The sequence below is a fragment of the Salmo salar genome, chromosome 20, assembly GCF_965601325.2.
Source record: "Salmo salar chromosome 20, fSalSal1, whole genome shotgun sequence".
Lineage (NCBI taxonomy): Eukaryota > Metazoa > Chordata > Actinopteri > Salmoniformes > Salmonidae > Salmo > Salmo salar.
Genome location: NC_138310.1, coordinates 28,229,231 through 28,280,243, shown reverse-complemented (window position 1 = coordinate 28,280,243; position 51,013 = coordinate 28,229,231). Strand labels below are relative to the sequence as shown.

Here is a 51,013-nt window from a genome sequence, read left to right as displayed (position 1 = left end):
ATCCTATCCTAGGTATTCCTTAAAGAGGTGGGGTTTCAGGTGTCTCCGGAAGGTGGTGATTGACTCCGCTGTCCTGGCGTCGTGAGGGAGCTTGTTCCACCATTGGGGTGCCAGAGCAGCGAACAGTTTTGACTGGGCTGAGCGGGAACTGTGCTTCCTCAGAGGTAGGGGGGCCAGCAGGCCAGAGGTGGATGAACGCAGTGCCCTTGTTTGGGTGTAGGGCCTGATCAGAGCCTGAAGGTACGGAGGTGCCGTTCCCTTCACAGCTCCGTAGGCAATCACCATGGTCTTGTAGCGGATGCGAGCTTCAACTGGAAGCCAGTGGAGAGAGCGGAGGAGCGGGGTGACGTGAGAGAACTTGGGAAGGTTGAACACCAGACGGGCTGCGGCGTTCTGGATGAGTTGTAGGGGTTTAATGGCACAGGCAGGGAGCCCAGCCAACAGCGAGTTGCAGTAATCCAGACGGAGATGACAAGTGCCTGGATTAGGACCTGCGCCGCTTCCTGTGTGAGGCAGGGTCGTACTCTGCGAATGTTGTAGAGCATGAACCTACAGGATCGGGTCACCGCCTTGATGTTAGTGGAGAACGACAGGGTGTTGTCCAGGATCACGCCAAGGTTCTTAGCACTCTGGGAGGAGGACACAAGGGAGTTGTCAACCGTGATGGCGAGATCATGGAACGGGCAGTCCTTCCCCGGGAGGAAGAGCAGCTCCGTCTTGTCGAGGTTCAGCTTGAGGTGGTGATCCGTCATCCACACTGATATGTCTGACAGACATGCAGAGATGCGATTCGCCACCTGGTTATCAGAAGGGGGAAAGGAGAAGATTAATTGTGTGTCGTCTGCATAGCAATGATAGGAGAGACCATGTGAGGATATGACAGAGCCAAGTGACTTGGTGTATAGCGAGAATAGGAGAGGGCCTAGAACAGAGCCCTGGGGGACACCAGTGGTGAGAGCGTATGGTGCGGAGACAGATTCTCGCCACGCCACCTGCCCCCATCCACAGATGGTCACTGAATGATTTGATGAGCATAAAAACGTTGTAGATCATGTGCTATGGCCATCTCAGTCACCAGATCGCAACCCAGTTTAACACTTATGGGAGATTCTGGAGCATCGCCTGACAGTGTTTTCCACCACCATCAACAAAACAGCAAATTATGTCTTTTCTCGTGGATAAATGGTGTCGCATTCCTCCAATAGAGTTCCAGACACATGTAGAATCTTTGCCAAGGTGCATTGAAGCTGTTCTGGTGGCTCATGGCCCTATTAAGACGCCTTATCTTGGCGGTTCCTTTATTTTGGCAGTTACATTTAGATCACACAGAGAAAAGAAAGTTGGCATCTGTGAAGAGAGAAAGCCAAGCATAATTCTCTCTACTAACTCTACTCAATTAATTGATGAGAATTTTTTGAGTGGACTTAGACATTTTGAAATTACATACATGTCACACTGGGTGATTTATGGATTATTATTTTAGAGAATTTGCAAATGCTATATGGGTAGAGCAGCTTTTTGTAATCTATTTTTTTCAAACAAAACGTGTGATTTGCAGGTTCGAGTGTGTCTGTTACTTGAACTCTGTGAAGCATTTATCAGTGCATACTAAGTTTTTATTAATACTGGTAGTTATTTAATTCTAAAGTCAAGTAAAATCCAAAGATTCTCCTGAATCCCTTTATGGATTGTTTTACAGTGACCCTCAGTTCTGCTGTAGATTGTGGTAGTTTTCTTATTTTATTTTTGTCCAGCTTTAATAAAGAGGTTTTGTTGATATTTGTTTTTATTGAAATTGTAAGTCCAAAAGTCTGGGTATGAGAAAGAGATTTCACAATTTTCACTAAGTAAGCTGTGTTTTATAACATAAATTGCAATGTGGAGTTTGACCATGCCTGAATGGTAGTGCTGCCAATTGGGCCACTGGGTGTGTAAAAACATTTGATACTACTTTGGAGCCCCTCATTTTCATCTATTTCTACCCAAGAATAACTTCCGTAGCCTATGTTTGAAGAAAAGCTGTCTGGTTTGTTAGGTCTGTTCTCAAATGTAAAAAAAAAGCCTAAGGACAATTATAGTGACATGCATACTACTGCATGTACTTTGTCTGCATTGACAGACGTGGCTACAGTTGTATTTTTAGGTTCATATTATATGAGCTATAACAAATATTTCCGTGACAAACTTTGAAATACCCTGCCCACTCACACATTACAGGGGGAAATATGGCTGTTGTGTCACCTGATTGGCCAGGGACAGGAGGCTGGCACCACTATGTAATGTCATGCCCAAAAACAAAGCCAGTGAAAGGCACCAGAGCCTTGAGATGACGAGAGAGCTCCTTTGTCTTGCCCCCTGGCTTCCTTACAACATGCGATCAATATTTCAACAGCTGTCAATCCAACTACATGAAGTACTTTGCTCTGAAACTGGACATGAGTGTATTTGAAAACAAGACACACTGATTTGTCCACATGCCCATATCAAGTCAGGTTACTTGAAGATAAATCACTTACCTGATTTTGTACCAGGGATATGTAAAGATTGCCCTATTTCCTGAAAAGAAAATGTAAGCTTTTGATTAAATGGCATGCAACTGCTGCCCTCCTGCAAACATTGTGAGAGGATGCAGCAGCTGTTTATGTTGCCAGAAACAATTAAAACCAGACCCTAAAAAAACTGTTGATGCCTTAATATGAAAATGCCTATAAATAACGGTGCAGCAATAATTGCGATACAGAAAAAAAGTATTGATTGCCATCTTTACTGTTTATGATTTAATTATAAAATATCCTATTGCTCTTTTTCACAGAAAGGAGGGGAATGTATATCATAAATACCAATTTGTTTTCAAAGTGAAAACAAAGTTTGATCCCATGGCAGAAGGCCAGTTATTCAGTCACGTTAAGAAAGAACAAACATCAAAGATGAAGGCAGAACAGCCCAAAAGCAAGTGAAGCCTTGTCGTGCCTGAAAGGTGAGCCCTGAAGGAGCCTCGCACCAGGATCTGATTCCCTGCTCTTTTGTCAACAAGGTGCTAAATAATTCTGGAATAATACTACCCCTGCACTCTAACTCTTCCCACCTGGATAACAGAAGGCACACAGCCACAGGACAGGACCACCCAGTGTCTCGGGCTGTCAATAACACTGGCTTGGCTTCATTTAGTCGTACTTCACAGAGTGACAGGATGCTAAAGGATGCCATATGACCTGGAGGATAACCGTAGAGAAGACGCTACCAGAGGGAGGTCTGCTCCTGAAAGAGACTATTGCTGTGTTCCTATTTTGAGACTTTAGTGTTGTCTATCTGCCCTTAAAGGAATAGGAGCATTGAATTAATTTGGAAGATGAAGAGGATACAAAACATGTAACAGAGCACCTTAAGGGTATCATTAAACTTTGATGGGCAGCTGCTTGGAATTCTCAAAGACTGTGGTTTCTGGAGAGAGTCAGTCACACAGTGGATCATAGCCGTCTTGGCTGGCCAACTTCTTGGGAAGAGCGGATGAAACAGAGCCTTGGAAGAATGGTACAGAAGTAGTTACAGGTTGTGTATAAAAATGTATGCCAATTACTTTGTGATTTACAATGATGGCTGTTTTTTCAAAAATGTTTATTCAGGTAAGTCATTGAACACTTTGGATTCACTATATCAGCACGGTCTTATCTTTTAAACCCTCCAAGCTTCATATGCAATCAATGGAATAACAGCTCTGAATAGTCTGAGTGACTCCCCTTCCTTATAATTATATCCATCCAAATGGACATCAGCCTCTGAAACTGCCTTCAGTATCAGAAACACACATTGTCTGATACTAAATGCATTGCATGCTGCTGTAGTTATCCTGATTAGTCATTAGTAGCTAGACACAAGCTGCAATCTACTTATCTCCGTGTCTAATGTTGCCTTGTCCTTTCTCCTCCCTCAAGTGAGCCATGCTGTGGTGCCTCTATGGTCTCCTACTGGTTCTCTGTGTCTCTCCACTGGCCTGCCTTGTGACATCCTCCTGTCCAGAAGGCTGCTGCTGTCCTCACCCTGGGCTGCTGGTCCTCTGTGAGTCCCTGGGCCTGAGGTCCTTGCCGGTCTCCGTCCCTCTCAACACATCTGTCCTCTCTGTGGCTCGGAACCAGCTCTGTAATGTGGACAACCTACTCCGGCCCTTCACTAGCTTGCAGGAGCTCAGCCTCAGCCACAACCAACTGGCTCACTTCCCCCGGGGCCTGCCCCCCAGCCTGGAGACCCTGCAGCTGCAGAAGAACCGCATCACCTACATCACCACCGGGGCCCTGCGCCAGTTGGGCAACCTCACCCGCTTAGACCTGGAGGACAACCGCATCCGTACCATCCAGCCAGGGGCTCTGCTGGGCCTGGGGAGGCTGCAGGTTCTGACTCTGAAAGGGAACCGACTAACCAGCCTGCCTCTGAACCTGCCAGCCTCCCTCACCCACTTAGACCTGTCAGCTAACTGCATCTCTGCCCTGGACCTCCCCTCGCTGAATGCACTGGTCAACTTGCAGGTCCTGAAGATCAACAGCAACTGCCTGCGCTCAGTGCCAGAGAGCGCCTTTGACGGGCTGCCAAGTCTCCGTTCTGTGGAGCTGGCCAACAACCTGTGGGTGTGTGAGTGTGACATCCTGTACCTGTACCGGTGGCTACTGAGTGGAAGGCTGAAGATGGCCACTGACCTGGTGTGTGCCGAACCAACACACCTTGCACATCACATGCTCCTAACCCTATCTGTCATGGCTATCTGTCCACGGGTCCTAAAGCCTAATGAGAAAGTCTCTCACCTTAGGTTCACCACCAAGCCAGAGAGACAGCTGGGTACCTTCACAGTGAAAACCCTTGTGCCTGGTTTTCTATACTCATCCATCAAAACCAGGGATTTTGGAAGCATCTCTGGTTCATCAAAGCAAGTGTTGAAGGGAACATTTCACAATGCAGAGAGCCCCACTCAAGCACCTTATCACCGAGATACTGCTCTGTCTGGGCTTCTTTCTGACCACTACACTTTACAGGATCTAAGCTATGAAGACTGCTTGTCTCTGAATTCAACACCATCTGTAGCCCCACCCAAGGAGGCTTCCACCACTTCTTTACCAATTGAGAAGCCCAGATGTTTAGACAATTCTACAGGCCGATACCCTCCTGGTAATTCAAGCGCTGTAGAGGCAACAAGTTCCACAAACAAGGCTAGCTCCTTACCTGCGCCCACTCCCAGAACCCTCACTCAACAGGGCTTATCAGCAGTTATAGGCCTGTTGGCTGTGTTGTGTGTGCTGGTGGGTCTTCTTATGCTAGCAGTGCTGCTGATCCTGAAAAAGATCCTTGCGCATAACCAGAGGGTGGCCCCATTTCAGCAATCATGAGTAAAATGTTTTAAAAATAATCTTATCAAAATGTTAACTGCAGATGGATGAATCACACTTGCTGTGATTTGAGCTCAACAGTAGGGACAATGGGTCCCCCAGAGTGACAAAGAAGATCAGTATTTATATTTTTGTGTAATGGCACTATATCAGTTCAATTACTGAAATGTAACTACCTCCATTGTCTAGTTGTAACTTCCTCCAGGAACCATGATGCTGTCTTTAGAGCCAACTAAACAAAACTTGATTCGATTTTTGGTAATGTATATCAAAAATGTAGTCCTTTAATTAAGTTTAAAATGCCTTTCTTGGGAGTTGTAAATACAAAATAGGATTGTTTTATTCCATTTCAACATTTAGGATTATCATTTGAGAATTGCCATACATAACGGCAAACAAACATCTGCCATAACTTAACAGTAAGCAGTTCTGATACGGTTTTAACTGAAAGCATCAATTACATTGGAGAACTTGGCCATGACTGTTGACCTGTATCATGTTCACATTTAAGGCTTGCACCACACAGGATGTCAGAGCAAGGCAATTGGGAAGAACAGGGACTAATTGATGAGTTTTTTTCTGCCGCCTCGTTTTCCTTCTGTTTGACCCTGTAGTCTGCCACGGCTGCCTTTATAGCATCCTCTGCAAGCACTACATGGAGATGAATAACAAGAGGGAGCAATAAAACATCACCCCAGGTAAAATAAAATCATGCACATATTTACTTCTAATTAAAATCATTTGCCAACATCTAGGATATACAGTGGCTTCAGAAACAAAGTCTTTACACATTGTTACAGCCTGAATTTCAAATGGATTAAATTGAAGTTGTGTTACTGGCCTACGCACAATACCCCATACTGTCAAAGTGAAATTGTTATAAAATATTTATGAATAAAAAACAAAAAGCTGAAATGTCTTGAGTCAATAAGTATTCAAGCCTAAAGTTCAGAAGTAAAAATGTTAAGTTACATGGACTTACTGTGTGCAACATGATTTTTGAATGACTACCTCATCTCTGTACCCCACAAACAGATTAAGATTAAGTAAGGTTCCTCAGTTGAGCAGTGAATTTCAAACACTGATTCAACCACAAAGACCAGGGAGGTTTTTCCAATGCCTTACAAGGGGTACCTATTGGTAGATAGGTCAAAATAAAATAAAAAAGCAGACATTGAATATCCCTTTGAGCATGGTTTAGTTATTAAATTACACTTTGGGTGGTGTATAAAATGCACCCAGTCACTACAAAGATACAGGCATCCTTCCCAACTCTGTTGCCAGAGAGGAAGGAAACCACTCAGGGATTTCACCATGAGACCAATGGAGACTTTAAAGGCTATGATAGGAGAAACACTGAGGATGGATCAACAACACACGCGCGTGAAAAGGAAGCCTGTACAGAATTTAAAAAATATTCCAAAACATGCATCATGTTTGCAAAGAAATTAACTATGTGCGGGGCAAATACAACATCACGGAGTACCACTTCATAATTTCAAGCATGGTGGTGGCTGCATCATGTTATGGGTATGCTTATCAGCAAGGACAAAAAGAACAGAGCTAAGCACAGGCAAAATCCCAGAGGAAAACATGGTTCAGTTTGCTTTCCAATAGACATTGGGAGCCAAATGCATCTTTCAGCAGGACAACCTAAAACACAAGGCCAGATATACACTGGATTTGCTTACCAAGATGACATTGAATATTCCTGAGTGGCATAGTTAGATTTTACTTGAAAATGGCTCTCAAGCAATGATCAACAACCAACTTGAAAGTTCTTTAAAAATGTGCCAATATTGTACAATCTAAGTGTGCAAAGCTCTTAAACTTACCTAAAAAGACTCACAGCTGCCGAAGTTGATTCTAACATGCATTGACTCAGGGGTGTGAATACTTTTACAGTATGTACGTGAGATATCTAATTAATTTAATTACATTTGCAAAAATGTCTAAAAACATGTTAAAACTTTGTCATCATGGGGTATTGTGTGTAGATTAAATAGTTTCTCTCACTTTGAATTCAGGCTGTAACAAAATGTGGAATAAGTCAAGGGGTATGAATACTTTCTGAAGCAAGGCACTGTAGGTATTAGACCATGTCCCTATTGTAGTATCGGTTTGTTTGACTGACTAGAGCTTGACTGGTGAAAGGCAGAGTTCTTTGGCAATATCAGTGTTCTTGATTTTAAGAGCTTCGTCAATCTGCAAGTGGAAACGCATAGGAGAATAAACCTAAACCCTAATCCTACCAACACACATACAGCATGATGCAGAGAAGAGTACTGTGTCAAATTTGGGCTGATCAACTTACGGATTTGCCCTTTGCCCACTCTGTTACTAGAGAACTGGAAGCAATGGCTGAGCCACAGACAAAAGTCTTGAATCTAGCATCCACCATCTCCCCCTTTATGTCCACTTGGATCTGCAGACAAGCAAATATTTAACAGTTGCACATGACTGAAAAGACCAATACTTACTTATGAACTTATCAAACCCCAGACAAGGAAAAACAAATAATACCAAAAGGATTACAAAACAATCCACTGCACATTTGTTTATTTAATTTGGCAAGTCAGTTAAGAACAAATTCTTACTTACAACGAGGGCCTACCAAAAGGCCTCCTGCAGGGACAGGGATTAAAAATAAAACAAATTAAAATATTGGACAAAACACCACAACACATATGAGACCCACGACACAACATAGCAAGGCAGCAACACAACACATGGTACAAATATTACCGGGCACAGATAACAGCACAAAGGGAAAGACACAAAAGGCATAAGCAAGATTTTTGAACAGACATACCTGGAGTTTCATAACGTCCCCACATGCAGGCTCACCCACCAAGCCAGTCCCCACGTTCTTGGCGTTCTTGTCTAAGGAACCCACATTTCTTGGGTTCTCATAGTGGTCCACTTCCTGCGACTGGCACAGAAAATACCCAATAAAAGGAAAGGGACATTCAAGACATGGAAACAAAGCATACATATGGGGACAAAAGCTATTCGTAGCAGTACGACATAAGGATCAAATATATAGCAACCAGTGAAGATTAAGCAACTTCTTGTTAGCTAACGCACTTTTGTACATCGCGCTGTAACGTACAAGTGACCTTATTTTAGCGCCCAAAACACGTAATACTTCCAGGTCAACTGTAATATGAATACCATTCTAAAGGACCATTTGTCCCCTTTCCAGCAAAATCATTGACGAGACCTTCATGCTGCCCGTCTCCGCATGATTGAAGGCGCAGTGATGACGCAAAAAAAGAGAACGCATTCAGTTGTACAATTGACTAGGTATCCCCCTTACCCTGTCCCTTTCTTGTTTTTAATCTGCGAGAGAAGCGCTGCACCTGGTGGAGAGAGGCTGCATTATGCGTGCCGTCGTCTCGGGGGTCCGTTCAACTTTTCTCCAATACTATCCGGCCATTAACATGTAAATAAATCAACGCTTGAATAGAAACGTAGTTAACACCTCAGGATTTTGATGCCAACAGTTCCATTAGTTTTCACTGCAGCCTCGTTTGAATGCTGCGGTTGCGCAAATTTGTACGGAATGGTGTTAGTCAACAGTCGTGTAGTTAGCTAGCACTGGACAACTTTAGCTACAACTGTGCCCTAGCTACTGTTGTTAGCTAGGTTTAGCGTTCATACTGCATTTAGAGTAAATATCGGGTAAATTAGACCTGTGAATTATAGGTAGTAAAGTACATGGCCCTTTTGTGATAAGGGCATAACGTTTTAATCTCCAGTGTCAACGACGTTCTTCTGAGGAAAAGGGACGCACACCTTTTCGTAACCTGCGCCATATTTTAAGCACAGATAGAACAATGAGACAGATATTTCACTGGATGTTAAATGTGACGCATCCGCTTGGCGTTTCCACTCTGAAAGGAAGCCCACTGGTCGGCAGTGGGAGAAGATTTTATTTTTTTATTTCACCTTTATTTAACCAGGTAGGCAAGTTGAGAAAAAGTTCTCATTTACAATTCTGACCTGCCCAAGATAAAGCAAAGCAGTTCGACACAAACAACAACACAGTTACACATGGAGTAAAACAAACATACAGTCAATAATACAGTAGAAAAATAAGTCAATATATAATGTGCTCAAATGAGGTGAAATAAGGGAGGTAAAGGCAAAAAAAGACCATGGTGGCGAAGTAAATACAATATAGCAAGTAAAACACTGATGGAACTAGATGGCCGACATTCTGAACATTTTCTCATCGATGAAACATTTGATCCCAATACAATTTTCCGTTCCCAAAACTAAAATATGTTATGAACAGAGTGGATTACGTTTTGTAGCCTTTAGCCTTTGCGAAAGTTTGTAAAAGATTTTGCTAGCTCGTGCTTGGCTCTGCCCACCTCCTTACTTGTTCTGCCCACTATGACTAATTTGTTCCCATTGGAAACGACATGCTGTGGTCTACCCTGGTTTAGTTAAAATCTTTGTTTTAAGTGTGTCATCAATCGCAGCAGTGTGGGAGGGAGATTCCTTAATGTGAGAAGTGTGCAGGAGGACATGACAAAGGAATGTTTAGTATAGGTGGAAAAAGCTGTGCGTGTAACCTGTAAGGGTACCCATGGTTTTGGAGAGCAGAGGTCTCCGGTGAGAGAAAGGCAGGTTGAGGTTGCCAGGATCAGAGTAGTGCAGAAGGTGTTATATGCTTAGGCAGTGAAGAGAGTAACAAATGAAGATGGGTCCAGGGTGAGTGATCCTAAGAGGACCCCAATTTTGTGGTATCCAATTGGTAGTTACAGTCTTGTCCCATTGCTGCAACTCCTGTACAGACTTGGGAGAGGCGAAGGTCAAGAGCCATGCGTCCTCAGAAACACGACCCAGCCAAGCCTCACTGCTTCTTGACACAATGCCTGCTGAACCCGGATGCCAGCCGCACCAATGTGTCAGAGGAAACACCATACACCTGGCGACCGTGTCAGCATGCATGCGCCCGGCCCGCCACAGGAGTCGGTCGAGCGCGATGGGACAAGGAAATTTTGGCCTGCCATACCCTCTCCTAACCAGGAAGATGCTGAGCCAATTGTGCGACACTTCATGGCTTGAGCCAAAACGTTTGCCCACCCCTGTTCTAAACCCATAGGCGCAACAAAGCGAAACTTCCGGGAACGCTTGCCAAGCAGATCAGGCCGGGGTTTGGGGTTAAAGAAGTCAATGAGAGAAGTGAAACATTCTTCCTTTGTTGTTAATTTTCTCAATCTAAAGTCAGAACCTAGATTCAATGTCTTAAGTAGTTATTACTATGTTATTACTCAATCCTCGTGAAAGTGACAAACTTTATATCGAAGGTGTGTGCCTTTGAGTTGACGGCCTGCACATGCGCAGTTCGGCGCAAGATACCGTTAGACATGATGACTTTACTCTACACATGAGTTTAGCTAGCCAACGTCGCCATGACATTGCCTACAGGAGTGATCTGGGATTTCTATTGGAGAAGATGTATCAAATCAAAATAATTTTATTGGTCACATATATGGGTTTAGCAGATGTTATTGCGGGTGTAGCGAAATGCTTGTGCTTGTAGTTCCGACAGTGCAGCGATATCTAACAAGTAATATCTAACAATTTCACAACAAATACCTAATAAACATGAATCTAAGTAAAGGAATGGAATTAAGAATATATAAATATGGACGAGCAATGTCAGAGCGGCATAGACTAAGATACAGTAGATAGTATGGAATACAATATATACATATGATATGAGTAATGCAAGATATGTAAATATCATTAAGGTGACATTATTAAAAGTGACTAGTGTTAAATTTATTAAAGTGGCCAATGATTTCAAGTCTGTATGTAGGCAGCAGCCTCTCTGTGCTATTTATGGCTATTTAACAGTCGGATGGCCTTGACATAAAAGCTGTTTTTCAGTCTCTCAGTCCCAGCTTCGATGCACCTGTATTGACCTCGCCTTCTGGATGATAGCGGGGTGAACAGGCAGCGGCTCAGGTAGTTGTTGTCCTTGATGATCTTTTGGCCTTCCTGTGACATTGGGTGCTGTAGGTGTCCTAGAGGGCAGGTAGTTTGGCCCCGGTGATGCGTTGTGCAGACAGCACCACCCTCTGGAGAGCCCTGCGATTGTGGGCGGTGCAGTTGCCGTACCAGGCAGTGATGCAGCCCGACAGGATGCTCTCAATTATGCATCTGTAAAAGTTTGCGGGTTTTAGGTGACGAGTCAAATTTCTTCAGCCTCCTGAGGTTGAAGAGGTGCTGTTGCGCCTTCTTCACTACACTGTCTGTGTGGATGGACCATTTCAGTTTGTCAGTGATATGCTGTTTTCTGAAGTCCACAATCATCTCATTTGTTATGTTGACGTTGAGTGAGAGGTTATTTTCTTGACACCAGACTCCCAGAGCCCTCACCTCCTTCCTGTAGGCTGGGATGGTAAACAAATTGAAGTGGGTCTAGGGTGACAGGTAAGATGGAGATAATATGATCCTTGACTAGTCTCTCAAATGCACTTCATGATGACAGAAGTGAGTGTTACGGGGTGATAATCATTTAGTTCAGCTTGCATTCTTGGGTACAGGAACAATTGTGGCCATCTTGATGCATGTTGGGACAACAGACTGGGATAGCGAGAGATTGAATATGTCCGTAAACACACCAGCCAGCTGGTCTGCCCATGCATTGTGAGGGTTAACATGTTTAAATGTCTTACGTCGGCCACGGAGAAGGAGACCCCACAGTCCTTGGTAGCTGGCCGTGTCGGTGGCACTTTGTTATCCTCAAAGCGGGAAGTTTCTGCCTATCTTCGTACTGTAGTCTTTGATCAGATAGGGCCAAAGTACTGGAATAGTGTTTAGGTTTTAATGGGTGCAGGGTTAGTTTGTAGGGATTTTTTTTTACAACGTGTAATTAATTCATACTACATCTACAGAATTGTAGGCTGATATACAGCCAACACTGTAGGTGGCAGCATGCACCTATAATATTTTTTTGTGGACCGTCATAAAAACCAAAGAAGAAAAGTAATGAATACGTCACATAAACACATGACAGTTTCGACTTTTTTTGCGTTCGAGAAGAAAAGGCGGTTGTCTGCGGTTTCAAATATTTTTGGCAGTATGCTGTGCTGTGGCCCCAAACAACAAATTGTTTGTGCATTCAAAATAACACATTTTGATCAATTGCAACATGTCTATTAAGTCTCATCTGCACAATAATGTAACGTAGCATTTTGCAGCATTAGCCTATAAACAGGAATCAATTACTTCTGAGACGTTTAGGAACAAATATATCTACATCTCCCACTTTGTTTTTTATTCACATGATATGTACGACGAAGTGCATAACAGTACAATAGGCTGCTTATGTGCTTCTCAACATTGTACAGCATGCACAGGGACGTCGGCCATTAAAATTGCCCTACAGGAGTCCCAATTTTTAATTGCTGGGATATTCGGTATCCGCTCTTTTCAGGAGGAATCTTAGCAAATGCAATATATGGTGGTTATAGCTGTTATTGTCCAAGTAATATTAATACATAGTTATTTGGTTGTGTTCTTGTCATGTAGGTAACAGATTACGTGACGTTTCGAATTTAGCATAGTAGTATCAGGGGGTGGGTTTGCCAGCCAGGCTCTACCTTGGACAGCTCTCACTGCTGTTACCAGGCAGACAGTTCCAACATGGCAGCAACGGGGAACGCAGAAGAGACGCAGTTGCAAGAGATGGAGGAAGAGGCAGGGATGGAAAGAGAAATGGATTCAGATGAAGAGGAGGGTATGGGAATCGAAAATTCAGACGATGAAGAAGACGATTCGTCAGAAGATGATAAAGAGAATGAAGCCGAAATTCAGCGTTTGGAGGAGCAGGTACGTTAGCTAAGCTAACTGTTTGAGAAATGAATGGAAACCTAGCTAGCTATTTTAATCCACACTGTTGCAGCTAGCCATTTATAACGTTTGATGTCAACTAGCTAACAGCGTTGTTTGTTACATTGATTTTAAAAGCATAAACACATCACAAACAACAAGTTGGCTTGTTTGCAGACTTGCACCGCAAAGAAAGCTAGTTAGCTACTTAGCTAACGTTAGCTCGCATGCTAATAGTTTGCTAGCTATTAGTTGATGCATCATTATGTAACTATCTAGTCAACTAGCATGTTACCCAGCCACAATTATATAATACCAGCCAACGTGCTTGCAGTTGTATTACAAACTAAACACGCGCCCTTTCAGCGGGCTGCAGTTGAGAATGATAGGTAGGTAGTTAGCTAGCCAGTCTGCAACAACATTTAACAGTCAAGCTATCCGTTTGATTTCACAAGCAATACTCATTACAGTATTTAGTTCACTTACATATTATATATTTGTTTGCTAACCAAGAACAAATGTAAATACACACAAAGGGTTGTTGGTCTGACTCGTCTTCTATCCTCTCTCTGTGACTTTCAGCTGTCCATCAATGCTTTTGACTACAACTGTCATGTGGACCTCATAAAACTCCTGAGGCAGGAGGGGGAACTGCCTCCACTGCGTAAGGCAAGGCAGAAGATGAGTGAGCTCTTCCCACTGACTGAAGGTTGGTGTCTGATGGTCTCTGGAGATGCAGCAGACTTTATGCTTGGCCAGTTTTATGATTGAGCTGATGTGCTTTATGTGGTAGACTAGATTAAATATAAGACTTGTTGCAAGGTCTGCTTCTTTTGTGATTCATTGGTGTGAAGAAGTCTTATTTATGATGATGATTCAGTAATTCGGAACAAGGTTTACTGTTTCATCATTACTGTGAAAAATGATGGTTTCATTGTTGTAAACATACTGAATGTTATTGTGAACTGTATACAAATCTGACTTGTCCTCTCTTGCAGAGATATGGCTGGACTGGCTCAAGGATGAGATCCGCCTAACCGAGGAGGAGCCGAACCGGGAGAAAGTCTACGAGCTCTTTGAGATGGCTGTGAAAGATTATATCTGTGAGTTCTGTCCCCACTTATTGGATTGTGTTACGATTCTATATATTGTGATGTTATTGTAAAGTAAACATTGAAATTCTTGTGTGGCCTTCAGGCCCTGAAATCTGGCTGGAGTATGCCCAGTACTCTATCGGGGGCATGGGACTGCCTGGTGGGATGGAGAAGGTGAGGTCCATCTTCGAGAGAGCCCTGACAGCCGTGGGGTTGCACATGACCAAGGGGGCGACTGTGTGGGAGGCCTACAGGGAGTTTGAGAACGTCATACTGGCAACTGTTCAGGTGAGCGCCCCTGAAGAATAATGATCTCTAGTAGCTGCAACATGCTGCTCATTTTTCTATATCTCCCCATGTCTATATTTCTTAGGGTGTTTTGTATAAGACCATCTGCTAAATGAATGATGGTAGATTTTCCTTGTACCTTCAGCATTGGGCAGAAATGTTGAAAAAGCATGATTGAACGCAATCTGATATTACACAAACTCGGCTCTTTGCTGGATTTTGTCTCAGTTTTCTATCTCTTCTTTTTGCTCAGCCTCCCCTTGGCAGTGTCCCCACCTGCGAGCAGCAGGAGCTTCTGAACGCTCAGCTCGAACGCATCCACACTCTGTTCCGCCGCCAGCTGGCCATCCCCTTAATGGGTAAGGCTCTCCCTGCTCCACTCTGGAGGGGATGCTGTACAGAGGGTGGGGGGGGGGGAATTTGGTTGGATGGAATAACATGTCCTTGAGAGGCTATTATGGCACACTTTGGAGGTACCCATCGCAATGACCTTTTCAGGACTGAGTCGTGGAGAGCCAGTGCAATGTCAAATCAAATTTGATTTGTCACATGCTTCATAGACAACAGGTGAAAACTAACAGCGAAATGCTTACTCTCAGCGAACGCTTACTTACAGGTCCTTTTCCAACCATGCAGATTTTAAAGATAAGATCAACAATCTAAAAATGAAAAGTCACACATTGAATAACAATAACATGGCTATATATAGGGAGTAGAAAATAACACTGCTATATACAAGGAGTACCAGTACCGAGTCGATGCGCAGAGGTATGAGGTAATTGAGGTAGCTATGTACTGTACATATCGGTAGGGGTAAAGTTACTAGCAGCAGCATATGTGGTGAGTGTGAAAGGTGTGGGTATATGTAGTGTGTGTGGGTATATGTAAAATGCACGTGTGTGCATTTTATGTGTGTGTGGGTATATGTAGTGTGTGGGCAGAGTCCAGTGTGTGTGCACGAGAGTTTGTGCAAAAAAGGGTCAATGCAGGTGTTCCGGGTAGCTGTTTGATTAGCTGTTTAGAAGTCATATGGCTTGGGTTAGAAGCTGTCCAGGGTCCTGTTTGTTCCAGACTTGGTGCGTTGGTATTGCTTGCTGTGCAATAGCAGAGAGAACAGTCTGTGGCTTGGGTGGCTGGAGTCTTTGACAATTTTTGGGCCTTCCTGTGACACTGCCTGGTATAGAGGTCCTGGATGGCAGGGAGATGGGCCCCAGTGATGTACTGGGCCATACACACTACCCTCTGTAGCACCTTGCGGTCGGATGCCAAGCAGTTGCCATACCAAGTGGTGATGCAGCCGGTCAAAATGCTCTCGATTGTGCAGTTGTAAAACTTTTTGAGGATCTGATGTCCCATGCCAAATCTCTTTAGCCACCAGAGGGGGAAGAGGTGTTGTCGTGCCCTCTTCATGACTGTGCTGGTCTGTTTGGATCACGATAGATCCATAATTATGTGGACACCGAGGAACTTGAAGCTCTCAACCTACTCCACTACAGCCTCGTCGATGTAAATGTGGGTGTGCTCGGCCCTCTGTTTCCTGTAGTCCACAATCAGTCCGTGACCAGCAATCCGGTTTCCGAGCTGGTCACGGTGCACCTCAGCCACGCCCAAGGTACTAAACGATATCATAACCGCCATCGATAAAAGACAGTACTGTGCAGCCGTCTTCATTGACCTGGCCAAGGTTTTCGACTCTGTCAATCACCGTATTCTCATCGGCAAACTCAACAGCCTTGGTTTCTCAAATGCCTGGCCTGGTTCTCCAACTACTTCTCTGACAGAGTTCAGTGTGTCAAATCGGAGGGCCTGTTTTCCAGACCTCTGGCAGTCTCTATGGGGGTGAAGGAAAAAGGAAACCGCACACTGCTCTTGATAGTATCACTGATATTTAATAAGCTTACGTATGGGCCTCACGGCCTTCGTCAGAGCCTTTGTGAATTTTCTGAAAACAGCACCCCTATAGACCTAGCCACACCCACATCCGTTCCATGCATGGAAAGGGGTTGGAGGCAAAGGAAAAATAAATAAGTGCTACCAAACATAACAATATGCATTTCACAAACACTACAAAAGTGTATAAATAAGACGCATTAAACACGTCCATAAAACCACAATGAGGACATAGGAAGTATCATTAATCATTGGGTACATCATACAAAAAACATCAGAGTAATCTTAAATGGGCACATAATTCATGTTCAAATTCACAACATAACATACATGGGCATTTCATCTTTAAGTCCTTTAGGAAATAATGTCTGGAGGGTGAAAATCCAAAAACATTCTCATTTGCTCAGAGTATTATTAATATCACCTCCCCTGTCTGATATCTTGACTTTCTCTATGCCACAAAATCTAAAGGTAGAAATGTCATGTTTTAGGTCATTAAAATGTACTGCGACTGGATGGGGGTAGCACAGGGTCTCTATGGGGGTACCACAGGGTTCAATTCTCGGGCCGACTCTTTTCTCTGTATATATCAACGATGTTGCTCTTGCTGCTGGTGATTCCCTGATCCACCTCTACGCAGACGACACCATTTGGTATATATCTGGCCCTTCTTTGGACACTGTGTTAACTAACCTCCAGACGAGCTTCAATGCCATACAACACTCCTTCCATGGCCTCCAACTGCTCTTTAAATGCAAGTAAAACCAAGAGCATGCTTTTCAACCGTTCGCTGTCCGCACCCGCCCGTCCGACTAGCATCACTACTCTGGACGGTTCTGACTTAGAATATGTGGACAACTACAAATACCTAGGTGTCTGGCTAGACTGTAAACTCTCCTTCCAGACTCATATTAAACATCTCCAATCCAAAATTAAATCTAGAATCGGCTTCCTATTTCGCAACAAAGCCTCCTTCACTCACGCCGCCAAACATACCCCCGTAAAACTGACTATGCTACTGATCCTTGACTTCGGCGATGTCATTTACAAAATAGCTTCCAGTACTCTACTCAGCAAACTGGATGCAGTCTATCACAGTGCCATCCGTTTTGTTACCAAAGCCCCTTATATCACTCACCACTGTGACCTGTATGCTCTAGTCGGCTGGCCCTCGCTACGTATTCGTCGCCAGACCCACTGGCTCCAGGTCATCTATAAGTCGATGCTAGGTAAAGCTCCGCCTTATTTCAGTTCACTGGTCACGATAACAACCCTCACCTGTAGCACGCGCTCCAGCAGGTATATCTCACTGGTCATCCCCAAAGCCAACACCTGCTTTGGCCGGCCTTTCCTTCCAGTTCTCTGCTGCCAATGACTGGAATGAATTGCAAAAATTGCTGAAGCTGGAGACTTATATTTCCCTCACTAACTTTAAACATCATCTATCTGAGCAGCTAACCGATCGCTGCAGCTCTACATAGCCCATCTGTAAATAGCCCACCCAATCTACCTACCTCATTCCCATATTGTTTTTATTTACCTTTCTGCTATTTTGCACAACAGTATTTCTACTTGCACATCATCATCTGCTCATCTATTACTCCAGTGTTAATTTGCTAAATTGTAATTACTTCGCTACTTTGGCCTATTTATTGCCTTACCTCCTCACGCCATTTGCACACACTGTATATAGATTTTTTTCCCCCTTGTTTTTTCTATTGTGTTATTGACTGTACGCTTGTTTATTCCATGTGTAACTGTGTTGTTTGTGTCGCACTGCTTTGCTTTATCTTGGCCAGGTCTCAGTTGTAAATGAGAACTTGTTCTCAACTAGCTTACCTGGTTAAATAAAGGTGAAATAAAATAAAAAGGACAAGAAAATGGTCCAATTCACACACTTATCAAGAGAACTTCCCTGGTCATCCCTACTACCTGATCTGGTGGATTCACTAAACACAAATGCTCCATTTGTAAATTATGTTGGAGTGTGCCACAAGCTATCCATAAATAAATAAAAAAACAAGAAGATGGTGCTGTCTGGCTTGCTTAGTGTAAGGATTTTGATACTTTTGATACTTACAGTGCTTTTGGAATGTATTCAGACCCCTTGAATTTTTCCACATTTTGTTACATTACAGCCTTATTCTGAAATGGATTAAATAAAAACATTGCTGAGGAAATCTACTCACAATACCCCTTATTTACATAATTATTCAGACCCTTTGCTATGAGACATGAAAATGAGCTCAGGTGCATCCTGTTTCCATTGATCATCCTTGAGATGTTTCTACAACTTGATTGGAGTCCATCTGTGGTATATTCAATTGATTGGGTATAATTTGGAAAGGCACACACCTGTCTATATAAGGTCCCACAGTTGACAGTATATGTCAGAGCAAAAACCAAGCCGGGAGGTCGAAATAATTCTCCGTAGAGCTCAGAGACAGGATTGTGTCGAGGCACAGATCTGGGGAAAGGTACCAAAACATTTCATCAGCATTGAAGGTCCCCAAGAACACAGTTGCCTCAATCATTCTTAAATGGAATAAGTTTGGAACCACCAAGACTCTTCCTAGAGAAGGGCCTTGGTCAGGGAGGTGACCAAGAACCCGATGGTCACTCTGACAGAGGAGCTCTAGAGTTCCTCTGTGGAGATAGGAGAAACTTCCAGAAGGACAACAATCTCTGCAGAACTCCACCAATCAGGCCTATATGGTAGAGTGGCCAGACGGAAGCCACTCCTCAGTAAAAGGCACATGACAGCCTGCTTAGAGTTTGCCAAAAGCCACCTAAAGTCTCTCAGACCATGAGAAACAAGATTCTCTGGTCTGATAAAACCAAGGTTGAACTCTTTGGCCTGAATGCCAAGCGTCACATCTGGAGGAAACCTGGCACAATCCCACGGGGAAGCATGGTGGTGGCAGCATCATGCTGTGGGAATGTTTTTCAGCGTCAGGGACTGGGAGACTAGTCAGGATCGAGGCAAAGATGAACGGAGCAAAGTACTGAGAGATCCTTGATGAAAACCTATCCCAGAGCGCTCAGGACCTGACTGGGGCGAAGGTTGACCTTCCAACAGGACAACAACTCTAAGCACACAGCCAAGACAACGCAGCAATGGCTTCGTGGCAAGTCTCTGAATGTTCTTGGGTGGCCCAGCCAGAGCCTGGACTTGAACCTGATCAAACATCTCTGGAGAGACCTGAAAATAGCTGTGCAGCAACATTCCCCATCCAACCTGACAGAGCTTGAGAGGATTTGCAGAGAAGAATGGGAGAAACTCCCCAAATACAGGTGTGCCAAGCTTGTAGCGTCATACCCAAGAAGACTCGAGGCTGCAAAAGGTGCTTCAACAAGGTACTGAGTAAAGGGTCTGAATACTTGTGTAAATTTCATTTTTTTTTTAATTATAAATTGGCAGAAAATTCTAAACCTGTTTTTGCTTTGTCATTATGGGGTATTGTGTGTAGATTGAGTTGAGAAAAATGATTTATATCAATTTTAGAAGAAGGCTGTAACCTAACAAAATGTGGAAAAAGTCAAGGGGTCTGAATACTTTCCAAAGGCACTGTAAGTATATTTTAGCAATTACTTAAGTATCAAAAGTAAATGTATTTAAAACCAATTACTTTTAGACTTTTACTCAAGAAGTATTTTACTGTGTGACTTTTACTTGAGTCATTTTCTATTAAGTTATCTTTACTTTTACTCAAGTATGACAATTGGGTACTTTTCCCACCACTGCTCCAAATGGAAAAGGTTGCCAACCCCTGGTGTAGCCTATTACCGGCAATTTCGGGAGCATAATGGCACAATCTGCGAAGGCCAGCAGCGGTGGGAGGAGGTGGTTCGGCAACAGGTTTTTTTCTTCTGCTTAGGCTATCTTGATCTCTGGCTCCCTCTTGAGTCATTTGTGTGAATTTATTAATCACATTGTACTTAAAGCTTCAGACAAGATGATTTTATTTAAACACATAGGGTGTGTCTATATATGGGAAACCATTTTTAGTCGGGGACAACCCTAGTTCCTTTTGTCCAATTGGGAAAGGGCAGTGTGGCGTGCAATAGAGATTGTGTCATCTGTGGATCTGTTGGAGTGATATGCAAATTGGAGTAGGTCTGGGATGATAGTGTTAATGTTAGCCATGACCAGCTTTTCAAAGCATTTCATGGCTACAGGTGTGAGTGCTACAGGGCGATAGTCATTTAGACAGTTTACCTTGGTGTTTATGGGCACAGGGACTATGGTGGTTTTCTTGAAACATGCAGGTATTATAGACTGGGTCAGGGAGAGGTTGAAAATGTCAGTGAAGACACTTGCCAGCTGGTCAGCGCATGCTCCGAGTACGCGTCATGGTAGTCCGTCTGGCCTTGAATGTTAACCTGTTTTAAAGTTCTTACTCACATTGGCTACGGAGAACTTCGAGGCAGTGTTGCTTGCCTCGAAGCGAGCATGGAAAGCATTTAGCTCATCTGGTAGGCTCGTGTCACTGGGCAGCTCACAGCTGGGTTTCCCTTTGTAATCCGTGATAGTTTGCAAGCCCTGCCACATCCAATGAGTGTCAGAGCTGGTGTAGTAGGATTAGATGTTAGTCCTGTGTTTATGCTTTGCTTGTTTGATGGTTCGTCGGCAGGCGTAGAGGGATTTCTTACAAGCGTCTGGGTTAGTGTCCCGCTCCTTGAAAGCGGCAGCTCTAGCCTTTAGCTCAGAGTTGCCCCCCCTCTCTAGCTGCACAGGCGCGTCATGCTGGTAGAAATTATGTAACATTTATTTGTTTTCCTGCATTCAAATTACCGGCCACTAGGAGAGTTGCTGAGTGTTGCTTGCTGTTACTATGTTGCTTTTCAAAGACTCAATAGAGGTTTACAGAGAAAGCACTCATTCTCACCAGGCCCAGTAATGTGGTCCCTGACCAGCCTTTCATCCAAGCGCAGGACTCGCCAAGAGATAGCCAGATGGTCTGGCATTGTCTGCTGCCTTTTTTCTGGTCCGGCTGAAAGGCCACCGGAGGCATTTCTGGAATGGCTAAACCCAGCTCTCGCTTCTATGACCCGTGCCAACCATGGTGCCAACGCTCAGTGTATAATCCCTCCTTATCTACGGCCTGTCAGTCACTGTTTTATACCTCCACAAGATAATGACACAAAGAAAACAGGCTGAAGTATTTACATGGCTGTGTGTTATTGCTAAAATGAGGACACACTCAAAATGTCAAAAGCCAATATCCTTCTGAATGAGATTTTAAACTTTTGGTGTTCCTCCCTTTTAATTTATTGTAATAAATAAACAGGATGCTCTTTTATATAATCACCTTCATTTTAAGCCACACTTAGAATGTGAAAAAGGTTTCTCCTAATGATAACTGCTCTTTTACAGACATGGAAGGAACATATGCAGAGTATGAGGAGTGGTCTGACCAGGGGGTGTCTGATACAGTCTCCCAGAAGTACAAGCGGGCCCTGCAACAGATGGAGAAGAGCAAGCCTTATGAGGAGACTCTGGTACTTGCCTAGATTGTATTCTACCCTGGACATTTTGTACCATGCTGTTTGTTTTGGAAGGATTTTCAATGGATTTGAAGCATTCAATTCTGATTACACTGCCTAGAAAGTAGCAGTAGATTATTGGGAAAGTTTTGTCATTTTAAGCATTATGTGCTTATTAAGCAAATTGATTGCTTTTTCCTACGTGTACCTCTGAAATCATTGCGAGTCTGTATGCTAGACATGGTCATCTGCTCAATGCCTTTAACATGCCAACGTTTGTGTTTCAGATGGCAGCCGAGCCACCCAAGCTAGCAGAATATCAGACCTACATTGACTATGAGCAAATGGAGGGTGACCCGGCACGGATCCAGATCATCTTTGAGCGGGCACTGGCAGAGAACTGCCTGGTACCAGACATGTGGGCCAAGTACACCAAGTACCTGGTGAGTGTCCCCCACCCCTTTCCACTGCACCGGGCGACGTGCTGCACTGGGCTCATTTTAATTACTCACAGCCAGCCGTCTCTGGCTCTCTCCAGCAGCTCCTGAAATGTATTCATGGCCTAATTGCTTTAATGGGATGGCAATGAGATGCTGAGATTGCAACCTTAAACACGGACAACATCCAGTAATTCATCAGAGCCTGGGCATTTCACCAGTTTGATGAAGAAACAAAAGTTTAATCTTATTGTTCCAAACCTGTGATCCATTAGGCTCTTTTTAAAACCCAAGTTTTGGCCTTCTGCATATACTAAAGGAAGTGATTAAATTGATGGAGGTGCGATTTAACGGCATTATATGCTTCCACACATGAATCAAATTATGACCTTGCCTAATGGTGTTGGGCAGTATAATATTTTTTGTGCAGCGTTATGATGGAAAATGAACGCTGTCCCACAGGTTCACCTTTCTAGCGAAGATGTCAGTTATCACTCAGGTAGAAATGACTGTAGATTCATAGTTTTTGAGTTCCTTGTCAGTGTAGGTTGTTATGGATTGTTTTATTAACAAGTCTTTTGCTGTTGCCTCAGGATCGTCAACTAAAAATCAAAGACCTGGTCCTGTCCTCTCACGACCGTGCGGTCAGGAACTGCCCCTGGACCATGGGCCTGTGGAAGAACTACCTGCTTGCCCTGGAGAGGCATGGGGCCGACCACCAAACTATATCAGGTAAGCACTGGACCACAGGTGGGTTATGGAGGCAGCACTCATATGTGTCATGTATGGTGTGGATGTAAACAAGGAGATTTTAAACATGAATGAAATGTTTCAATGAAAAGGGGTGAACTTGGTTAAAGATGTTGTATTGCCCCTATTATTGGTACTGGGACTGTGGAATCATGAAAGACCATCTATTTTTCCCCCTCCACAGACATTTTTGAAAAGGCCCTGAATGCCGGATTCATACAAGCCACAGATTATGTTAATATCTGGGAAGCATACCTTGATTACCTGAGGAGGCGCGTCGATTTCAGCAAAGGTGAAAGCACCTTAACATTGGGTAATGCAAAGTAACATAAGTAATAAGATCATATTTGTTGTGTGGAGAAAGTCAAATGCATGGATGAATGAAGTCCTCTGTTGATAATGGTGTTTCTTTTCCAGAGTCGAGCAGAGAGCTGGAGGAGCTGCGGGCAGCCTTCACCCGTTCTCTAGACTATATGAAACAGGACGTGGAAGAGAGTAAGTAGACCTGCGGCCTGTGTACAGTACTCTTCATCTTGGTCCTTGTGTGTTTGTGTTGGAGACTCACCACTGTGCATTACTCCTGTCTAGGATTTAGTGAAAGTGGAGACCCTTCCTGTACCATCATGCAGGTCTGGGCAAAGATAGAGGTAAGGGTGAAGATCATGACAAACTTGTCTTGTTCACTTGCTTCTTTCATTGCAGATACAAGTCAGTGCAAAAATGGCATCTATACAATTTTAAAATGTGATTGTATACAATTTTCTCCCTCCTCTCTCTGACCAGGCCCTGCATTGTAAGAACATTCAGAAAGCTAGAGAACTGTGGGACAGCATCATGACAAAAGGGAATGCCAAATTCGCCAACATGTGGCTGGAGTACTATAACCTGGAGAGGTCAGTGAGGCCCCTATAACCTGGAGAGGTCAGTGAGGCCCCTATAACCTGGAGAGGTCAGTGAGGCCCCTATAACCTGGAGAGGTCAGTGAGGCCCCTATAACCTGGAGAGGTCAGTGAGGCCCCTATAACCTGGAGAGGTCAGTGAGGCCCCTATAACCTGGAGAGGTCAGTGAGGCCCCTATAACCTGGAGAGGTCAGTGAGGCCCCTATAACCTGGAGAGGTCAGTGAGGCCCCTATAACCTGGAGAGGTCAGTGAGGCCCCTATAACCTGGAGAGGTCAGTGAGGCCCCTATAACCTGGAGAGGTCAGTGAGGCCCCTATAACCTGGAGAGGTCAGTGAGGCCCCTATAACCTGGAGAGGTCAGGGAGGCGACTATTTAGTGGTCACCTGTGAACTGTTGATTTGATGGTTAGACAGGTTGATTTATCTATGACAAATCTGATGGTGGTTGTGATATGGTTTGACTCTTTGCAGGTCGTACGGAGATGCTCTCCACTGCAGGAAAGCCCTCCACAGGGCCGTCCAGTGTACCGCCGACTACCCTGAGCATGTGTGTGAGGTACTGCTCACCTTTGAGAGGGTTGAGGGTGAGTCTTTTTGTGATGGAAATGCCATGAATAAGTGGACAGGTGTCAGTTGGGATTGATTGGCTGACTTGTAGAAAACAACACTGAATTGGTAAGTCATGGTGTGAGAGTAAGGTGAGTGTTTCAGTGCAGTTTGTGTCGCCACCAGGGTCTCTGGAGGACTGGGATGCAGCGGTGCAGAAGACTGAGATAAGGCTGAACAGAGTAAACGAGCAGAGGGCCAAGGTAAGCTGACCCCGCAACACTCACAACACTGCTGCTAGCTAGGCCTGTGAACATAGAACGTTGATTATACTGGGCAGGGGAGGATGGAAGGGGAATGGGATTTTATTAATTTTTTTACATTGGAGAGCAACAGTTGTAGGTTTTTTATGACAGAATTGAAAGGAAAAAACACACACTTTGCTTGTGCAGCTGTCTGTTTCTGTGCTGTCATGTTCATAACTTATTCCCTGTCCCTCTCTCAGGTGGCAGAGAAAGAGGCCCATCTGGTCCGACAGGAAGAGGAGAAGACTGAACAGCGGCGGAGGGCCAAGGCAGACAAGAAGAACCAAAAGAAGGGACAGAAAGGCAGCAGGCCTGGGGAGAAGAGGAAGGCAGAGGATGAGGATAACGAAGATGAGTGGGGGGAGGAATCGGGTAAGGAGAGGCATCAGGAATCGGGTAAGGAGAGGCATCAGGAATCGGGTAAGGAGAGGCATCAGGAATCGGGTAAGGAGAGGCATCAGGAATCGGGTAAGGAGAGGCATCAGGAATCGGGTAAGGAGAGGCATCAGGAATCGGGTAAGGAGAGGCATCAGGAATCGGGTAAGGAGAGGCATCAGGAATCGGGTAAGGAGAGGCATCAGGAATCGGGTAAGGAGAGGCGACATGACGATCCTACCATTTTTTTTTTCTTTCATTATTTTTACATGGGAATGTTATTGCTTAGTCTCCGCTTATGCGAACAAAGTGGCAAGTATAAAAGTCATCCTGTGTGTTTGCTAAAGCTTTGTGTCACCTCTGGGCAACAGTAAGTAAGTAGCCTTGAGCCAGAACAGCTCATAGGGCAGGAACCCATCTCCTGATTTTGTAGCGTGAGGCAGCATGATGTACAAGTACACCCCCTAGACAGGACGCTAGTCTATCGCAGGGCCTTACCCCCAATTTATCTTCTGTGCAACAGAGCAACCTCCAAAGAGGCACCGAGGGGAGGGCAACCATGGCAGCTTCAGGGGGGGAGGTGCTGAGGAGTTCATGGAGACAGAGAGTGGACTGTTTGGGAGGAGAGCCCCCCCTTGCCGCAGACAGGAACCCCCTGGTGCTAAGAGGGGCCAGCAGATAGCACCAGACACCGTACGGAAGACCCAGGAAGACAACCCCGAACAACGCAAGGATGACTGCAGTGTGTTTATCAGCAACCTGGCCTTCAGCATGGAGGATCCAGAGAAGAGACTGAAGGAGTTGTTTGAGTCCTGTGGTCCTGTACAGTCAGTGCGCCCCGTCTATGCTGCCAAGGGCTTCAGAGGGTACTGCTACGTACAGTTTGAGGGCAAGACGTCCGTGCCCGAGGCCCTGAAGATGGACCGGCGTGAGGTCGACGGCAGGCCAATGTTCGTATCGCCCTGTGTGGATAAAAACAAGAACCCTGATTTTAAGGTGAGTGAGACCCATCTACACTGAACAAAAAATATAAACGCAACATGTAAAGTGTTGATCCCATGTTTCATGAGCTGAAATATTCCATACACATGCTTATTTCTCAAAAATGTTGTGCACAAATTAGTTTACATCCCTGTTAGTAAACATTTTTCCTTTGCCAAGATAATCCATCCATCTGACAGGTGTGGCATATCAAGAAGCTGATTAAACAGTATGATCAATACACAGATGCACCTTGTTCCGGGGACAATAAAAAGCCACTCTAAAATGTTCAGTTTTGTCACACAACACAATACCATAGATATCTCAAGTTTTGAGGGAGCGTGCATTTGGCATGCTGACTGCAGGAATGTCCAAAAGCTGTTGCTACATACTTTTATGTTAATTTTTCTACCATAAGCCACCTCCAACGTTTTAGAGAATTTAGTAGTACGTCCAACCGGCCTCATAACCGCAGACCATGTGTATGGCGTCGTGTGGGCCAGCTGTTTGCTGATGTCAACGTTGTGAACAGAGTGCTTGATGGTGGGGTTATGATATGGGCAGGCATAAGCTATGGACAATGAAAACAATTTCAGTTTATTGATGGCAGTTTGAATGCACAGAGATACTGTGTCAAGATCCTGAGGCCCATTCTCGTGCCATTCATCTGCCATCACCTCATGTTTCAGCATGATGATGCACGGACCCATGTCACAAGGATCTGTACATAATTCCAGGAAGCTGAAAATGTCCCAGGTCTTCCATGGCCTGCATACTCACCAAACGTCACCCATTGAGCATGTTTGGGATGCTCTGGATCGACGTGTATGACGGCATGTTCCAGTTCCCGACAATATCCAGCAACTTCACACAACCATTGAAGAGAAGTGGGACAACATTCCACAGGCCACAATGAACAGCCCGATCAACTCTATGCAAAGGAGATGTTGCCCTGCATGAGGCAAATGGTGGTCACACCAGATACTGACTGGTTTTCTGATCTACGCCCCTACCTTTTTTAAAAGATATGTCACCAACATATGCATATCTGTATTCCCAGTCATGTGAAATCAATAGATTAGAGCATAATTAATTTATTTCAATTGGCTGATTTCCTTATATGAACTGTAACTCAGTAAAACCTTTGAAATTGTTGGCTGTTGCGGTTTTTAATATTTTTGTTCAGTATGTTCGTTTTGATTTAGGGGTGGATGAATGGGAATGGTGGTTTCACCATATAGATAGTGAGTTACTCTTTTCATGTCTCTTCCTCTAGGTGTTTAAGTACAACACAAACCTGGAGAAACACAAGATCTTTATCTCGGGCCTGCCCTTTTCCTGCACCAAGGAGCAGCTGGAGGAGCTGTGCAAGGATCAAGGCACCATCAAAGACATCCGCCTGGTCACCAACCGCTCAGGCAAACCCAAGGTTAGGAGGCATAACTCTGGGAGGTTAGGCTGTACAGGTCTGGGGCTGGGAGGTTAGGCTGTACAGGTCTGGGGCTGGGAGGTTAGGCTGTACAGGGCTGGGAGGTTAGGCTGTACAGGGCTGGGAGGTTAGGCTGTACAGGTCTGGGGCTGGGAGGTTAGGCTGTACAGGGCTGGGAGGTTAGGCTGTACAGGGCTGGGAGGTTAGGCTGTACAGGGCTGGGAGGTTAGGCTGTACAGGGCTGGGAGGTTAGGCTGTACAGGGCTGGGAGGTTAGGCTGTACAGGGCTGGGAGGTTAGGCTGTACAGGGCTGGGAGGTTAGGCTGTACAGGGCTGGGAGGTTAGGCTGTACAGGGCTGGGAGGTTAGGCTGTACAGGGCTGGGAGGTTAGGCTGTACAGGGCTGGGAGGTTAGGCTGTACAGGGCTGGGAGGTCAGGCTGTACAGGGCTGGGAGGTTAGGCTGTACAGGGCTGGGAGGTCAGGCTGTACAGGGCTGGGAGGTCAGGCTGTACAGGGCTGGGAGGTCAGGCTGTACAGGGCTGGGAGGTCAGGCTGTACAGGGCTGGGAGGTCAGGCTGTACAGGGCTGGGAGGTCAGGCTGTACAGGGCTGGGAGGTCAGGCTGTACAGGGCTGGGAGGTCAGGCTGTACAGGGCTGGGAGGTCAGGCTGTACAGGGCTGGGAGGTCAGGCTGTACAGGGCTGGGAGGTTAGGGCCGGGAGGCTAGGCTGTACAGGGCTGGGAGGTCAGGCTGTACAGGGCTGGGAGGCTAGGCTGTACAGGGCTGGGAGGCTAAGTATTTTTCTCCATCCAGATGTTAGATTTAGAGTATTAATTTGCTCTTGAGTTCTCCAGTTGAGTAATAAGTTAGTAACTTTACACATAACAAATATAATCTTTGTAAACATCCAAACAGATCATTTGAATCATACATGTAGAATCTCCATTGACTTATACGTAAAATGGATAGCTCTCATGTGAGTCGCTGCTCTAATGTGCTGCTGTGGCGTGTCTCTACAGGGTCTGGCGTACGTGGAGTTTGAAGATGAGGCTCAGGCCTCCCAGGCCGTGCTGAAGTTGGATGGCACGGTACTACAGGAACACACACTCTCTGTTGCCATTAGCAACCCACCTCGCAGAAATGCAGCCGACAAGCCTGACTTCAGCAGGCCCATGGGAGCCATGATGCCCCGGGCTATGGTCTATGGATCGTAAGTTTCCAACACTCTAGTAAAATACTCTTCTAACAAGGAAAGATGTTAGTTACCCTGACGATAGTACTCATTACAAATATCCAATTAGCTTTGTTTCTCCAACTCATTAAACATAAGCTGCCTTTTAAATCGGTTATTCTCACATGTTCACATGTGAATGAGAGCTTTTGGTTTTCTTTTTCAGGAGGGGAAAAGGGCGAACCCAACTCTCACTAATCCCTCGTTCCCTACATCGGCAGACTGGATCAGAAAGTAAAGCAGAAAATGGGACTGCACCTAAACCCACAGGGGGTGCATCCGGAGACGCTGGGTTTGAAGCACAGGCCAAGCCCATGTCCAATTCAGACTTTGCCAAATTTCTTCTCAGAAAGTGAAAATAATCAAATGACTGCCTTTTGTATGGAAAGCCATCTTGGGTCCTTGAGAAGAAGAAATGGCAGATATTGTGCTGTGTTTGACTCCCCTTTAATCACTCCCATGGCCTCATTCTCCTTGTCACTTTTTGTGAGAAAGCCTTAATCTCCCTGGCTCCTTCGACTGGCCCCAAACTCCATATTACCATCCTTTTGAACAATGATTGATTGATATTCCTTTTGAAAAAGTGTGAGTGACCAATTTCGGCTTGCTTTTTTTTAGATTGGAAAGGGTGTTTTTATAGATTTGTGTGTAAATTATTTTGTTCTGAATTGAGAAAAGGGTTCTGAGTTTAGTATTTTTTTTAACTGCTAAAACAACCCAGCTTGTGAATTATGTTTCTTGTTTTTAAAAAGTATATGCAAGAGCTTGACATTTGAGATGTGTTATAGATTATGTATTACAACAATGAAAATAATTTCCCGTTTGTTTAAGTTTCACACATTTTGAATATCATTTTTGTGTACCTAGAGCGATATTCTATCGAACCCTGGGGTAATTTCATGTTTATCTGAGCTGTTCGCCGTTCAAGCAGGCAGAAATACAGCCGGTATGATGCGTTTTGCATCAGATGCACAAAAGCAATATAACATTCAGAATGGGTGAATCTTTCCTCTAAGGTATCTTCAGATATCAACATGCCACTAAAATCTTTTGCGTCTGTTACAGAGCAGCTAACATGCAACGATATTTGTTCCCAAACAGTGAAAGACTAATGCTTCGCTTTACAGAATATTACCTTAAATGGCAGTTGTACAAATAATTTATTTGCAGATGTACTAATTCCTTACTTGTTCTGTGCTCACATTTACAATGTAGTTTTCAAAAGTCTCTGTTCATAGGAAAGGCATGTATCATCTATAGCTGTTAAAATCCTTTAATGTACTAATCCCTTACTAAAACTTTTATTGCTGGCACTATAATTTAACAGGTAGTCTGTGTGCATGTCATTAACCCAGCGCCCCATTTTGTTTGCCTATCATGTTTAGGCTGTCTTACCTGAAATGATTGAAGGGAAGACATTTTTGTTGTACTATTGTATGTCATTTTCCTGAGATTGTTTCCAATTTACTTCCAGGTAACTTGGTTAAGGTATTTAATAAACTATCTGTGAAAGTCTTGATGGGTAGGGAATGAATAACTGACAGTTTGGAGAAGCCCTAGGCTTTTACTGTCATCTTAGTATTGTAATGAGTACGGTCCACAAGTGAATCAACTGTTGGGAGAAAAATCTATGCAGCTGTTTGATTGCAAGAGCCCTCCATGCCCATGTATCAAATCAGCAAGTGATAACATCAGGGGAATGTAGGTGTATACTTAATTCAGAACTGTCTCCTTTTCCTTTCAAATCAATCGACAAGTGATCCTGTTTGGATGAGTGGGGAATGTCAAATGTGTGTTCAGACTCCCAATGGTTGGCCATAGTTTTGTACGTTTTGAGAATTATTAGCTATATATGTTCTATCACCACAGTGGCCTAATCCAGGGTTTCCTAAACGTCATCCTGCTTCCCCCCGGTGCACATTTGTTTTTTCTCTAGCACTACATAGCAGATTCAATAACCAACTCAAGCTTAGAATCAGCTGTATAGTGCTAGGGAAAAAAACAACGTGCACCCAGGGGGGCCCCCAGGACCGAGTTTGGGAAACCTTGGCCTAATCTAGTTAGACTACAAATGTTTGATCTTTAAAAGTCACTTTCTGTTTCGTCCAATACAAAAATATGGGGTGTGTGGTCATTTTAAAATGTTGTCATGGTGTTTAAATTTGTTCTAATAATAAAATAAACTAGTGTTTTTTTTTTACTAAATTATCAATGCAACTTTCTGAGATTGTATGTGGTCTATTTTTGTTCAGTGATTTTATTTACTAGTTATTTGGATGTTGTAAAATTGCCATCTTGTGGTTTTGTTGCTGTTTTGGCCTAAAGTTTATTAAAGCAATTCAAATAATGTTTGAGGTTTTTAAACTAACAAAGTCACATTCAACAGATAATACGTTTATTTTGTAGTAAATAAACTCAAATACATGAAAGTGCTTCAGTGAAATATCAGACGGTATGACCCAGTTGGATAAGCTACATTACAACACCGTTCTTCGACACCCAACAGGTGATCTACTGCGCACGGCCAATCTTTGTTGGTCTGTCTTATCCATAAGGGAGAAACATCTAATCAGAATCACAACTCGATCTTCTCAGAATGTACCCATTCATAACACCTTCAGTTATAATGAATTCACTCAAAAAACTACTGATAATAGATGGGTGAAATGCAGTTTAGGCCTAAATGTCCTTTAGAAACTACACTAAAAACAATAAGTAGCATTGCCAAGAGTATGAAACAGCCCCATTTGAGTCAACAAATTCATGACCCTTTTTTTCCCCTTTATGAAAAACAATCTGCAGCTGAAAATGTGTTTTCTAAATCACAACTCACCATAATTAGTTCAAACACCTGCACCACAGGAGGTTGGTGGCACCGAAATTGGGGAGGACATGCTCATGGCTGGAGTGGAATGGTATCAAACACATGGTTTGATGCCATTCCATTCGCGCCGATCCAGCCATTATTATGAGCCGTCCTCCCCTCAGCAGCCTCCACTGACCTGCACCTCAAACTACCTGGTATGAGAATATTTGTTTTATGTAAAGATGCAATTTCCCTGTAGAAATGTGCAAGGTCATGCTATCATTTTGACACAGGGCTGCTATTAGTAATACGTACATCAACTGACATATCTTTACACTTAAAGCAGGATTAACCCAAAATTAGATCTAAATAAAAAGACAAAATCCAAACAGTCATGTACCCTCCTGCCCCGCTCACTCCCGTCCCCTCTCACTGTTGTGGACAGGTATGGTTTGTTTGCAGTTTGGACAAGCTTGGTGGTGGCTGGAGCCAGGCAGCCCCACAGGGTGCTCAGTGGTGGCGATCAGCAGGGTATCCAGGGTGATCTCTGTGCATTTGGCTATGAAGCGGATGAAGGGGCGGATGTCACCTTCGTTGGCTGTGTCCAGAACGGCGTAGTACTCTGACCTTTGCTCTTTGCGGATGGTGATGGGTGGGTAGCGTGCCTGCATGAGCACCAAGTTCATTAGCAGCCGTGATGTGCGTCCGTTCCCATCCACAAAGGGGTGCACGTACACCAGCTTATAGTGGGCGAGTGCTGCATACTCCACGGGATGCAGCTGCAGAGCCTCCTCTGAGTTGAGCCACTGCACCAGGTCCTGCATGTGGCGCTCCAGGTCCTGTGGGTGAGGTGGGATGTGGTGGCCTACAAACACCTGGCTGGTACGCAGTCGCCCACCCTCCACAGGGTCTGCATAGCCCAGCACGCGCCGGTGGATCTCCAGGATGTCATTGACGGTGATGGCCCCAGCTCGGGACAGCAGCGTGGTGTTGATGTACTTCATGGCCGCGTCCACACCGATGACCTCGTTCTGCTCCTGCAGGCTCTTGCCGGGCACGGCGTAGCGAGTCTCAATTATATGGCGGATCTCAGACAGAGTGAGTGTGTTGCCTTCTATGGCCACTGTGTGGTAGATGTGGTGGTAGTACGTTTCCTCCATGACACGTCTAAGAGCAGAGTTACCCTTGGGGATGGACATCAGCCTGCGTACTTTGCTGTCGATAACCCCAAAGTGGCGTTGGTCAATCTCCTCCACCAGGGGGAGTGTGCGGTCACGGCTCACCAGGGCCCTCTCGTTGCATGGTGAGATGGCAAGGGCCTTGGTATACAGATGGTCCGCCTGGACAACGTCCTTCTCTTCCAGAATGGTGCCCAGCTCCGTCAGAGCTTCCACAAAGTCTGGGTTCATGTTGAGTGCATGCACCAACAGCTTGTGGGCCTTCTCTCTCTTCCCCTGCTTCTTCATCTCCACAGCCTGTTGCAGTGCTGCCTTGGCCTCCAGCTGGGTCTCTGCAATCAGCACACACGAAATACATTGCATAACTAGGCTGTGCTGTCCAAGACATGTATTAACCCAAGCAGAGGTGATTTCATATTTGTACTTTTAAATATGACTCATGAACCCAAGAGTATGGAGGGTATTATCCTCCCACTCTTAACACACTCTGGAAATGAATTATCCCTATTAACTGACCGCTGTATTTTCATTTTGAACAGTGCTCTACCACTGACGGTTGATTTAGATTCTTACAACCAGAAGTATATATTTCATGAGAACCTTACCTATACTGGGCTTGGCCCTAAGGGGCAGGAGATCGAGGGCTGTAAAGGGGACAGTGAGGCTGGTGGACTGGACAGTGGGGCGCTGAGTTTTACCCCACAGCTGGCAGTGCAACTGGGCAATCCCCTTTAGAGTGATACAGCATTCGTCCTCCACCCCCACCATGGGCATCAACAGCGCCACCAGAGAGCCCAGGAACAGGCAGAGCAGCGGTCCCCATCCGCCAAGGAGATGGCCACTTGTGTAACGCCACCACACCGTTAATGAAGCCATCATCACTGATGATAGTATCCTCCATTCTCAAGTGACACGTCCCCCATCTATTCGAGTTAGGCTAGCCGAGGAACAGCTGTGTAGGAGAAAGGCAGAATCAGAAGCAGTTTTCACACAGAATTTATGGTAGTTTCATTTTGACAGCTGTGTACATGTCAAACGAAAAACTGCGGAGGCAGTCTTTAGCTAACGTAGAGCGTAAGTGTTAAATTGAGTAGCTAAATAACCCATACAAAACTAGTACGCCTAACTAGCTATATGGCTAAATATAATCACCCAATACACAGGATACATAGCTAGCTACTGGCAGTATTTTCGACAAGCCAGGCACGTACTGTAAAAATGGCACTGACAGCTGTTAGCTAGCTAGCAAAGCATCTTCATCAGCGTACTCACCTTATTACACCATTCTTGACTAGAAATCAAACAAACTACGTGTAAATGTTAAATACAAGTATCAGTCTCTAAGTAACCACTATCGTTTGTAGACTAAACATACATTAAGTAGCTAAAGCGCTGCTTAGCTAGCTATGAACGTCTTGTAAATACACATCATCAACTTCCTGGGAAAACAAGCCGGTATATGTGCTGGAATATGATTGGTCACAACAAGATTGTTCGTTGCTGTTCATTGGCTCAGATCTCCCAAGCATGCTTTTATTCAGCAAAACAAACACCGGGTCGTAGCCCTTATTGATTGGATGTTGGATGGAAATGTAGGCCTATTATCTATTAACCGGAGTTAACAGTATATAATGTAATAACTGTCATTATGACAATAGAATTTGGTTAGTAAATCGTTATGCATTGATTAAATAGGTCGACCTGTATTGTATAAGTAGCAACCTAGCCTAGACTGCAGCCTATGTTGACAGTCAGCACTGAATAACTAACTTGGTGACCATGCAACAGTTCTAACACTACTCCTAAATTGCAAATTGGCCTATAGATATTCCTATTTTATTTTACCATGGCAGTACCATGAGAGTCAGTGCTGAGAAGCATCCTCTACCAGTTTAAGCGGGTGGGTAATAGAGTCATTTAACTAAATGAGTCCCTTCAGGGTAGTGTAACTTGGTGAGAAAAAAAAAAACTGTTTTATTTCACCAGATTTTTATATTCTGTCATGAGCACATACTCAACTTAATAAAAAACATGTTTTCTCATCTCAAGATGTTAAATAAAGAAATGACTTAGTACCAAATCAGTCATGAATCCACTTGTGACAGGGGGAATGGAAGCTTGTTACATGGAGGGGCAATTGAATGCAAGCTTCACCCCAGAAATGTTTAGCATTAAAACATTTCTAGTCTGTCTATCTATGCGTTAATTTTTTTGTATTTTTTTTTTAAGGAATAGTTTCACCATATTAAAATTTACCTTAAAATGAAACACTAATCACATTAAATAAATAATACTTTTCAGGTATGACTTTGTCAAAGCAACAAAATAACTACGGCTGTGGAGAAGTGGTGAAAACTTGGAGAAATGTTTGCGTTAAGAGAATTCAAATCTTCCTAGAAGTCACAGAGAGTACACAGAGAGTCATGCCAAAATGCTGAATTTATTTAATTTTCCAAGGGCACTTCATTTAATATAACAGGTTTTTCAAATGTAATATTGCTGCACAATTTCTACTTAAAATATCAAAGGGACTCATTTCGTGGAATGACCCAATATCAACTCTCTCAGAGGAGACAGCTACTAGCAAAGAAATCCTTGCCCCCAGAACACTGGATAATTACTTTCCATGATATCTTGATTAATTATAGATCCAGCAGCTATTACAGAGAATTAAAACACATCAGTACATTCTGTCCCCTGGCTTCCTGCAAGCTTTGAGATCAACTGTGACAAGGCACAATTGTGTCATGAGCTGGACAGATACAGTGCCTTAAGAAAGTGTTGACTTATTATTTTGTTGTGTTACAGCTTGAAATCCTAATTGATTAAATATATTTTATTTCTCACCCATCTACACACAATACAACATGACAGAGTGAAAACATGTTTTTGTAACATTTGTGCAAATGTTTTGAAAATGAGATACAGAAATATCTCACCGCTGAGTCAATACATTTTAGAATCACCTTTGGCAGCGATTACAGCTGTGAGTCTTTCTGGGTAAGTCTCTAAGAGCGTTGCACACCTGGATTGTACAATATTTGCCCATTATTATTTTCAAAATTCTTCAAGTTCTGTCAAATTGGTTGTTGATCATAGCTAGACAACCATTTTCAAGTCTTGCCATATATTTTTAAGCAGATTTAAGTCCAAACTGTAACTCGGCCACTCAGGAACATTCACTGTCTTCTTGATAAGCAACTCCAGTGTAGATTTGGCTTTGTATTTTAGGTTATTGTCCTGCTGAAAGGTGAATTCATCTCCCAGTGTCTGATAGAAAGCAATCTGAACCATTCCTTTTATTTTGTATCCTGAAAAACTTCATTCCTTTTATTTTGTATCCTGAAAAACTCACCAGTCCAAAACGATTACAAGCATACTCATAACATGGTTGCAGCCACCACACTGCTTGAAAATATGGAGAGTGGTACTCAGTAATGTGTTGTATTGGATTTGCCCCAAACATAACACTTTGTATTCAGGACCAAAAGTGAATTACTTCGTCACATTTTTTGCAGTTTTACTTTAGTGCCTTGTTGCAAACATGATTTATATTCTGTACAGACTTTCTTCTTTTCACTGTTAATTAGGTTAGTATTGTGGAGTTACTACAATGTCGTTGATGTATCCTAAGTTTTCTCATATCACAGCCATTAAACTCTGTAACTGTTTTAAAGCCTCATGGTGAAATCCCTGAGTGATTTAGTTCTTCTCCGGCGACTGAGTTAGGAAGGACGCCTGTATCTCTTTAGTGACTGGGTCTATTGATGCACCATCCAAAGTGTAAATAATAACTTCACCAGCCACCCGGACAACTGATGAAACTGAGGAGTATTTCTGTCTGTAATAAAGCCCCTTTGTGGGGGAAAAACTCAAAAACTCATTCTGATTATCTGGGCCTTGCTCTATGCTGTCCCAGGCCGACCCATGGCTGCTCCCCTGCCCAGTCATGTGAAATTGATAGATTAGGGCCTAATTTATTTATTTCAATTGACTGAGTTCCTTAAATAAACTGTAGCTCAATAAATTCTTGTCACGACTTCCCCCGAAGTTGGTCCCTCTCCTTGTTCGGGCGGCGTTCGGCGGTCGATGTCACCGACCTTCTAGCCATCGCCGCTCCATTTTTCATTTTCCATTGGTTTTGTCTTGTCTTCCATCACACCTGGTTCCAATTCCATCAATTCCATGTTGTGTATTTAACCCTCTGTTCCCCCCCCCCCCATGTCCTTGTACGTAATTGTTTGTTGTAGTGCTTTTGCACGGTATGCTGGTATTTTACCGGGTTTTGTTTGACCCATTTATTGTATTCTGTTGACGGCGGTTTATGGTTATTGAACACAACTGTTGTAAATCAGTTTCCGCTCTCCTGCGCCTGACTTCTCTGCCGCCAGTAGCATCGCATTACAATTCTTTGAAATTGTTGCATGTTGCATTTATATTTTTGTTCTGTATAATAACTTCCCCATGCTCAAAGGGATATTCAATGTCTGTTTTTTTTTACATTTTAAACCATCTACCAATAGGTGCCCTTCTTTGCGAAGCATTGTAAAACCTCCCTGGTCGTTATGGCTGAATCTGTGTTTGAAATTCACTGCTTGACTGAGGGATTCACTGCTTGACCTTAGTCAGTATGTGTGGGGTACAGAGATGAGGTGGTCATTCAAAAATCATGTTAAACACAATTATTTCACACAGAATGAGTCCATGCATCTTATTATGTGACTTGTTAAGCACGTTTACTCCTGAACTTATTTAGACTTGCCATAACGAAGGGGTTGAATACTTATTGATTCAAAACATTTCAGCTTTAATTTTGAATTAATTTGTTTACATTTCAAAAACATGATTCCACTTTGACATTATGGAGTACTGTGTGTGGGCCAGTGACACAAAATCTCAATTTAATCCATTTTAAATTCAGGCTGTAACACAACAAAATGTGGAAAAAGTACATGGGTGTGAATATCAGTGTAGGCCTATCAGCTAAACCAATATTTTCTCGACCCACTGATAATCCAGTCATTGTTGCATTGAGTAGGTGTTCATTGCAAATTGAAGGGCTATTTCTTCCTGGAAAATACAGTGGATATTTGCAATTTTTTGGCATTAGCATATAAACATCTATAGGCAATACTGTGTTATAAGATAAACCCCTCAAGTGTCATGCTTAGCTCTCTCTCCCTGTTACAGCTCAATTAGAGTACAGGCAGTGTGGAGGCCCTCAGAGGAACACCAGCCAGCGGTGTAATGCAGGAACAGGCTTTGCTTGTAATTAGACTAGCACAAGCCAAAACCCTGGGGGAGCAGTTGATTCTGCTCATTTTGATAGGTTAATGAGAGCCCTGCTCTGTAGATCCCTGCTACTGGAGGCTATGGAAGGAAATTCATTAAAAGGCATAGAACAAAATATGCATTTGCAGAGAAATATACTTCAAATGTCCTACTACTGATGTCCATTTAAAGCACTGCTTAGCCTGATTGAGGTGACAGCTAGTTAAAGGCCTCAGATCGATCTGCAGCCGACAAAAAGGATTTCCCCATAATTCAGTCTTTGTATTTCCATTTGATCTGAATGCTTACATTCTAATTTATACAATCACCTTTTAGTCAGTCACTGTAAAGCCATATAAAATGTTAAAATTCTGATGTGTAATGTTTTTTTTTCCACGAGCTGTGCATTTCTCTGTAGTTTCACTTATAAACAGGGGAGGGCAGTATTGCCATACTCTTGACATTTTTCAGAGCTGAATTACTGTGAGTTTGATAACAGCAATATCAATGAACAACAAGAGAAACACTACTGCTGCCAGTGTTACTGCGTCATTGCCATCGTGAAATACGTCGCCTCTTGTTTTTCCCCACTCTGATAAGATCGTTGTGATTATTACACCAACAATTTATCATTGAATTAAAAATAAGAATTTGTTCTTAACTGACTTCCCTAGTTAAATAAAGGTAAACATTTTTTATTTTTTTTAAATGGTTTAGTAATGCATCCCTCCCTCATTTAATTCGATTTTAGGTGTACTCTTTTGGACCTCCTGGGGTACTACTCACTGAGGATTCATCATTCCGTGTTCACAGTTAACATTGAATGATGGGTTAGGGTTAAGGGTTATGTTAAAGGGCTAAGGTTAGGGGAAGGGTTAGCTAATATGCTAAGTAGTTGCAATGTAGCTAAAAAGTAGTAAGTAGTTGCTAATTATCTAAAATGCTAAAGTTGTCAGTGATGAGATTCGAACACACAACCTTTGGGTTGCTAGACATTCATGTTATAGTTAAGGTTAGGGTTAGGAGTTATGTTAAATGGTTAGGGAAAGGGTTAGCTAACATGCTAAGTAGTTGCAAAGTAGCTAAACAGTAGTAAGTAGTCGCAAAGTTGCTAAAATGCTAAAGTTGTCCGTGATGAGATTTGAACAAGCAACCTTTGGGTTGCTAGACATTCGCGCTGTATAACCACCATTCTTTCATTTTTGCCTTAAAAGTAACCTTCTGTCTTATGTAACCATACCAAACGGAACATGTCATACTTATTTGGGTATCCCGGATTTACGTTTACTGTGTACACACACACACAAACACAAACACGCACACGCACACGCACACACACACACATGAGTAAACACACCCACATAGATAAACACAGCCTTCCCAACAGGCTGAGACCAGCTAAAACTGCAGTTGTCTGTCTTCTGCTGGGCCAAGGAGAAAGTTCATGAGAGAGCTCTCCTCTCCAACCCCAAGCAGTTCTAGCAGCCAAGTGTATTTACTGTAAAGGCTCCATCCTGCTCACTCAATCGAATAGGGGTGGAGGTGTACGAGAGAGAGAAAAAAATATTGTTAATTTATGTAATACTTCATATACTGTACATTGCTTTGGCAACCACCCATTCATGCCAATAAAGCATTTATTAGAGAGAGAAAGAGAAATATCAATCCTTGGGAGAACTTTAATCAACATGTTACAGATAAAAGCATTATATCTGCTGTAGGGAGATAAAATGCTGTTAAACTGTCAACCCCCCTTGCCCTCACATACTGTACGCTACATATGGCGGGTTTGAAGATAGAACCCTCAGTATATGCAATTCTCTCTTCACCGGCCCACATATATTATTACATGTGTGCATTGGAGGAGAAGGCCTTCCACAATTCATGAAACAAGCCAATGTCTTATATTGCTGGCCCATGGTAAACAGATTTTCTGAGAGAGAAAAAACTACCCCAAAGGCTCATCCTTTCATGTGACAATTCAAAGCTTTTATTCCCTCATCTGAAGAAATGTCAGAGGGAGAAAAGAGGTGTCTCTTCACCCTATTTCCCGTAGACAGTCTACTTAGTATGCCACCTAGGTGCGCAACGCCATCCCACGCATCCAAACTGCGTGTTTGAGGCTATTTTTACCTTGGCTGTGTGTTACGGTACTTCTACAGAGCAGGAATAAATCAGAAGGCCTTCTTCCATCTGTTGTACAGCACATCCTGCTTGATATTGTACAGTGGTGTATCTGCTTATGATCACTTGAGCAGAGATAATTCAGAGTCTGAAACCCGTATAGTAGGAAGCCAGTTATTATCAATCTCTCATTGATTCTGTGCTTATGAGATTACTGTAAGATCCACTCCTGTTGTTTTTAAATTAGCCTGCCATACTGTGCAGTTTATTTGTCTGCAAGGTAGGCTAATCTTGTTTGCACCCCTCATAAAATTGTCTGCTTTTGATTGCCTATCAGATGTACAGTATATCCCATTTTGTCCCTGTGTTATAGTTCAGACAGGGTGTGTGTGTGTTAGCCATACTGTTTGTATTGTCTAATTGTGATCAGGCCAAACCATCCATCAGCCATGGTAGTTCCCATGAACACCTCTGAGAGACTGTGCCAATGTTTAGCACTACAAGAGCTAGGGTCTATTTTCCTGAATTTCCGCCTGACTGATGTGCCCAAAGTAAACTGCCTGTTACTCAGGCCCAGAAGCCAGGATATGCATATAACTGGTAGCATTGGATAGAAAACATTTGGAAGTTTCTAGACATGTTACAATAATGTCTGAGATTATAACACAATTGAAATTCCAAAGAAAAACCAACCAGAATCTTTTTTTTTGAGCTCCCAGGCTCTTATAATAGAAAGCAATGGGTTCTATGTAATTTCAGCTCCCATATTGCAATTCCTATGGCTTCCACTAGATGTCGACAGTCTTTGTTCATTGTTTCAGGCTTGTTTCTTCAAAAACGAGCAAGAATTTTGAGTTTTTGTACAAAGATTCCCAGTTCAAAAATTAGTCTGTTGGCGCGTGATGAAGAGGACGTGCGCTTACTAATTTTACTTTTCCATTGAACATACTTCTTTCTGTATGAGATAATTATTTACAATTTAGGATACCTGAGGATTAAATAGAAATGTAGTTTGACTTCTTTGAACAAAGTTTAGCGGTAGCTTTTTGGACTCCTTTGTCTGCATGTTGAATGAGTGGATTACTGAAATCGATGGTTCCAACTAAACAGACTTTCTGGGATATAAAGAAGGATTTTATCTAACAAAGACCGTTCATGTTGTAGCTGGGACCCTTGGGATTGGAAACAAAGGAAGATTTTCAAAAGTAAGTGATTTATTTAATTGCTATTTGTGATTTTATGAAGCCTGTGCTGGTTGAAAAATATGTTGATGTGGGGTGCCATCCTCAAACAATCGCATGGTATGCTTTCGCTGTAAAGCCTATTGTAAATCGGACAACGCAGATAGATTAACAAGAATTTGACCTTTTATATTATATAAGATACTTGTATGTTCATGAATGTTTAATATTACGATTATTTATTTGTATTGCGCGCCCTCCAATTTCACCGGATGTTGTCGACAGGTGTCCCGCTAGCGGGACGCCTATCCCTAAGAGGTTTTTAAGTCCTACAGGTAAAAGCAACATGTCAAAGTTGTTACTGATGCAAAGTCAAAGTTTTACTTTGACTTAAGTTACAGCCATATAAAACTGATTTGGTCAGCTGTAACATTTAATCTCTGTACAAACATCACATGTTATCTAAAGAACTAGAATGATTGTACTGGTAAGTCAATGATAGGGTAAAGTGGGTAAATTGAGTCATTTTTTACATTCAGCATCACTCAGTCAAGGGAAATACAGTATTCTTTCTAACAAAGATATCTACATATATTTCAGGATGTTGTGTATCCCTGGAAATAATCAGAATTCACGTAAACATGACAGTTTTGAAAACATAGCTTGTCCACAAAAAGTGGTCTCTTGGCACAACTTACCCTGGGTGTGGGGTAAATTGAGCCGCGAGATAGGGTAAGTTAAGCCGCCTACAAATTTCTGTACTGAATGAAATATTTCCATTAGCTTTTTAAAACCATGTCTATCTATATTTCCAGAACACAATTCAACACAATCATTTTTTTGCCCTTTAAGTATATTTTAACACAGGTTTAAAGGCTTACAACCTAACAAACACTTTGTACTTTTTTTACACTTCTAACATAGGCCTGGCCTGTTACCTCATATCCCAGTGATAATGCCTGCATTACACCTGGGAAGAAAATGCTTACATTTGCTCAACTTGTCACTGGCTCAACCATTGGCTCAACTTACCCCATGGCCATTGGCTCAACTTACCCCATGGCCATTGGCTCAACTTACCCCATGGCCATTGGCTCAACTTACCCCATGGCCATTGGCTCAACTTACCCCATGGCCATTGGCTCAACTTACCCCATGGCCATTGGCTCAACTTACCCCAAGGCAAACAGTTTGACTATATTAGCTCACACAGCAACAATCATGCACTTTCATGCTAGGTTTAGGTCCTCATATTGAAGCTTATATCAATCTTAAAATTACACTACTTTGAGTCCTTAGGAAACTATGCAGTATTTTGTTTTTTTATGTATTATTTCTTACATTGTTAACCCAGAAAATCTTAAGTCTTATTACATACAACCGGGAAGAACTATTGGATATAAGAGCGACGTCAACTTACCAACATTACGACCAGGAATACGACTTTCCCGAAGTGGATCCTCTGTTTGGACCACAATCCAGGACAATGGATCTAATCTCAGAAGCTGACCCAAAACAACAGCGCTGCAGAAGGGGCAGACGGAGCGGCCTCCTGGTTAGGCTCAGTAGACGTGCACATCGCCCACCGCTCCCGAGCATACTACTCGCCAATGTCCAGTCTCTTGACAACAAGGTAGATCAAATTCGAGCAAGAGTTGGCTTCCAGAGAGACATCAGAGATTGACAGAAAACATGGCTCTCTTGGGATATGTTGTTGGAATCGGTTCAGCCACCAGGCTTCTCCATGCATCACGCCAACAGAGATAATCACCTCTCTGGGAAGAGGAAGGGCGGGGGTGTATGCTTCATGATTAACGACTCATGGTGTAATCATGACAACATACAGGAACTCAAGTCCTTCTGCTCACCCTACTTAGAATTCCTTACAATGAAATGCTGACCATATTACCTCCCAAGAGAATTCTCGTCAGTTATTGTCACAGTTGTGTACATTCCCCCTCAAGCAGACACCTAGACGGCCCTCAAGGAACTTCATTGGACTCTTTGTAAACTGGAAACCATATATCTTGAGGCTGCATTTATTGTAGCTGGGGATTTTAACAAAGCACATTTGAGAACAAGGCTACCTAAATTCTATCAGCATATTGATTGCACTACGCGCGGGGTAATACACTCAATCACTGCTACTCTAACTTCCGCAATGCATACAAAGCCCTCCCCCGCCCTCCCTTTGGCAAATCCGACCACGACACCATCTTGCTCCTACCGTCTTATAGGCAGAAACTCAAACAGGATTTACCAGTGACTAGAACCATTCAACGCTGGTCTGACCAATCGGAATCCACGTTTCAAGATTGTTTTGATCACGCGGACTGGGATATGTTCTGGTCAGCCTCAGATAACATCGATGAATATGCTGACTCGGTCAGTGAGTTTATAAAGAAGCGCATTGGACATGTTGTACCCACTGTGACTATTAAAACCTACCCTAACCAGAAACAGTGGATGGATGGCGGCATTTGTGCAAAACTGAAAGCGCAAACTACCGCATTTAACCATGGAAAGATGTCTGGGAATAGGGCTGAATATAAACAGTGTAGTTATTCCCTCCGCAAGGTAATCAAATAAACGAAATGCCAGTACAGCGACAAAGTGGAGTCGCAATTCAACGGCTCAGACACGAGACGTATGTGGCAAGATCTACAGGAAATCACGGACTACAAAAGAAAACCAGCCACGTCACGGACACTGACGTCACGCTTCCAGACAAACTAAACACTTTCTTTGCCCGCTTTGAGGATAATACAATGCCACCATCACGGCCCGCTAACAAGAACTGCGCCCCCCCCCCCTCTCCTTCTCTGTGGCCAACATGAATAAAACATTTAAACGTGTTAACCTCTCAAGGCTGCTGGTCCAGACGGCATCCCTAGCCGCGTCCTCAGAGCATGCGCAGATCAGCTGGCTGGTATGTTTACGGACATATTCAATCGCTCCCTATCCCAGTATGCTGTCCCCACATGCTTCAAGATGGCCATCATTGTTCCTGTACCCAAGAAGGCAAAGATAACTGAACTAAATGACTACCGCCCCGTAGCACTCACTTCTGTCATCATGAAGTGCTTTGAGAGACTAATCAAGGATCATATCACCTCCACCTTACCGGCCAACCTAGACACACTTCAGTTTGCATACCGCCCCAATAGGTCAACAGATGATGCAATCGCCATCACATTGCACACTGCCCTATCCCATCTGGACAAGAAGAATACCTATGTAAACATGCTGTTCATTGACTACAGCTCAGCATTTAGTACCATAGTACCCTCCAAGCTCATCATCAAGCTGGAGGCCCTGGGTCTCAACCCCGCCCAGTGCAATTCGGTACTGGACTTTCTGATGGACCGCACATGTGGTGAAGGTAGGAAACAACATCTCCACTTCGCTGACCCTCATCATTGGGGCCCCACAAGGGTGCGTGCTCAGCCCCCTCCTGTACTCCCTGTTCACCCACGACTGCATGGGCGTGCACGCCTCCAACTCAATTATCAAGTTTGCAGACGACACAACAGTAGTGCGCTTGATTGCCAACAACGACGAGACAGCCTACAGGGAGGAGGTGTGGGCACTGTAGTGTCAGGAAAACAACCTCTCACTCAACGTCAACAAAACAAAGGAGATGATTGTGGACTTCAGGAAACAGCAGAGGGAGCACTCCCCTATCCACATCGAAGGGACAGCAGTGGAGAAGGTGGAACGTTTTTTTTTTAAGTTCCTCGGCGTACACATCACAGACAAACTGAAATGGTCCACCCACACAGACAGTGTGATGAAGAAGGCGCAACAGCGCCTCTTCAACCTCAGGAGGCTGAGGAAATGTGGCTTGTCTGACAAACTTGTCTGACAAACTTTTGCAGATGCACAATTGAGAGCATCCTGTCGGGCTGTATCCCAGCCTGGTACGGCAACTGCACCGCCCTCAACCGCAAGGGTCTCCAGAGGGTGGTGCGTTCTGCACAACGCATCACCAGGGGAAAACTACCTGCCCTCCATGACACCTACACCACCCGATGTCACAGGAAGGCCAAAAAGATTATCAAAGACAACAACCACCTGAGCCACTGCCTGTTCACACCGTTACCATCCAGAAGGCGAGGTCAGTACAGGTGCATCAAAGCAGGAATTGAGAGACTGAAAAACAGCTTCTATCTCAAGACATCAGACTTCTAAACAGCAATCACTAACTCAGAGAGGCTGCTGCCTACATTGAAACCCAATCACTGGACACTTTAATAAATGAATCACTAGTCACTGTAAAAAATGCCACTTTAAATAATTCCACTTTAATAATGTTTACATATCTTACATTACTCATATCATATGTATATACTGTATTTTATACCATCTATTGCACCTTGCCTATGCTGCTCGGCCATCGCTCATCCATATATTTATATGTACATATTCTCATTCACCCCTTTAGATTTGTATGTATTAGGTAGTTGTTGGGAAATTGTTAGATTACTTGTTAGATATTACTGCACTGTCAGAACTCGCATTAACATCTGCTAACCATGTGTATGTGACCAATAAAATTGGATTTTGATTTAGATACAAGGATCATGAAACCTTTAACACAATAAATTCATTTGACTTGTTTTTTGGACCAAACTTGCTTACCACTTTTTCCATGTGGTTTCTTCCTTTACAGACTCCATGAAATGACAACCTTGTCCTAAATATTTGGTAAAATTATACATTTAATGGATTGTTTCCTAGAAACAAGCGTGGTTCAACTTACCCCTATGGCTCAACTCAGCCCACTAACCTCAAAGTCTTACAATAAATGTATCTAATTCAGATAGTTAACAAAAGCCATCTGAGGACAATGATAATTAAATCTCCATCACATAGTGGCAGAGCATTCAACCGGTGTGGCCTCTTCAGACATTTAACAGTGATACTGGCATGGCTAAAGCCCCTGCTACACCTCAGCGTTGACTTTTATAAAGAGCTCATCAAATCAGACTAGAGGGCCAATGTAGAGGAATAAACTGACAGGGCCAGGGAGGTTGCTGGGGGACAGGCAGGGCCAGGGACAGGCACTGAAGTAAGTCAATGGACAGATTTGGCACAATGACTTGCTGACAAAAACGACTTTGTCTGAATTCGTTTTTAATTGCGGGATAACGGCTCATCTAATAACTCAGGAAATGTGAGTGTTCTCTAGTGGTAGTGTACCTTGTTTCAGTTGAAAGGCAAGGCTACCGAACCCAAGGCAAGTCGAGGAACCTACTGTAGTCTGTTGATTAGAATGTTTGTTTTTTGGGGGGGTGGGTGTCTGATATTTATTTCCTGGATTGAGCTATTGTACAAATCCCCCAAAGTGTGTATATATACAAACAAATGGAAATATCTCGGAATCATTCAAGTTATCAAGACGGACAAGATGATGCCCTAAATATTTATTTTCTTTAGCCACAGAACCCGTTGCATCAATAATTCAAACTCATGGCTCAATCCGGGGTGTAGAGATTGGTTGACCCATTTTACTTTACTTATCTGAATCAGAACAATCTCCGTCATCTATTTTACTACTGTTAGATACATGTGGTGCTGTATCAGGATTCAACGTCAATTGGGAGAATTTCTAATGATGACTTCTCAAGTTTAGAAAGTACATTTAATTAAGTGGAAATGGACAAAGAAACGTATGAAATACCTGGGTGTACCGATACCATGCAATCTGGAGGAGGCATATAAAATCAATTACTTTCCTTTTAAAAGATAAGATTGAATCCGATGTTCAGAGATGGCGATATCTCCCTATTTATTATTAGGTATTGTTAATCTATTTTGAATTCAGGCTGTAACAGAAAATGTGTAATAAGTCAAGGGGTATGAATATTTTCTGAAGGCACTGTATAGTCGGACGGTTGCAGATGGATTAGCAACTGCGGATGGGTGCAGGTGAACAAACAGCTGACCCGTGCACCAGTACACATGTTCAAAATTCATGATGCAACTTTGAAACCAGGACTTCAAGGTGCTGTCATTAAACACTGGAGGTAAGGTGGGGTTATTCCAAATAGGCGTGCCTGGCGATGTTGGTTCTTTCCACCTCATGAATTTATGTACATTTTCCCTAATACAAATGGAATTGAGAATCATTGGATTGTCTGTTTTTTTTCTTCAACAACTTGGACCGAAAGAAGTTAATATATTTTAGATCATAAGGTATTACTTTTGTGGCTTTGACACTCCTCCATGCACAAGGATGGTCTGCTGTCCATTGTTTAAGTGAACACAGTTGTGCAACCCGGTAATACATCTTCATATAAGGTAGTTCAAAACCTCCAGATTTATAGGGCAAGTGTAAAGCAGTCAATTTGTCTCTAGCTCTTTCCATTCCAAATAAAGTTCGAGAGCAGGCCATTTATTTTATTTTAAATAGTTGGATGCAATGGAAACTGGCAGGCCCTGGAATAAATACATCAACCTTGGTAATATATTAATTTTGATTATGTTGAACCTACCTAACAAATAACAAAGTGAAAACATGTTTTTATATTTTTTTGCAAATGTATTGACAATTAATTACTTTTTCGAATCACCTTTGGAAGTGATTACATCTGTGAGTCTTTCTGGTTAAGTCTCTAATAGTTTTCCACTCCTGGATTGTGCAATATTTGCCCATTATTATTTTCATAATTCTTCAAGATCTGTCAATTTGGTTGTTGATCATTGCTAGACAACCATTTTCAGATCTTGCCATATATTTTCAATTACACTGAACAAAAATATAAACGCAACATGCAGCAATTTCCAAGATTTTACTGAGTTACAGTTCATATAAAGAAATCAGTCAATTGAAATAAATTCATTAGGCCCTAATCTATGGATTTCACATGACTGGGAATAGAGATATAGTATGCATCTGTTGGTCACAGATACCTTAAAAATAAGTAGGGACTAGGATCAGAAAACCAGTCAGTATCTAGTGTGACCACCATGTGCAGCACAACACATCTCCGTCACATAGAGTTGATCAAGCTGTTGATTGTGGCCTGTGGAATATTGTCCCACTCCTCTTACATGGCTGTGCGAAGTTGTTGGATATTGGCGGGAACTGGAGCACACTGTTGTACATGTCGGCCCAGAGCATCACAAACATGCTCAACGGGTGACATGTCTGGTGAGCATGCAGTTCATGGAAGAACTGGGACATTTTCAGCATCCAGGAATTGTATACAGATCCTTGCGACATGGGGCCGTGCATTATCATGCTGAAACATGAGGTTATGGTAGCGGATGAATGGCACGACTATGGGCCTCAGGATCTCATCACGGTATCTCTGTGCATTCAAATTGCCATTGATAAAATGTAACTGTGTTCATTGTCCCTAGCTTATGTCTGCCCATACCATAACCCCACCACCCCCGTGGAACACTGTTGACATCAGCAAACCGCTCACCCACACGTCGCCATATACGCTGTCTGCCATCTGCCCTGTACAGTTGAAACCGGGATTCAACCGTGAAGAGCGCACTTCTCCAGCATGCCGGTGGCCATCGAAGGTGAGCATTTGCCCAACAAAGTCGGTTACGACGCCGAACTGCAGTCAGTTCAAGTCCCTGGTGAGGACGACAAGCACGCAGATGAGCTTCCCTGAGACGGTTTCTGACAGTTTGTGCAGAAATTCTTTGGTTGTGCAAACCCACAGTTTCATTAGCTGTCTGGATGGCTGGTCTCAGATGATCCCGCAGGTGAAGAAGCCGGATGTGGAGGTCCTGGGCTGGCGTGGCTACACATGGTCTGTGGTTGTGAGGCCAATTGGACGTACTGCCAAATTGTCTAAAAGGACATTGGAGACGGCTTATGATAGAGAAATTATATTAAATTCTCTGGCAACAGCTCTGGTGGACATTCCTGCAGTCGGCATGACAATTGTACACTCCCTGAAAACTTGAGACATCTGTGGTATTGTGTTGTGACAAGATTATTGTCCCAAGCACAAGGTGTGTAATGAACAATGATCATGCTGTTTAATCAGCTTCTTCATATGCCACACCTGTCAGGTGGATGGATTATCTTGGCAAAGGAGAAATGCTCACTAACAGGGATGTAAACAAATTTGAGCACACAATTTCAGAGAAAAGCTTTTTGTACGTATGGCAAATTTTGGCTATCTTTTATTTCAGCTTATGAAACATGGGACCAACACTTTACATGTCGCGTTTATATTTTTGTTCAGTGTATGTTCGGCTATCCACCTTTAGTAAAATAACCAAAGCCCTTGCTGTTTAATGTTATCTGCAGCTATTTTCCCAGTCACTTTGACTGAGAACACAGTCAAAAGACCTCTGATCTGCAATACAGTGACATCATATAGCTAACCCTCTGGATGAGAATTCACAACACTCCAGTTGAAAATAGAGCATGATTGAAAGGGAATTCTCTTTGAGGCAGGGAAACGCGAAGTTATGAGATGGATGACCCTCGGGTCATAATGTGGGCGTCCATCTGGCATATGCTGATCAGAAACCTCTTGGCTGCAAGAATAGGATACAACTGTGTGGGTGAAGGAATGAAATCCCTGATGAGTGCTAATTCAGAGCGTTTAGAGTGCAGATGCAATTAAATGCTTATGTCACTGGTATTATTATTGAAATGAAAGTCTTATAAAAACTGGTTAGGCGCCTGTTATCTGGGACAGAGTAATATTCTGTTATCTCCCAGATTAGTCGTGCCACGTTAGTGCTATGCATGGTACGTGAACAATGGGCCAGCGGTGAGAGACAGGCATACGGTACATACCTCTCTCACCAGGCAAATTGTTTTAATGATGTCTCTTTTACGTATAGGCACAAGTGTTTGTATGATCTGCATAGGGATGAATCAATGATGTGATACCTGCACTATGCTGGTATAAGATAGACAATTCCTCACGTCAGGTATCGTGTGTGCTCACAACACAGGCCTGTGAACAAAGAAGCAGCAGGAGACTGAGACAGATAGAGTGCTCCATTACAGACAATTAAAAAACACACCGGTCTCAGGGTCACTTTCAGGGTATATGCTTCAAGAGATAGAGAATCCATCCAACCACCGGGAGAGCGAAAAGGGAGACCTATCAGGCCAAGTGAACAAATCTTTCTAGCACAGACACACACACTCTCGCTTCCTCTCAGTCCCTCTCTTTGTCCCCCTATCCCCAGACTCTCTCTCCTTGGCCCAGCTTTTAAGAGCCGTGCTCCTGTCTGTGGAGAGGCGTGGGTGACAGAGCTGGGTGTCATAGATAGAGGGATCTCCTTAAACTGTCAGAGGGAGAGGGGGAGTGAGATGGAGGGATGGCCACTATTTTCACTCTGAGTATGGATGGCTCAGAGTGCAGGGAATGGGGTGAAACATGGATGACAGTGTGGAGAGGAGAGGTACTGGAGGGAGAGAAGGCCAACCTGATGTACTATTTGAAAATACAACGTTTTTCATTTCTCAGCTATTTCAGTGTCCAACTTTGCCTCTCGCTCAAAATGAGAAGTAGCTGCCT

The 51,013-nt window shown here is 43.4% G+C and overlaps 2 protein-coding genes and 1 long non-coding RNA gene across 7 annotated transcripts; 1 reads left to right on the top strand and 2 right to left on the bottom strand.

The window, feature by feature from the left end:
* Positions 1-5,640: 5,640 nt before the first annotated feature.
* Positions 5,641-8,766, bottom strand: LOC106580318 (uncharacterized). Of its 3 annotated transcripts, none has more exons than XR_001322864.3 (5): positions 8,692-8,766; positions 8,185-8,304; positions 7,974-7,997; positions 7,687-7,797; positions 5,641-6,023 (listed from the first exon to the last, which is right to left on the bottom strand). It is a non-coding gene; the product is annotated as an uncharacterized LOC106580318 (long non-coding RNA). The 3 variants fall into 3 exon arrangements; XR_001322863.3 differs by having other exon boundaries at positions 8,547-8,760; XR_001322862.3 differs by lacking the exon at positions 8,692-8,766 and having other exon boundaries at positions 8,185-8,523.
* A 21-nt stretch (positions 8,767-8,787) lies between these two features.
* On the top strand, positions 8,788-31,288 carry LOC106580315 (spliceosome associated factor 3, U4/U6 recycling protein). Of its 3 annotated transcripts, none has more exons than XM_014161193.3 (20): positions 8,788-9,337; positions 12,927-13,226; positions 13,809-13,935; positions 14,225-14,329; positions 14,424-14,608; positions 14,862-14,967; positions 21,876-22,000; positions 22,273-22,428; positions 23,016-23,154; positions 23,357-23,464; positions 23,590-23,667; positions 23,761-23,819; positions 23,956-24,065; positions 24,545-24,657; positions 24,806-24,882; positions 25,125-25,296; positions 25,823-26,295; positions 27,557-27,709; positions 28,730-28,920; positions 29,108-31,288. In XM_014161193.3, exons 2-20 carry the CDS (start codon positions 13,041-13,043, stop codon positions 29,295-29,297), a joined length of 2,853 nt encoding a protein of 950 aa, XP_014016668.1. In that variant the 5' UTR covers positions 8,788-9,337; positions 12,927-13,040; the 3' UTR covers positions 29,298-31,288. The 3 variants fall into 3 exon arrangements, with proteins under 3 accessions (XP_014016668.1, XP_014016667.1, XP_014016666.1); XM_014161192.3 differs by having other exon boundaries at positions 23,357-23,485; XM_014161191.3 differs by lacking the exon at positions 8,788-9,337 and having other exon boundaries at positions 12,295-13,226; positions 23,357-23,485.
* Positions 31,289-31,319: 31 nt separating this feature from the next.
* Positions 31,320-34,376, bottom strand: LOC106580317 (FIC domain protein adenylyltransferase). Its single transcript, XM_014161196.3, has 3 exons — positions 34,198-34,376; positions 33,531-33,877; positions 31,320-33,257 (listed from the first exon to the last, which is right to left on the bottom strand). The coding sequence occupies exons 2-3, from the start codon at positions 33,802-33,804 to the stop codon at positions 32,161-32,163; spliced, it is 1,371 nt and encodes a 456-aa protein (XP_014016671.1). The 5' UTR covers positions 33,805-33,877; positions 34,198-34,376; the 3' UTR covers positions 31,320-32,160.
* Positions 34,377-51,013: the final 16,637 nt, after the last annotated feature.

Coding starts and splice junctions, on each gene's coding strand:
- LOC106580315 (XM_014161192.3), top strand. CDS start 13,041: ATGGCAGCAACGGGGAACGCAGAAGAGACGCAGTTGCAAGAGATGGAG. Junction 13,936..14,224: donor GCTCTTCCCACTGACTGAAG/GTTGGTGTCTGA, acceptor CCTCTCTTGCAG/AGATATGGCTGGACTGGCTC. Junction 23,668..23,760: donor GAAACAGGACGTGGAAGAGA/GTAAGTAGACCT, acceptor ACTCCTGTCTAG/GATTTAGTGAAAGTGGAGAC.
- LOC106580317 (XM_014161196.3), bottom strand. CDS start 33,804: ATGATGGCTTCATTAACGGTGTGGTGGCGTTACACAAGTGGCCATCTC. Junction 33,258..33,530: donor TAGGGCCAAGCCCAGTATAG/GTAAGGTTCTCA, acceptor TGCTGATTGCAG/AGACCCAGCTGGAGGCCAAG.